This window comes from Eupeodes corollae, chromosome 3 (assembly GCF_945859685.1).
Source record: "Eupeodes corollae chromosome 3, idEupCoro1.1, whole genome shotgun sequence".
Taxonomy (NCBI): domain Eukaryota; kingdom Metazoa; phylum Arthropoda; class Insecta; order Diptera; family Syrphidae; genus Eupeodes; species Eupeodes corollae.
The window spans coordinates 81441353-81513441 of NC_079149.1; the positions used below are offsets into that span (position 1 = coordinate 81441353).

At 33.1% G+C, this 72089-nt stretch overlaps 3 protein-coding genes across 7 annotated transcripts in view; 2 read left to right on the plus strand and 1 right to left on the minus strand.

Moving 5' to 3' along the window:
- Positions 1-3184, plus strand: part of LOC129949799 (ribosome biogenesis protein WDR12 homolog) — a 7922-nt gene extending 4738 nt beyond the window's left edge. The window contains exons 4-6 of the mRNA XM_056061447.1: positions 2442-2750; positions 2820-2952; positions 3019-3184. Coding sequence (XP_055917422.1) covers positions 2442-2750; positions 2820-2952; positions 3019-3166 — 590 coding nt within the window. The 3' untranslated portion in view covers positions 3167-3184. The remainder of the gene's footprint in view (positions 1-2441; positions 2751-2819; positions 2953-3018) is intronic.
- A 10089-nt stretch (positions 3185-13273) lies between these two features.
- On the minus strand, positions 13274-39395 carry LOC129951238 (protein gustavus). 4 transcript variants are annotated; one of them, XM_056063308.1, is made up of 4 exons: positions 38740-39395; positions 25139-25344; positions 13837-14732; positions 13274-13765 (listed from the first exon to the last, which is right to left on the minus strand). In XM_056063308.1, exons 2-4 carry the CDS (start codon positions 25213-25215, stop codon positions 13626-13628), a joined length of 1113 nt encoding a protein of 370 aa, XP_055919283.1. In that variant the 5' UTR covers positions 25216-25344; positions 38740-39395; the 3' UTR covers positions 13274-13625. The 4 variants fall into 4 exon arrangements, with proteins under 4 accessions (XP_055919283.1, XP_055919284.1, XP_055919285.1 ...); XM_056063309.1 differs by lacking the exon at positions 25139-25344; XM_056063310.1 differs by lacking the exon at positions 25139-25344 and having other exon boundaries at positions 13837-14752.
- A 6342-nt stretch (positions 39396-45737) lies between these two features.
- Positions 45738-72089, plus strand: part of LOC129951745 (ubiquitin-conjugating enzyme E2-24 kDa) — a 27044-nt gene continuing 692 nt past the window's right edge. Inside the window, exons 1-4 of one of the 2 annotated variants that reach the window (XM_056064053.1) lie at positions 45738-45920; positions 58124-58465; positions 58525-58672; positions 60461-60545. In XM_056064053.1, coding sequence (XP_055920028.1) covers positions 58133-58465; positions 58525-58672; positions 60461-60545 — 566 coding nt within the window. In that variant the 5' untranslated portion in view covers positions 45738-45920; positions 58124-58132. Of the gene's footprint in view, positions 45921-58123; positions 58466-58524; positions 58673-60460; positions 60550-72089 lie in introns of those variants that run through there. The other variant, XM_056064055.1, reaches the window with a different exon arrangement.

Here is a 72089-nt window from a genome sequence, read left to right on the forward strand (position 1 = left end):
GTCATCCGTTGTCCAAGAAGAATATTTTCTTGCTAATTCCAGCCTCAATTTTTAGTGTCGTTTAGTTAGAAGTGATTTTTTTACTTTGGCTTTTCCTCTTAAAACAGCGGATCTAAGTGTCCTGCGAACTGTTTCCGCTGAAATGCGAATGTTTTGGTCTTGGTCCAAAGCTCTCTTGATTTGAACTGCATTTTGAAATTTGATCATTCTTAAATCTGGAACAATTTTCCGTTCTTCGACCGAAGGACTAGATTCGCTTTCGCCCAGCATTGTTTTTGCAGGGTAAATTTTCGAGGCTTTGTCGAATTTTACTGATTGAGCATAGTGATATAGAAGTCAATTCTGCAATTTTGGGGTGGTGGGGTAGTACTCCTTTTCTCAAAATTTCTTTAATCTCCTTTTTTTTTGCTTTATTGTTCGATCCCATTATAAGACATCTGAATCAAAAAAATATAAAATTTTCACTTCATTAATTAACAAAACTAAGCACTAATTAACAAAACTAAAAATCGAAGGCTGCAAAGACGAAAGTAGAAACATCATAGTGGAACCGCAGTCAATGCTGAATGGAAGGACCACTTCTAAAGACTGTATAACGGCGACGACGAACTGAATTCCGCTGTCAGGCAGGATGATCCATTCAACATAGACGACGAAAGCCAACAATCCCGTCCTCAAGACTTAGACGAAGTAAAGATTGCCATATCTAAGCTGAAGTCTAATAAAGCCGCTGGAGTGGATGGCTTGAATGCCGAGCTCTTTAAAGCAGCTGGAGATAAGTTGGTTAGGAGCATGCACCAACTTATCTGTAAGATATGGTCGGAAGAAAGCATACCCGATGAATAGAACCTCAGTATTGTTTGCCATCCTAAAAAAAGGAGACCCTCTTAACTGCATAAATTATAGAGAAATCAGTCTACTTAACTTCGCCTAAAAATATTAACGTCTAAATCCCATAGTCAACAACCTGATAGGTCCTTATCAGTGTGGTTTTAGAGAAGGAAAGTCCACAGTTGATCAAATATTCACATTACGGAAGATCCTGGAAAAAACCTAAGAACACCAAATAGACACACACCATCTTTTCAACGATTTCAAGGCCGCATATGACAGCATCTACAGGGCCGAGCTGTATAGAGCTATGTCTAGCTTTGGCATCTCTGCCAAACTCGTCCGTTTGTGCAGGATGACCATGGAGAATTCACTCTGCTCCATAAAGGTTGGAAGCATTTTAACAGAACCTTTCGATGTCAAAAAAGGTTTTAGACAAGGTGATGCGCTGTCGTGTGATTTTTATAACATCGTGCTTGAAAGAATAGTGCAGAGCTCATACGTCAACACTAAAGGCTGTCCAATTACTAGCATATGCTGATGACATTGACATAATAGGAAGAACTCAGCGTGATGTCAATGGGGCTTTTGTGAGTATTGAGGCAGAGGCGGCAAAAATGGGTTTAACGGTTAATGAGGGCAAAACAAAGTACATGATGTCGTCAAGAAAGGACATACAACAACGACGTCTTGGTCAAAACGTCACCATCGACAGACTTAACTTTGAGGTAGTCAAGGACTTCATCTACCTGTCCTCCGCTGTAAACCTAGAAAACAACACCAACGCTCAGATCAAACCAAGAATAACTCTTGCTAACCGCTGTTTCTTAGGGCTAAGAAAGCAATTCAGTGGAAAAATCCTCTCTCGAAGGACCAAAGTGTCGCTTTATAAGACCCTTATCATCCCCGTCCTGCCATACGGTGCAGAAGCATGGACTATGACTAATGCGGATGAAAGCACCTTGGGTTGTTTCGAGAGAAAAGTACTTCGTGTAATCTACGGTTCAGTATGCATCGAAGGGGAGTGGAGGAAAAGATGGAACGACGAGCTGTACAGCGACAAAGACTTACCAGAAGGGTAAAAGTCCAACGACTAAGATGACCTCACCCAACTTGGAGCGCGAAACAGGAGATATCTAGCTAGGGACCAAGCTAGAAGGAGAAGTTTGTGGGGTGAAGCCCTAGTTCACACAGGACTGTAGCGCCACCTTAAGTAAGTAAGTTTGCAGAACATCTGTAAATATTTAATATCTCTGGCGAGCTCCCCTTTTTGTAGATCGGAAAAATGATTGATTCCTTTAATTCTTGTGAAATCATATCTGTTCCCAACACCTCATTGTAAACTGCAGTAAGCTTGTTTATTAACTCAACGGTTCCATACTTAAAAAATTCCGCTGGTATCCCATTGGACCCTGCCGCTTTTCCATCCTTTATTTTGTTTATTGCTGCCTCTACTTTGTTTCTCTCATTATAAAAATTATTTTTACAATTTAAAGAAAATTTTATATGGATGGTTTGAGAATTAACATTGGCAATCAAAACCTTGATGTTCGCAAATATGCATCTCTTCAAGTAAAAAAATATCTTTTAAACAATTTTTTATTTTGCAGAATGTCAAGACGAGAATGGGGACTCCTTTATGAAAAATGCATCCGAAAACTGCCCTACCAAGGCACCATTAATGAGTCTTCAAGGGCACAAAGAATGTATATCGGCTGTGCAATGGATAGACTCTGAAACTCTTCTAAGTGGTTCCTGGGATCAAACTATAAAAATATGGAATCTAAGCTTAGAAGGAATACAGTCCGAAATTACGGCCAATAAATCATTCTTCGATGTGAGTTACTCCCCATTAAACAAGCTTATCATCACTGCTTCAGCAGATAAGGATTTGCGGCTTTATGATTCACGATCAAATCGTAAGTTTATTTTTTTGTAATTTAGGAATACAAAGTATTTATTATATCCCTTTTGTTTGTATTCAAAAGAGGGTCCAGTTATACGTAGCACGTATTTTGGTCATACCCAATGGATTCAATCTGTAACTTGGTCGACGACTGATGAGCATCTCTTCCTTTCGGGAGCGTATGATAATAAAAATAAACTTTGGGATTTGAGGAGGTTTGGATTTGATTAAATTTGTATAGATTTCCAAGTCTCTAACTTTTATTTAATTTTCTATTTTAGTACAAAAGCTCCCCTTTATGATCTCATGGGTCATAGCGATAAGGTGTTGGACGTCGATTGGTCTAATCCAAAATATCTTGTTTCAGGTGGAGCAGACAATACAGTGCGTATATTTAAATCCAAAAAAGCGCTTAAAACGAATGAATAAAAGTATAAGAGAACAAAATTATTGTTTTATTTGTATAAATAACATGAACAAAATGCAAAAAAAAATAGAAGAATGAAAGAGAAATATTTTTAATATTTAAATTTTCTTTTTTTACCACGTTTAAAATAAGTCTCATCAATAATAACACTAAAGGAGACTGATGTTTTGCTGGATGTCCTTTTATTGCTTTCGGTACTTGTTTTTGTTCTTAAATAGTGCCAATGTGTAATTTGAAATGATAAGACGTGTTCTCGAGACCCTATATTTAAGATTCGTTCTTGAAGCTCACGATTCGCGACACATGAAAACTTAACTACGATATAGATCTGGCTAGTTCGAAGCGAATACTTTTCAACCCTTATAGACCAAGATAAAAAAAAATGATATTATTTTGAAAAACGATATGTTTAGGAAAATTAAAAAAAGGTATTTTTCAGAATTTCAAAAAATTAATGGTATTAATAATTTATTTAATACATAAGGGCTTGTAACATTGAAGTTAAAGCTAAAAAATAATTTAGCCTTATCACAGGCCCCGTCGTAATAGATTCGTAATACGAACCCCGAAATAAAGTATCATTGCTCCAGTCGTTGCTACGAAATTCGGAGTTCGTGATAAGTGGTATCACTAGCCCCGAATGAATATGAAGTTTGGCAGTTTTTTCTACGAACAATTATTTTGATCAAAGTTCAATTGAAAACGAAAAAAAAATATTTAAATATGTGTTTAGCTATATTTTTTTTTTTTTGAAGGGCAAATAAAGTTATCACAAGTAAAATTCAGTTCCAAAGGCTTTATAAAATGCTTCAAGAAAAACCTGAAATTGCCCAAGGATTTTCGAAAATCGCTAAAGGAGAGGTGAATTCCTTTTGAGAAGCAGTAAAAACAGATTTAAATAGCCTAGGCCCACTTTCTAAGGACACCTCTAGCTCGAGAAAAGTTAATTGAATAGATTAATTAGTCCAACACTTTGTCATCAAGATCCAAGGGGTTAAAAGCATCCATCGTCTTCGTGTATTTTCTTCATTTATTGCAAAGATTGCACCGGCAATAGTATCCAGCTTTAAAGACAAAAACAAATAGAACTAAATCGAAAGATGAAAAACGATAGGGGTGATATGGGCGCATTCACAAAGCTAGTGGCTACGTAGTCCAAATTCAACTAGCTTTGTGAACTATCATATTAATAAAAGAAACATTTGTGTTTTCAGGACTTTAAATAGTTTTTTTTTCTATTTAAGGGGGTATTCTGGTCTAGAGACATGAATTTTAGGTAATTTTTGAAGTGCTGTAGAAAAAAGCAAGCAACAATTTTACCATACATTTTTTTATACATTATTTATTCACATTAGAAGCATACAAAAAAAAATAAAAAGTAAAAAAAAAATCAAAATTCCGTTAGTTATCAGTTCATGGAGTGGTGCGTCTCAAAAATTTGGTGCGTGACCATACCCACGATTTTAACTCTCCTAGAAATCTGAAATCAAAAACTAAAAAAGATTATTAATCTACAATAATGTCGCAATGTCTGGAACTACGGAAAAGTTACAAACATTTCTTTTTACAAAATGGCGGCTGTCTAAAGAAAAATATAAAAAATTTACCATTTTTTTGAACATTCTTCGATTTGTTAAAAATATTAAAAATGAAAATTTGGGGATGGCCGTAGTTCCGGACGTAGACAAGTCCCTAAAGAAGAATCTCTTAAAATTTCAAGTAAATCAGTTCGGCAGAACCTGAGAAATCGTGGGTATCAGATTCAAAAAGACAGTTCTGAGAAAAACGCGTTTAAAGTACCCCATTATGCCTTTTGTTCTATTAGTTGCAGCCCAACCGATTTGGATGGCTGCTCAGCATAATACTTACTTCTCCGAAAATAATTTGAATTTGGGAAAATCCTCTCGTAGACATATTCTTAAATAATTAAACTATGAAAATATGAAAAGAAAAAAAAATCGATTTTTTTAATTTCTAGACCAGAATACCCCCTTAAATTCAATAAAACCAAAAAGAGGATATAATATAATTGATTTATATTTGTATTTAAATACCGAAAGATTCATAACATTTTGAATTCTTGTGTCCTTACCGAGCAGCTGAAAGTGAAACGTCAAAACCAGTGTGCACTCACTTTGTAGACGACATTTTTACACTACGTCGAAAGGGAAATTTCAACTCCTTTTGTAGTTAGATTAAGCCAATCAGAATCCCTTGACAACGTAGCTTTGTGAATGCGACCAATGTTGTGTGGAAAGATCTTAAACAGTTATTTTGTTTGCAAATTGTTTGTGTCACTCCGGTACTTTTTGGAAACTTTCAGCTATCCTTTTTTCCTTCCAAATTGACCAGAGCCCGATTTGATTTTGTACTGCCAAAGAAGGAATAGGCTGCGCGGGCCATCATGTGTTTTGTCTTGAATATCATTTTCAATTGATCTTTGATTTTTTATATTTGGCTTCAGGTGCAGCTTCCATAAAGTTTCGTCTACCCTAAGTCGAATAACCTATACCATTACCTTTTTGTCTTCATTACCTCCTTGTCAGTTGGCAAGGAGGAATACGATTGCGCCGTACTGTCCCAGTTCTCAATATACCCTCCCTAGTCAAGTACTATACAAATGGCAAAGAAGTGGAATAATTGTCAAAACAAAGTTGATAATTTTGACGCCTTGGAATGCCTCTCGCCTTTCTCACAATGTTTAATGATTCCCCTATTTTCAGGTTCAATTTTATAGGCAAAAACCTTAAACTCCACTTAGAACAAATATCTTATAACCACATTTGATTTGTGGGGTTTTTCTGGATTATGAGCAAATCTTTTTACACAGACATTGCTCCATGGGAACTAGAATAAAAGTTTCATTAAATATGTCAAATTTTGAAGAGCCTGTCATCATTAGGAGCATTACGACATGGTAAATTAGAATTGTCATTGAAATGTATGACCTGCCTAATTTTTTCAAAATTTATTTTCGGCATTATTTCTTTTATCATAGATCTAACAATGGATGTATTCCAATTACTGGTTATCCTTGGTAAATGTATCAATGACATCATGTAACTTGCTCCAGCGAGCTGCTATATATCTATATCAGACACTTTAAAATATTGATTTGGATTCTTTTGAATTATATAGAGAAACGCATTATTTTTGTAAGATAAAACTGATTGGCTCGTTAAGGGGCCATCAATGGGTTCAACATTTTCATTACCCGTTTTTTTTTCATAATAACGATAGGGTTCAATATCCTCTGACAGTGGTTGATAACCGGGATCAATGAAGCTAACACCAAATCCATTCTGCAAGGAAATGAAGCAACTTAGCAATAACACTTACACCCTTCCTAGTAGCAAAGTATAAGACTAATATAACTATTTTGACTCAATTTAACAGAAATGTTACTAAAAAAACAGTTACTCTTTTTTAAACGGAAAGATACAAATATCTATATATTGATAAGAGTCAATGATAATGTTCATTCACTTACCTACACTTTTCAGTAAAATACCAAATTGAAATTGCACTCTTTCAAACTCTTCACTTTTTTGTAACTAAAAAGTTTAAACTCTCAAAAGTCGAACTTGAACACTGAACAACAGTATATTATAGTTATCTATGTTTTAATGATTTCAGTAAACTAAATATATCTAGGACGTATTTTGGAAGAACTTATTGGTTATCTGAATGCTCTCAGATTGCATGCTTTCTGACGGAATTGTTTTAAACTGCTTTGATCAATTTTGTGAGCTTTTCAGTATCAAGTCGACTTTTGTCTATACATGTGCATTGGGTTCAAAAATAATTTTCTTAATTTTCAATTAAGTTATTTATAAAAAAACTTTCCAGTTGATAAAAAAGTCGAAAATCTGCATTAGTATAATTGTCTTTTTGCTTTGTTGCATTTATGAACACACTTATTCTGCAGAATGTGTACAGACCTACGATTTTGAGTCACAGAATATTCATAAACGTCACACAAAAATCGAAAATTTCCAGCGAGAGATTTGTTTTGATAACCAAGATGTCAAAGGAAAACAATGTTTTAACTTTTTTAATTTTAAAGAACACCTTCCTTCATAATGAACTTTTTCCATGACAGTTCTTCTTTCGATTAGAAGCTAAATTCAAAGCTGAGCCTTCTTTTTCTAATAAAACTTACATTTTTCCCACTTCATCTTTTACTTTTAACTCCTGTGCTTCTGCAGTCATAAAAATATGGATGCAAAATCTGCGCAACGCTTACGTCATTTATGATGTTAATGAACATATGTTGTGCAATTCATCTGCATGTTTTATCGCAAATCTGACATTGCGAACATGGCTAAGTTAGGCAGACGTTTATGAAAACACCCTAATTCTCAAACCTATACTGTTTAAGAATAGAGAAATAAGTATAACCAAGAACCAAATATCAATATCCTACTTCACTAACTTACAAGCATTTTTAATAAAATTTGATATTTTTTGTTTCGATTCTCGTATGAGTTGACTTCAAATGAAGCCCCTTGAGTGGTTTTAACACGCCTTATGTGTTTTGTATTACCCCTATTTTGGTTGGCGAATCGAACGTTCGAATGAGATATTTTCATCAGCAAACTAACACATTCGACATACCATGGTTAGCGAACTTTACAATTCAAGTTCGAAATTCAGTGCTACCATAAAAAAAAAAAAAACAGGCATAAATAAACCTCAACTCATGAAATTTCAAAAAAACTGTTGTTTTCATTAATTCATAATTTTCATATTTAATAAAAATGCAAAATGAACCAAAATCATAAGCAACATAGATTTGTTTTAGGAAGAAAACGAAAATTAAAGAAAAATAGTAAGAATGCTTCGACTACGCAAAAATATTTAAGACAACTCTAATTTCTTGCAACTCCCTAATCATCTGTAGGTAGAACAATTATTTGGTACCTACCTACTGGAAGTTCTTTTAATTCTAATTAATTCCTTAAGTTTCAGATCATACATATTTTCTACTGAATAAGGAAGCGTTTGTATTCGTATTAAACAAGTTGGAAGGCCAATTTAAAAATGCAAGCACATCCTTAGTCCCTGCTATACTAAAATAAGCTTCTGCTCTTAGATTTTTCTAGTGGTAGTTATCAGAGCAGCGTAGGAAAGGACTTTGACTTAGGCCTGTCACAATCCTCGGTTTCCTTAGTATAAAAGAAAGACAAATTATGTCCAACCTCGATCAGTCTCAACATCAACATGTGATACGATGAGAAACAAAACGCACAAAACCTCTTTTTTTAACGGCCAGGTTACTAGGAGCAATAGGTTTTGTTGACGGAACCCATATAGGAATCGTTGCTTTGATTGAGTTGCGTTTTCAGTATCTTAGCAGAAAAGAATATAACAGTTTAAACGCAATGATTGTTAGTTTTTTCCCCGAGATGAGCTTTTGGTTTTTAGTGCAAGTTTTTAAGGCGTGTGACCATAAAATGTGGATTCGTTATGTTGACTCAAGCTAACCCATGATTCCTTTGTATGGACCTCCGGTAATCTTAAGTCAGTTCTTTAAACGTGGTACCAAAGAGGAGAACGTTCAATGTTCGTTTAAAGTAATATTTTTACTTCGTCGTTCCATAATTTTTCTTTTCCATCGCGAGTAGGTGGCCCAAGTGAGTTGAGGGTTGTAGAAAATTGATCCCAATATTCCTCTCGCTACATTCGGGTTCGATTACATCTTTTCGTACTGATTCTTACTAGTTCTTTTGCAGCTGAATAAAAATGCATAGATTTATCTTATTTTATAAAAGAAATGAAATATGAACATAAGAACTTACATTGTTTATTTTCCGACATTTCTTTTACATATGTTCCGACCTTTTCTCACACAATATGAAATTTCGACAAATAATAACCCGAATGACGTACAAATCAACGAACATTCGATAGCGACAATTGAGTGAGATCAATCTTTGAAAAGTGTATGACATTTAAGTCGAATCAACGCCAACGTTTCTCAATTTGCCAACGGTAATACACATTTCTCACTCACACGTTTATTCATTCAACTAGCCAACGGTAATAGGGGTTAATATTTTTAAAGAGGCAGCAAATACTTTGTTTTGGTTGTTTATTTGGATCAAATCAGCACAAAAACAATTAGTGTTGGAAAAAATAATAAAAATAAATATGTATGTATCTTCATCATTTTCAATGCTCAATATTATGTCTTTCTATATTTGAACGTACCTAATAATAGGATAAAAATGTAGTACCCGTGGCATGATGGTTAGTGGGTTGGACTGTCATGCAAGGGGTCTTGGGTTCAATCCCTGCCTGTGCCACCTTAATTTAAAAAAAAAATAATTTGCGCGGGTATTGCCTCTTGCGAGGAATTGACAAATCCTTCAAGAGTAAATCTTGTCATGAAAAAGTGCTTTCTCAAATTAGCCATTCGGATTCGGCCTAAAATTGTAGGTCCCTTCCATTCCTGACAACAGTACTCACACACAGGAATGGTTGAGAGTTGTAAGACACTAGGCCCTGGTTCACAACGGACTGTTGCGCCACCCAATTCATTTTTAATAATAGGATAATAGCCCGAAGCACTTCTCCACTGGCTAAAAACTACATCCAACAAAACAAAATCAATGTTATAGAATCCCCCAACCTAATCCCAATTGAGCTCACCAAAGGATCGAAGATAGCAAAGCCAAAAATAAAGACGAGTTGCTGTCGAAAATCCAAAGAGAATGGTGTTACATACCCGAGGAGACATGCCAAATTGGTGAATTAGAAAATTTTATTCAGTTATTAAAAATAAGGGTACGTAAGTAGTATTCACATGAGCACGACCAACGAATGAATTACAAAATTTGAGTTGATATACTTTTAAAGACATATTTCCACACAAATTCTTAATAAAACTATAGCAATATAGTTTCTATTTGATTTATGATGCATACTTTTACTTTTCAATAACATATATTAATAAATTTAATAAAACAAATTATAATAGTTGATACGAACTGTCAAACTTTATTCGCGTTTCACATTATCCACATTCGCAACGAATAAAATAATCGCGCGTAATTAACCTAAAAAAATCATTCTTGTTTTGATTTCTGTGGTGAATAGTGTTTGGCTGTTCGCGACGAATTAAAAACTCGCATGTGAAAGAAATGTCAAAATCGACGATTATTCGTTTATTCGTTGGGTCGTGCTCATGTGAATAGTGCTTTACTTTTTATCGTTATTTCTTGTTATTAAAAGTTCAAACACGTACGATCTTCAATATTTCTTGAACAATTTTTTTTCATCTTTCATTACAAGTTGGTAAATTAAGAACTTTTCACTAACTAATGAAACAAAAACTGTACAAATTTCCATTTTTTGCATTACATGGGGCAAAATAAATTGATTTATCATTTGATCAAATATGCAGATTTGGATTTTTCGGCAGATTTATCCCCCTTTGTACTAATCCAATAATAAAAAATGTTAAGATGGAAATTTGACAGCTATACGACGCTCGTTATCACGTACATACATACAGTTACACTAACACAATGAAAAAAAAATTCCACTCAATTTTTGAGGATAATCCGAATTTACCAATGAAAACTGTAACATACGTAGACGGAAAATCTCCCCTCATCTGTTATTTGGTTACGGCCAATATTTTAACAGATATTAATTGGATAATAATTTACGCTTTCATGTTCAAACCTAAGGCTCGTTTCACACTACACGGTTTTGACCGTACGGCAAAAAACCGGACGGAATAAACCGGATCAATGGCTAATTACACATTATACGGTTTTAACCGTACGGTAAGACCCGATATATACAGGGTACCTGTGCTTAGTATACTTTTTTCGAACTCTGCTGCACGAATAAAATCGTATGATGTAAAAGCATGCATTTCGTCATGTACGCCACTATGCTTATCGCGAAGTCTAGCCGGCATTTTGCCGTGACCGTATAATATAAAAGCGTATATCGTCGTCGTTCTATTAAAACTCCCTAAGTCCATTTTTTGTGTTTTGAGATATTTGCATTAAAAGTTTGAAATCAAAATGCAAATTAATAGACTTTGGGAGTTATAATTCTTTATAATTGAAAAATGGTGCATCGTTAAGCTTAAGTGTATTTATTTCATTTTTGCGGAAAATGGACTTAGGGAGTTTTCATAGAACGACGTCGCGACGATATGCTCTTCTTCGCGCCTCTAAATTACTTACATTTCCCTTCCTTTCCCTTCTCTTTCCAACTGTAAAGAGTTGACCAGCAAAAAATTGGCACAACCCGGGGTTGCCAAAACTTTATAGTTGAAATGTTCAGCAAACGTAGAAAATTCATATCTCGTTGTTTACTCACTACGCTGCTTGCAATCACTGCGATATGTTTGAAATGCATTCAAAGATGCGCTTTCGTGGTTCAAATGCATTTCAAACTATTTCTTTCTAACAAAAATATTAAAATGCTATTTTTTCAACAAAAAATAGGACAAAATCGTCCTACCTGTAAAATGTAGCAATTTAAAAGGAATTGTTAAAATGTGTCACTTATTTCACCAAACCACACAAAATATTTTTTCAATTTAATTTGTGCTAGAAATGTCTTTATTTTAAAAGCTAGGTGATTTTTAGCACTTTTAAAAGCGCTAGCTACCAGGACTTGTGGCTAGAATATACAAAATATGTTGTGCACAATATAATATAGAAAAATATAAGTATGTATGGGGCTGTCGGAGGTTCGGGATAGCTAAGTAAGATCAATAATCTCCGACAGCCCCACCCATACTTAATTAGGTATATTCGTTAGATAACATTTTCAATTTTAAGCATTGTTAGGATTTTATATAAATTTTTGATGTTTTCTATAGAAGGTGTTGATATAAGAGGTCAATTAATTTTTTGTTTGAAAGTGATTTACAAAGATCATTAACTTTGGAGCAATTGGAAATAAGATGCTTTTGTGTTAAGATATGACTGGATTGGCAGAGTTAGCACAGTGGAGGGTTTTGGTTTTTAAGGAGATGGCAATGTGTTAACTGGGTGTGTCCGAGTGGAAGGCGTGATGTGAAGGATATTTATATGTGCTTTCGTTTAAAATCAAAACCGACTGAATAAAATAAATTATCAATTTTCTATACATACCAAAGTGTTAAAATTAAAAATTCAGGCAACCTTAGGTTATGCTAACTTTTAGTAAGGCAACCTTTTGCTATTAGACAGATAATTTAATAACCTTTTATATAAACAAAAAAACCACTAAATATCATATGAGATCAAAGACTTAACACTTCAAATGCAGGCAACCCTGTTATGCCAGGTTTTGGTTAGGCAACCCGATGAAGGTACATCAGATGAAGGTACATGAACTCCGAAGACCCATCTCTTTAAACCAGGCAACCTACCAATGGGGCCAGGAAATAAGTAGACAACCTTAGTTTGTGTTCATCCTTATTTCATGGTCGCTTATTTTGTACTTGATTTTGGAGAATAAAATATGAGGGTAATTGAACACAAAAATGCACTTTTATTTTGCGATATTTAACGCCTTCGTCCCAGGTTATAGGTAGGCAAGTCAAGTGCAAATTGTTGTTCCAATTAATATCTTTGATAAAATAATGGTCTTTAACAAATAAATACTCCTTCTTCGTATCTCGTACTAATATATAATCAGTCCTATCACGAATTTCATCGTAATCGGAATATTTTACGAGTCCCGAAAAATACGTTCGTAGTGGAAAACGGATTTCGTGATTCGTAAAACTTTTCGTTTACGATAGAATTCTTGATGGACCTTAATTAATAGAAGAAAAAGATCTTAAGATAAGCCAATTAAGTAAAAAAAAATAGGCAACTTCTATGCTCGCATCATAATACTATAAAACGTTAAGAGCTCTAGTAATTCCATAACCCTTTAGAATCTATGAAATTTAGTCCAAATGTTAAACAATTAATTTGTAAATAAAAAATAATAAATAAAGTAAAAACAAGACATCTAAAATTTCACTTGATTCTGTGGATCGTTACATTTTCTAGAAATGATTGCATTTTAGTTATGATGAATCCAAAACTTACCTAAAAAGCTGTTTATATTATTAGCTAAAATAAATCTTAATTAAAATGCAAACATCCGTTATATGAACTAAAAAATAATGTATTCCAAATTTTTACAAATTATAAAAGCATACATAAATACTTTTGAACTCGAGAGATTGAGAAAATTAATTTTCTTTAGCGTATATTTTTAGAATTCTTTACCCGATTACACTATACATATCATTATATATTGTTATATGTATATATATATATAATAAATACATATACACATACACATATATTAACTATGCATATTACAACGCACACATGTGATTTTTTATGAGTGTAAATTATAATCTTAATTTTCATCTGGTTTTCTTATGATTACTGTTATCATTATCATTATAGTTAAATTTAATATCTTATTGTCAAAACTTATATGTTACTATCTGCAATCCCTATATAATAAATATGTTTTCATCGAGTGTGGCAGTTGTAGCTCTTGTATGCGCTCTTCTAAATGCGTCCGTCCTAAATTCTGCCGTATCACACGCCTACATAAATACATTAAGGGTAATGGTTCAGCTAAAACAAAAAAGAAGGCAACAATTAAATAATATTTTTATTTTAGAAAAAAAAAAATAAGAAATACTTACGATCTAAACCACCAATGTATCGCATTGTTATCTCGCAATGTCCCCAAACTGCAGATACTATTGGATAAAGTTTCTTTCCTTTCAATCCTCTAAAAGCTACTCCCAAATATTCGTGGTCTACTATAAAACTAAGTGTTCCTTCGTCCATATCAAGTGCTAATAAAAATTTGTCGGGTACTAGGAATGCTTCATCGTTTTTGAGTATCGCTGGATAAGTTATTCCAGCACAGTTTTTGGAGTCATGATAAAGTTTATTTCTACCTAAATCCCATCCCCAGCTGTGATCTGATGCACCAACTAGACTTTGATAACCTACTGAATGTAATTGTGCTTCCGAAGTTCCTACACCTACAACAGCGTGTGTGCCTCGCTGCCGTGTTGGCCAATATATTTCCCAAATGTGAAGACCTTTTGTGAAGCCTACTTTTCCGCGTATGCAGTCTGTGCTCTGTGCGACAGGATGTCTGTGAAATGTCAATTTATCATCTTCTTTTACAAAAATATTCAGCGATCTATCCTCGGCATTCCAAGCGTATTTGAGTTGTGCTTCGCGATTAGCTGGAGGCATATCAAGTAAAATTTCAATACGAGCTGGCTTAACATATTCGGCTGCGAGTTCACGTGGTATGACCGGTTTGAATGGAACTTGTGCATCTCCGCGACTAACACTTTTAACAACTGCACTGTTTTTTTGTCCCATGTTCATGCCAGATCGATTGTTACGTGTTCGTCTTTGGTCTAGTATAGTTACTTTGTACGACAAGCGTAAGCGCTCAAAATCTCTTGGTTCTAATCTGGAAAGAACCACACGTGGAGTTAAGGTTGTGGCAGATGATATGCTTTGTGGTCTTCTTCGGTCACTGGATCTGAAAATAGGTGCCCGACCACCCTTATACCTGAAATAAACAAAAACAATCTATTTTTGAGACATTATAATGAAAAAGTTGTATTTGATCTAAAATTGTTTATTACAAAATGTATCTAGTTATTTATGGTTTTAATTTATTAAAACATATTCCAAAATTAGAAATAATTTATAAGAAACAAGAAAGAAATGTATCTATTTATTACGTTATAGTTTTTGTTTTTACAAAACATTGCTTTTCAAGATAACCTTTAACCAAAAGGATGGTTCGAAAGGAATAGAGCATACAACAATTACTAATTTTGCAGTATACACCATAGTGGTACGAAAACAATCTCAATATGAAAGGGTATCCACAACAACTGGGATGTCAAAAAAGGAATCCAAAGGTATCCAGAATTTCCAGTATATTTTGGTATATTTTTGATATTAAATTTGAAGGAACCCGAACAATTGATTTTCAATCTGTATATTTTTTTCATAAATTTCATTGAAAATTTTATTTTATAATAATTTTTGACTTCGAAATCTAAATGTTTGTCACCTTTTTGTCAACAGCTGAAAGTTGATTTGATTTTTATTTGAGCTATCTCATTTCCAACTCGTTTAATAATGTATGTACCTATTTAAAAGTCCATATATACAGGATAGTCTATCTTACTTGGGATTGGAGTGTTAAAAAATCGTGAAGTGTGATTTTCAAACAGTTACATAAGGGGGTAACATAATTCAATTTATTCTTGATCTAGATCTGCCGAACACAAATTTACCATGTTTTTGCATTCTATGGGCAAAATAAATTGTTTTGTTTTTGATGTCAGATCTGTCGATCTGTATTTTTCGTAGATTTACCCCTCTACACGATTAATCTAATGCTAAAAAGCAGGATCATCAACTCTAGGGATTCTTGTACGAAAAAGTCTGTCGGTAGAATCACTCCTCAAGGTGGTGTTCTGTTCCTTCTCCTGTGGAACATAGTAGCAAACGAACTACTAATATCCCTTGAGAGGGAAGGCTACAGAGTGGTTGCATATGCCGATGATGTTGCTATCGCCGTCACAGCGAAACATCCTAATACACTGAGAGACCTCCTCCAAAACGCACTCAATATGGTCACTATATTATAAGCTGATCACTGCGGACTTAGTATTAATGCTCAAAAAACAGACCTCGTCCTTTTTACACGAAAATACAAGATCCCAATAATTGTACCTCCTTCAATAAAAGGTGTACCACTAATTTTTACCAATGAAGCCAAATATCTTGGTCTGATATTGGACTAAAAATTAAGTTGGAAATCTAATATTCAGGAAAGAGTTAAAAAAGCTACAGCAGCTCTTTTCCTTTGCAAGAAAGCCATAGGAAGTAAATGGGGTTTTCAACCTCGCATAACCTATTGGCTATACACATAGGTCATCTGACCAATACTTATGTACGGGATTGCAGTATGGAACCTCTTTGGTTCTATACCAAAGTACATATACCACACTATTCCAAAACTCCAATTTGAAAAAACTTCCAGGTATACATTCCATCCAGAGATGAATGGGAAGACAAAAAACTCCTGGATAACAAAAGAATTCATTTTTATACAGATGGATCCAAGACAAATGAGGGAGTTGGTAGTGGTGTGTACTCAGAAAAGCTTAATCTAAGCATCGCATTCCGCCTCCCTAATCATTGTAGCGTCTTGCAAGCGGAAATTTTAGCGATCAAAGAGGTTCTCTCCTGGCTAAGAGAAAACGTGATATCAACTTTTGATATCCGCATCTTCTCTCAAAGTCAGGCTGCTATTAAATCTCTTGACGGTGACTCAACCAAATCTCAAACGGCCCTCGATTGTCGATCGTCTCTTATGGAGATGGCGCAGCTATTTAACATTCACCTCTGTTGGGTGCCGGGCCACAGAGACACCACAGCAAATTGTAGAGCCGTTTAACTCGCTAAAAATGGAACCGTCATGCCTATTTCTCCTAAAAGGGAGGAGATAGGTATACCGATAGCTACATGTAAACTTCTGCTAAAAGAAACAGCTTATGCGATAGCAAACTCTAGATGGCACAATTTACCAACGTGCGCAGCCACAAAACTCATATGGCCTTCACTTGACCTAAAGCGCTCTAAAGACTGGTTATCTCAAATCAGACTTCATATTAGCTCCCTAATACTGACAGACACGCAATACGACTTGGTGTAGCCTCAAATGACTTCTGCAGGAGCTGTATGAACGAATAAGAAGAGGAAACAATCTCTTACCTTTCACTAAGACGCAAAATTCATCTGAGAGAATACTCTTTTGATCCCAGTGAACTAGCTAAAAAGGATATCAAATATCTTCTTCGCATTTTAAAAAGCTCAAAATGGTTCGACTAGTATAAAGTAATTCTCTAGATTCATGTGGTATCACAATGGGCCTTTTCATTTGGCCGAAGTGTATGGATTCCAAATCCGCAGCCACTATAACCTAACCCAACCCTACCCCTCTCTACACCAAAAGTAATACAATTTTTAAAAATTGTTTAACTGGGAATTTGACAACCCTAGCGCAATCGTTAACACGAACACAAAGTTACACTTACACAATGACTATAAAAAACATAAATTGCAATCGTGTTCCATGCGTCACGAAAAAGGATCAATTAATCTGAATTTACCTATGGAAATCCCAATAGTTACTCTTAATACAGGAATGAATGATCATTCAAAATTTTTGACTAAACTGTTAAAAGGAACAGTTTGATGGAACAAGTAATAGTTTTAATTGCAAAAATATTATTATTAAGTACCAAAATATTATCAAAATTACATACGAATGTGCATACGTCTGTCAAGTAAGAGCGTGGTCGACTTTACCGTCAGTTAATGAAAGTTTTCGCTCTTATACCTTGATGCATTGATTTTGAAAATGTCATTTTTATTAATGAATGTTCTATATGGGCACATTCGGTCATCATGCGAGCCTGGTCAACTTCCACAAATAGGCTTGTTCAGCGGACCGTAAAACATGGAATAAAGGTGCATCTTTGGGACTGCCTCTTAAAGCAGGGATTCAGCACTTTGTGCCTCTTTACTGACAACCTAAATGCAGAGAAAATGATAAAAATCTACAAAAAGGCTTTAGTGACATCTGCCAAACGATGGTTCATCACAAAAAATGAGGATTGGATTCTGCAAGAGGACAACGATCCTAAAAACCGCAGCAAGCTCTGTACTCAGTGGAAGAGTCAATCTGGCATTGTGACATTGGATTGGCCGTCAAAGTCGCCCGATGCTAACCCTATCGAAAATGTGTGGGGATATATTAAACAGAAGCTTCGTGGAAGACACACATACACTTTAAAGCAGTTGTCTTACGAATTTCTTCGGATCTGGAGATCCTTACCACTAGAATACGCCGCGCCTTCAAATTAGTAGAAAGCATGCTTCGGAGATGTACCCGTGGCATGATGGTTAGTGCGTTTGACTGTCATGCGAGAGGTCTTGGGGTCGATCCCTGCCTATGCCACATGCAACTTTTAGTTTCGAAACTGGAGTCCGCGCACATACAGAAACCATTCTGTCGCCCATTCGAGCAACTTTTTAGTTTGTGTTTTGACACATACTAGACGATCACCTCAAACCAATTCCTTAGTTTGTGTCGCAAGGAATTATAGGTAAAAGCGTGGACATTCAACTAAATCATTGAATAATTTTCAAGGTAAATAATTGTTTCCTGTGTATTGGTTTGCTTCGTTGATTACTTTCGGAGTTGCTTATGTGCGCGATGTTTGGGTAACTAAGGATCGAACTATTTGGTTTCGAAAAAGTTTTATGTGCGCGCCTAGCCTTAGAGTCAGTGTAACTTTAATAAGAAAATCTATGTATACAATCATCAAAAATGCAACAAGATTTTGACATGTAAGTCGTATGTTACAGAGCTGTAAATTTTCAAGTACCTGGTACCAGAGTACCTGGTACCAGTGATTTTGTAATTATTTGCTTCAAATACTTTTAAGTATTTTACAGGGTACTGTGATACTACTCAGTTCATTTCCAAGTTTTGTCCATGTACTTTTCATACTGTTACAAGTCTTACAATGTTAGAACCCTCCAACCTCAAACTCTAAAAACCAATGTTCAAACTTGGAAGTGACAGCATTATACTTAAGGGTATCTAATTTTTGTTATGGATGGAATAATTTCTTGAATGTTGCCCATAAAAATGTGCCCTTAAGATAAAGTTTTTAGCAGGAAAACGACTTAAAGTTTTTGAGTGGTGTTCTAAATAAAATAGAATTATTCCTTAAATCGCAGACGAATCTTAAGGGACTATTGTCACTAAATTCCGCAAAAAAAAGTCAGTTGCTTCCTATAGTGCCCCACTTAATTATTTAAATGTTAAACATTGTTTTATTTTATTTTCAAATTTCAACAAATTTTCTCAAATATAACAGATATTCAAAAACAATCTTGCTCCTCAATTTAGTTAGGTTTTAAGTTAAAAAAAAACGGGCCATTGAATGTATTGAAAAAGCAATAAATATGCAAACCTTGGCAAATCCTATGCCGAGATTGAGAAAAGAATGGAGAGACCCCTGCTACGAGTACTTCATGCATAATATCATGAGTGTATCTAGCTTTGAAAGTGCTAAGCATACAGTATGTCCACGGACCTCTGATGCCCATTAGTGAAAAACAAAGTCCATCAATTGCATTAACGCAGTGAAATTATTTTTAGCAAATGAGTTGTTATCAAAAACGTAAACAAAATTATCAAAAAGCTAAACTAAAAAAATTTGGGGACAAGAACAACCCCTAAAAAATCAGTTCAGGATCTATGTTAGAAAGTTAGAAAAACATTCCATACAGGCATGGTTAAAATAACATTCACCACTATCTTCGGAACTAAAAACAATAGAACGTTTGTGAAAACAAACTGGAAAACACGTGAAAAGCGTGCGATTGCCAGTTCATATGAACTGAAACAGGCATTAAAGGAAAAATGGCAAAATATTGGATGCGAAGTCACCAAAAAATGTTTTATGCCTATAAGATTAAGTGATGTTATTAAACAGAAGGGCTTTTATAAAAATTTGCCAATAATGTTTTAGGAAACAATAAGAGCTTTTTGTTAATAATGCTTTAAACTTAAATCAATTTAAACATTTATTGATAAACTTAACTGCATTTGTTTATAAATAAATGCAACCCCCAATGCAAAATAAATTGAACATAACATGATCCCAAAAATGAGACTTTAAGCTAAGAATTCGTTGTGTGCCAATAATTAGTTCGGTAGTAAAAAATGGAAATGATTAAATAAAATTAAAATAAGGATTTTCTGACTAAATCTCAAATAAATTAAATCAATTGACACTTTTTGTCGATATATATTGTTTATTGAAGTTCAAATCAAGTGTTCCTACTCCATGATCTTTATAACAAATGTTACTATCAAATTTAATATTTTCACCTGTTGAAATTAAAATTAAAAGACTTGAAGACTTTTTGAAACCTATTGAATATTTTTCTTTTCATCAGCCCTATTGTGAGTTTCACGTGAACAAGATTCCACCCGAAAAAAATTCCTTTATTCAATTCGCCTATTGTGAGTTTGGGGCGAAAAAAAAATGCATGTTCGAAAGATTTCCCTTATTCAGAGCACTCAATTTGGGCGGAATGAAATGTCATTTTGGCGCTAAAATGTCCACTTAGTTTTTAGAGGTGAACAGAAGAACGAAACATTTTACAATGTAAGTTATTTATATTAATTGAAGGTGCAAAAAAAACAAAATAACTCTATTGTTTGTATCTACTCGTACATGTAAGGACCAAATCAATAAAAGCAAATCAAAGCGATATGCCGCTAAACAAGATGCAGGAAAATCCTGAAATCGCAAGAGGTTTTGTCAACAAAAGTAAAGAAAAAATAGATGCATTTTTCAAGCAGATTACACTTGAGCTTAATAGCGCTGGGCCTCCAATCAAGACTGAGTTCGGATGGAAGATGGTAAGGGTTCAATTTAATTCACATTGCTGAAGACTGAACAAAAAGAAAAATCCTTTTAATTAGGATAAAGGCTGCTACAAACAAAATAACGGAAAGAGGAACAGGAGGTGGACCTAAAAGGACACTAAAATTCTCTCCTGTTGAAGAAGCCGTCTTCCAGTTTCTTTGTTTCTTCAAAATCGTTTGGGTTATATCTACCCAAAAAGAGAAGTTTCGAAAATATGGAAAATGAAATTCAAATTGAAGATTTTTTGGATGAATTTTGAAAATGACGAACAACATAACCAACAGAATGCTGATGTTATAACCTATTCACTTTCTGATCCTATTCCAGTCGTACCTGCAACTATTCTTGCTTCAACTAGTCAAATCACAAAGAAAAAAAAATATTTGCAAAATTGGTACCCAAGAAATTGTTATGGAGGAACTTTAAACGCATAAAGAACTTTGTGACAAAGTGGGTGAAGCAATATCCATCATGAAAGATCATAACAACAATATACAAAATTGTATAAAAAAAAACTTTACATTTATTTTTATTATAAATTACTTCTTTTTATTAATCCTTGACGGTGTACAAATAAAAATACAATTCACTAAGGTTGTTCGTTTTCTAGAAACGAATAGTCACATACCAAAAAACGAACAGGGAAATTATGAATATCCACTTGTATTTTAGTGTCTTGTCCTACCCAGTTTAACAGTAAATTGTGGACCTACATAAATTTCATTACGTTTTGATGTTCAACAAGAAATATAGGTTCAGATTTCATTCTCTGTTTTAATCAGAGATCAGGAAATTTATTGCGAACTCAGTTTGCTGAACATGACAATTATTCGGCTGTTAGTTAGTTAGAAAAAAGCTATTCGGGAGAAACTCGCAATAGCTTTTTAAATTCCGGACGAACAAAAATATTTCGGGTGAATGATTTTCCGGGCGAAACTGACAATAATAATCATACCATCATAATATTAAAAATAAAAAAAATATATGTTTTTTTAGATAAACAATAAAATAAAAGACCGATCTTTGTACTAAGTTCTATTCATTTGCATTGACAAAACTAAAACTACTTTTAAGAAAAATACGTTTCAATAGTATTTGGTGTTTTTAAATATCGTATGGTCAACATTTACATATCCTAACTGAGAAGGCGGCTTCCATCACAATGAGATTTTTAACACTATGCTCATTGACTGGAACACAAATCGGTTCCATTTCTGGAGATTTTTTTTAAAACCTAGTTTTGACCATTACTCCAGTATAATTCGTCAGAACATTATAGAAATACAAATTTAAGGCAAGGTAATACTCTTCATAGGCACATACAACCATTATTTTTTAAATAGAATGGAGTTTTCTCCATACGAGACCTATGAAAATGATGGAGAATACCAATAACGCATGAACGGAATTTGGAATTTGGCTACCAATTAAGCAAAGACAAATTGTTTAAATATTTTTTTTTATTTTCTTGTAAGAATGTTGACCCGAAAAAAAAAATTTGTGATTAAACTTAGACAAAATTATATATATATGTATTGAGTAGACATGCGTCTATTTTCTTTTATCTTGAGATTTCAGGAGATAAAAGAAGCTTAACTCACAAATACATCTCAAAAACAATAAGTGAAAACTTGCGCTAAAGTTTCTATCAATTTGTATCTTATTGTTGATGTTAAGTACAAAATATCGTTTGTGATTCGAAAAGATTTCTTTAAAACTAAATTCATCTTAAAAGAAAAGAGGTAAATACAACAGAGTTGATAATCGATTCATAATTTGTTTGAGATAGTTAAAATTAATATCCAATGTAAAACATTTCTTAAACTTAATAAAAAAGTAAACATTTGATTGCGTTAAAAAAGAAAAATCTTTTTTATCTTGCTTGTAAGCCCCTTAATTATAATTATGTGTCCATAATCTCAAAATATACTCTTGAACTTTCCAGCGTTGTATACCTCATTTGTGAGCAATAGTGTTATAAAGAGGTGCAATACGGGGCAACCTCAGAATCTAAGATAATAAACTCTTTACGTTTTCGTTTAAGGGTTCTAAACATTGTGTACCTAATAAGGCGCAAGTTATAGCTATCATCGGTTTTCATCATAGAAAACAAACAATGGATTTTTTCGACAGCTTATTTATAGCTCAGTCAAAATTTCTGTCATTAAAAAAAATTTCCTGATTGAAATCCACCGACAAAGTTTTACTGACAGAAAAATGTCATTTGAATTGTGTTAAAATGAAACAAATCAGTGGAACGATTCGTTTCACTTTTGAACTACTCGTATAAATAACAGGTGTTTTGTTACATTTCGACTTTATTTATTTATTTAACATACAAAAGACGACGACATAAATATTAAAGGAATCGACGACGACCGACGATAATAAACAAAAAAAATTATTTTAATTCTTGACTTGTCAAAATGACATAAACGAGATCAAGTGTTACGATATTGCGAGTCGGTAATGTAGGTCGTAATTTGAGCTAAGGATCGGTTCAGAGAATAGGAACTTGGGACACTAAGGAGAGAAATCTCAGTAAGATAAAAGAGTGGTATTGTTTTTGGGAGAATGGGGATGATATTGTATCAAAGTATCCAGAGAAAATTCATTCTAGCTGGTTGTCTGAATGTTATTTGCTAATTCAGCAGAAAATGTTGATGGGTAAAGGTCGGCCGAAAGAAAAAGAATTTTCAAATCTCTTTCTTTTTAAATAGATTTAGCCGCAAAACAAAGACGTAATTGGTTTAAATTTTGAATTAAAAACCGCAACGAGGCCATTAGAGCATTTTTTTATTTTAATCGTAAATTTAATTAAATAAAATTCGTCATATTAAAGATACAAATGAAGTTAATTAAAATCAAATTATATCTAGATAATTTTTGAATTAAATATAAAAATCAAAATGGTGAACTAATTTTTTTGATAAGAACAGGATGGGAAGGATGAAGCAAGGAGAGTGAAAATATAATGGTATGAAGAAGTCTAGTCAAGGGGTTGTCCTAGCGAGGGAGACAACTTTACTTCAATCAAGATCATAGACGCTTAGGGCGGAAATTAATATTTTTGTAATCGATTAAGGTTCTAGAACCCATGGCAGAGCTAGCCAATGGGGCATTTTTCCGGCAAACCGAATCGATGGCAAATTAGTAGGTTACAGTTTAGGAAAATTAATTTCCGTCCGGAAAATAAAAAAAATAAATTTTTAGCGAAAAATAAATACATTTTTTTTCTCAAAAAAATTCTTTGTGTGATTTCCGAACGATCAGTGTATAATTTTCATTTCTAATCGAAGTTAATCACCGTCAAATATCGATTCTAAATTTTTTCCGGATCGATTTGAATGATAGCTATAACCGTCCCCTAAGTCTCATACAATCTAGTTTCTACTTTGTTAGTTATAGACTGCCAAAGTTTCCGAAAACAGTGATTAATGCAAGTGGTTTTAACACATGTACCAAAGTTATCAAGCTTAAAATTTGATACATTTTTTAGGACGATTAACCGGAGAACAGAAAGATTGCAGCGTTCAACATTTGTTTTTTAATGAAATTGTTGTTAAAGAAATTAAAGTTAATGAAAAAAAATCTTTGAAATAACTTCTAACTATATAACTTCACTTTATCTATTTTTAAAAACAAGAATGATTAGGACGGAAATGCTTTAGAACCCCAGAAAAGGTCGAGTACTACTTACTAATTTTCAATTACTTGATATAACGAATTTTGTTTCCAACCATAGCATGAATTAATTTAAGTCATTCACTAGAAGATAGTGATAAAATATTTTTATCATTGGCTCCAGAACAAGTATTTGATGAAAACAAAATGTTGGTAAATGTACCATCGAAGCTATAAAAACGAAGATAATGCAGAATAAGCGGCTTTCGCGAGCTTACGAAGCGTCTTTTTACACATCAAAAAGAAGGTACAGAAATTAACAACTCAATACCTCCCAATTCTAGGTAAGGCAGTTCTCAATTTACTGAACTAAAAAGACAATTAGTCTCATAACAAAATAGTAAAACGATGTTATGATTAATTATTGTTATGTAAATGGTATGAAACTTCCTTTTGTGTAGATTTTATTCAGTTAATCGAAAGTAACAAATATTGTCATTTTATTAGAATGTTTGATATTTATTTACATATAATGTAGTTAAATGTAAAAAGAATTACCCTTGGTTAAACAAACGTCGCGGTAGTCGTCGATTTGTACGTATGTATGTTTTTATCCACAGATTTTGTCATATTTTATCATCCTTACTAGTACTTCATCTAAATTACATTGTATAATTATATTATAAATATTGCATATATGTATTATTCTTCACTCTAAGGATTGGACGTAAGAAAAATAATGTTTCCATATCATGTTTTTATATAATTTACAAATCCATTCTTGTGTGTTTCAGTACTCGTAATTTATGTCACTTACCTGATTTTCTGTTTGTTAGGTTCAGTCTGTATTTCATCTAGTTTTGTAAGTTCATTAGCTTTATTTGCTTTCTTCATTATTTGTAAAATAGGTTGAAAATGATAATTTTAAGCTTAATCCGATCCTTTCACGCCATCGAATTCATGATCCTGATTCTTTTGATCAGTCAATCCATTAAAGTAACCATCGTGTGTTAATTTTTCATCCTGTTGACAAAAAGGAAGTTTGCCCCATGTAGCAGACTTGACATCTTTAAATAAATCGCAAGTTTAAAAGCAAAGTGTCTTTTTCTTAAGGCAACCATATTTTAAGCAAAGAAGACTTCATATAATTCATATATATTCACGCATGGTTAGCACTCATTTAAATAATAATAATATACAAAAATAAATACATGTTGTGTAATATGTCTTTCTGTATTATACAAAATATTTTAACTTTTCTTGAAGTCTCTTAGAAATTCATATTTCAATTAGAGATTTGTATGAAACATGTATTAAAAGAATTATAAATATTTTCCGGGCACCTTGTTCAATAAAAATAAGAAGATACAAATCAATTTAGCTATTAACAAATTACGCGTTTTCCCAATTTTATATGTATGTATGTACAATATTCAAAGACTATAAATACCCAATCATTTTGCCCCATCAAGCTTAGAGAGAAAAGGGCTAAGATAACAAATGGTGATGTACGAGTAGTTCTTGCTACACCAAAAACTGGTAAAGGTGCTTTTAGTTGCTCCAAATACAAGCGTTTCTTACTGAAGCAGCAGAATGTTTAGGCGGTTCGTAAGATGCATTTTAATAAAAACAAATATTCACAATGCATTCCTTCAACACATGTGGAATGTTTACAAATGCACCACGGCAAGTCGAGAAGACATCCATAGATCTCCTTATGTCAAATGGTCCATCGAGAATTCATAGCAAAAATTATATTTAATACCTGAAGTTTTAATCATACCAATTAATAACTGGTTGTTTCATTCTCACAAAAATAAAAATCATGGAACATTAACGACATTACATTGTGGTTTTATCAATTAAAAATCGATGCATATTTGATAAGAACGAGGTTTACCAGTCAGTAAATTATTTAATGAGTAGGAATTCATAAAGGTATTTAGTTCTTATTTCTTAAAATCCTTAACTAGTTTAGCATGGTTTAGAATTGGTTTAGACACTTACATTTACACTTAATCTCTTTTCTTCTTTTAAGGAACTCAAGTCTGATCCCAAGTGCAAGGAAAAGACATTTAAGGATTTTGGTGGAAGCACTATAATTTTTGACTAGTTTTGTTCACCTTCTGAAGCTGGGACAATTAAAATTATATGCTGTGGACTAAATCCGGACACAAATCAACTAAATGTTGCCTTTTGCCGAAGAGGACATGTCAATTAAATGTGAGTTCAGGCAAGATATTGAACCGAAGAATTCATAAAAGTTGTGAAAAGAATTAAACAATACACTTTTCATTAAGCCAATCAAATCTATATATTTAAAAAAAAGAAGAAAAAAACATCTCTGGGGTGAACTTAAAAAAAACTCCAGAGACAAAAATAAGGAAATCTTATTTTTAAAAATAAAAAAACATTGATGGTATAAAACACTTTCAAAGCCATGTGTAATGGTGATTAATTGTGTGGTGCGAGATGCGATTTTGCTATCCAAATCAAGGTAAAGATCAAGTATTTATTTAGGAATTAACAACAATATAACTATATTAAAAAATAGAATACAATTTCCAGAGCAAAATAGTGGGAACATACTTCTGAGATTTTTATAATTATTATCTTTTGTTTAACAATTTAATATGTTATTTTTTCATTGAAGTTCGGAAAGTTGATAGGATTTTTTTTTAATTTCACACTTTTTATACAGATGGATCCAAGACAAATGAGGGAGTTGGTAGTGGTGTGTACTCAGATAAGCTTAATCTAAGCATTGCATTTCGCCTCCCTATTCATTGTAGCGTCTTCCAAGCGGAAATTTTAGCGATCAAAGAGGTTCTCTCCTGGCTAAGAGAAAACGTGATATCAACTTCTGATATCCGCATCTTCTCTCACAGTCAGGTGCCGGGCCACAGAGACGTCACAGAAAATTGTAGAGCCGATGAACTTGCTAAAAATGGAACCGTCATGCCTATTTCACCTAAAAGGGAGGAGATAGGTATACCGATAGCTACATGTAAACTTCTCCTAAAAAAACAGCTTCTGCGATAGCAAACTCAAGGTGGCACAATTTAACAACATGCGCAGCCACAAAACTCATATGGCCTTCATTCGACCTAAAGCGCTCCCTAATAAGTCAATAGGCAGACACGCAATACGACTTGGTGTGGCCTCAAATGACTTCTGCAGGAGCTGTAGGGACGAAGAAGAAGAGGAAACAATCTCTCACCTTCTCTGCACTTGCCCTGCTCTTTCACTAAGACACAAACTTCATCTGAGAGACTACTCTTTTGATAATCCCAGTGAACTAGCTAAAAAGGATATCAAATATTTTCTTCGCTTTATAAAAAGCTCAAAATGGTTCGACTAGTAAAAAGTAATGGGCCTTTTCTTTTGGTCTAATTGTGTGGATTCTAAATCTGCAACCACGTTAACCTAAAATAACCTAACACTTTCAGTTAGAATAGAAGTTGTCAACGAAGATCGTTTAGTAACTGAATTTTGAAGAAAGATGAGGCGTCATTCTTCCTCGGTTCTGACGGAAGGGACGGTTTTCTAAAAAAAAAAACTCAAAATAAAAAATAAAGTTAAACCTTTCTGTATGCGGATAGTACACTTCAAATAATTTTTATATAAACGTACCACTCGTGTCCCGATAGGTTTAAAAAAAAGCAAATATAAGGTCCAACAATTTTTATTAGGCGCCCTAGATATCAAGAAATTATTTTTGTAAATGTATAGATTATGTAGGTTAGGATTTCGTATAGCTATGTGTGTTAACGTGTGGTTAATATTCGAAAGTTTGCACAATCAAGTTATGATTTCTTTGATAAATTATTGCAAACAAATATATCAATATTTATAAGTATTAAATCTGCATTTAATTTTTCATTTTTTTTAAATCTTTCATGCTTAAAAATCTACAATTCGTTTATATATTAGTTTTATTTTTTGTGAATGCTTAGGTATGTGAAGAAAATAGTAATTTAATATTTCTTCGAAGATAAAATAAATTCGCAAAACGTATTAAGCATTGATATTCAAAAATAGCAAAAACGAAGGTAACTTAGACTTGGACACACATCAATAAAACACGAATATGTTCTGAACAAACACAGCCCAACAAAATACACTACCTGTAGAGTAACACTTAAATTAGTAAGAACACCTTATCAATATAAAAAAATAAACAACAGTCCGTTGAGAATAATGCCCTAGTGACTTACAACTCTCAACCAAACATGTGTGCGAGTCATGTTGTAAGGGATGAAGTAGACCTACAGTTTTTATGGCGAATCCGAACGTTCAATTGGAGAAAGCACTTTTCATGACAAGAATTATTCTAGGAGAATTTGTATCTTCCTCGCAAGAGGTAGTACCCAGACAGGGTTTGAATCCAAGACGGTCCTACGCTCACCCCATCACGTTACGGGTAAAACTCATTAATATATGAGTTCCTAAAAGTCCCCGACATTAAGTATACCAACTTTGTTTTAGTGATCTGAAAATTAATTTCATTAATATTTTTTGCTACTCAGAGCCTATAATTGGTCAGGTTCAGACGACATAATAGGCTTGAAGGTAATGCATGTTCGGGTATTACATTTATTGGAAAGAGAAATCTCCCTAGCTATTAATTTAAAGTCCACATATTATGTCAAAATGACAGCTGATCATGTTTTTTCAGTTATCTGAAAGCTCAACTTTATTAGTCTGTTATTTACGTATTTTGTGTACAACTCCTTTTAATGTTTTGTTAAAAAAGGGTTCCTTGTCAGATTTAAGAAAATATAGGAAATATGTCACTAAAATACAAAATACAAGTCTTGATACATTATCATTTGATACATTTGTTTTTACATACCCAGCACCTTTGAAAAATGGCAAAAAGGATTTAGTCAGTTGTTCAGAGGTGTTCAAAGAAAATTCAAAATTGTGGATGAACAATTTGTTGGTATGTACTCTCATTGTGTTCGGTTGTGAGTGTTGTTGATGCGAGAGTTGCAGGAACATTGAAAACGAGAGTTACAGATTGTAAACATGTATCATGAAAATAAAACAACGCAGGAACATTGAAAACATTTTTCTATACTCATCTCTTCTTTCCATTCCTATTTTGTTTGTGTGTACTCGTTGTTTATTTTGTTTACATTACTCACGACATTTCCAAAATGCTGAAAATAAGTGATTTAAGTAGAGACTAAATAAAAAGGCCGTCAACTTGTTACTTCTGTTGCCAATTTTCATTGCAAAAGATTTGTGGCTTAACTAAATAAGCCGAAAAATACTTTTCTACAAAAGTAAAAACATTTGTATTCTCGCTAGGTCAGTGGTTTTATGAAAAGAATAAACAAGTTTGTTCTTCAACCAAAATTTAAGTCTTATGCATCATTTTTATAAGTTTTCCAGTTCTAACTATTTATATATTATCTTTCAAGGGAAAATCTGTGACGGAAAGTTTTAACTACAGTTTTTCTGAAAGTGCATTGTGGATTATTCATAGATGTTTGCTAAACTTTGTAGGCTATTCAAAAATAAATGCAAATCTAAGTTAAGGGCTGAACCTGAATAACTATAAACATAGAAAATGCTGTGTTCAAGTAATTATTATCGCAGCCAAATTTCATAATTGATTTTTTTGGTGTTACGTTAACACTAAGTTCCAGAAAATATCGATTGATGCCGCAATTGCAGAGGATATGGATATTTTATATAAATATACCCGGTAAACTGTACAACTTTATTATTTCCGCCTTTTATAATTTAATGTAAAACAATTCAATGCAGTATATTTTAGATAATACAGTAGTTAAGGTATTACTGCTCAAATAAACATAACATACATTTATAAAAAACATGTACACGTTTATATATATAAATTAAGTCTAGTCTAAAAAACCTTAACCTTGTTACACTCTTTCTGAACATATCTTTTCTTGTTTTGGTTGTTAATGCCATCTATCTGTAACTCAGAGAAAGAGAAGGGAAAAACAAATTCACCATGATCTACCGTTATAATGTTTACCGTAATTTAATGACAAACGCAAATTGTTTTCTAGAATTAATTTGTGAAAACTAGAGAGAGAAAGAAATGTCAAATGTCTCAATCTCTCAACTGAAGTTTTTTCTCTTTCTGCTCTCCGAGGTGAAAACATGTATACACCGATACGAATTCAACACGCTATAAAAAATGAGCGTAAGAGGTTTCGAAGGGACGGAGACGAGGAAATTTGTCTCTCTCGATTAGTTTTTTCTCTAAATCTAAATCTAAAAATTCGCAAAAAGATATATTTTGAAGATAAAAAAAAAACAAAACTAAAAAATAAGTAAGCGAACGGGAAAACAAAAAATTTGTTCCACAATTTGACTGTCAAAAAAAATATATATATTTTGAAACATCATCGTTTCATTTCGTGTTTAGAATTTATTTAATTTTTTGTAAATGGATAAATTAAGGACAACATGAACTTCAAGAAACATCATGCTGGACCATTGTTTTGTTTATGAAAAAAACTTGATTAAATTGAAGCTTGAAAATTGCAATCTTTTTGCTGTTCTTTGGGAAAATAATTTTACATTACATTACATTTCACACTACTCCGCACATAAATGAACAGAGTAGAGAACACAGCACCTTGAGCAACTAGACTTTGTAAGGTGATAACAACAGACAGAAAGAACATGTGACAACAGCACGCTGTAGGTTTCGAGACGGTCCTTCATCTGTCTACTAACCACGCTCACTGATGCTTGGTTTCGGTGATCGATTGGAACCGAAGCTTTATCAGTGACTAGACCGTTGCCTAGAAGAATTTTTAATTTTATAAGTCACAGCGAAAGCCAGCAATATTTTTATTTATTTGAAGTTCTATCAAATTTGACACTTTTCACATATCAGACCAAAGAAATTTCTTGGGACAAAATTCGTAGGTAATATTTTACTCTCTTGTGAAAATTACGAAAAACTAGGAAATTTTGGAGTACGTGAACAGGATTTAGTTGAATTTCGTAAAGTTAAGACTGTTTTAGGAAGGTACGTGAACGGACCTAATATGTCATTAAAATGCAAAATACAAGTATTGATAAATTTGTAGCTTGCCTAAGTGTTTTGTAGACAATAATGTTTTTGATAGTTTTTAAACGATCAATTGAAGGTAAAAGTTAGTAAAGTAAGGTTTTCACTTGAAAAAAAGTAACTAGCTGCCTTACTCAAGTTCAAAGAATGCAGTTGACTGCAAATGAAGTCCCTTATGTTATCAGAATCATGCCCTATAATCATTATTGTAGGGCATCATCCATATTTTAATTGCTTATGTATGTTAGAACTAATACCAGCATAGAAAATTTCGTATTTCTACAAAACTATTTCTACAAAACTATATCAATAAAGTTTGAAGAATAGAAAATAATAGCAATAATTATTAGATTATACGCAATATTTTTAACATTTAAGAATGGATGTAAGGTTAAATTTGTATGCAAATATTTTATTTGAGCTCCATGCAACACAGTCCGGTCCATTAAAACTTAGCTGAGGGAAGAAAACATCACTCTATTGATCTGGCCGGGAAACAGCTCTGATTTGAACCCATTTAAAACGTGTGGGAGTTGATGGAGAGGAAGTAGCTAAAGATGTGTACAATTATTGAAAGAGTAATACACTTGTGGAATCACCACGCACAAAAACAGGCAAATCATGCATTGACAGTATGCCTCGCAGAATTGGGCTTTTATTAAATCAAAAGGAGGTTCAACAAAATTACAAAAATAACAACAACAAAAAACTGAAAATATTAATTTAAAAAAAAATTCTTTAAATCTGTTGGATACAAAATAATTTAAATGCATTACAATATTCGAAAACCTGATAAAAATAGCTGGAAATTACAGGGACTGTATATGTTTATATTAGACATTTTTTTGGGAGAGATTCGACTGACAATTGAAGACAATTTTGTAACTTTTAATTAATATTTGTCTATTTGAATAATGTTGTTTGGAAAGAACATCATCCAAAATCAAATACAGTTGTGTTTATAAAAATATCAGTGCTGGTAATTTTTTATTAGATTGCCAATTATTTAAAGAACGAAAATTATTACAAAAAAATTAAGATGTTACTTGCATCTAACGGTGTTTCGTATTCATATAAGAGACTTTTAGCTTGAAGTTATACTTTTCCCGGTGAACAATCATTATTTCAAACTCTCTGGATATAGAGTGGTTATAAAAATAACAGTGGTTTTGATTTTATAATCAAAAAGTGTTAAAAATTATTTTTTTTTATTTTTCGGTGCATAAATATTTTACTATACAAAGTTTTAAGTATTTGTAACACGCTACCATATAAAAAATTAACAAATATTAGCTCAAAAATAAACAATCAGACGGTCAAGACACTGCACCGAAGAAATTCGAAAGCTTAATGAAAACTGCGTTTGGAGGGAAAAACCTACCAAAATATTCAAAACAGCGAAAGTAGTCAGTAACGCCTTAAAATGTCAAAAAAAAAAAACTAAAACGCGAGGACCAAAAAGGATGACTACTGAAAGAACTGATAGAAAAATTGTTCAGTTAGCAAAACAGAACCCTTCTATAGGCTCTAGTAAAATGAGAAATGGACTTCAACTGTCTGTTAGTGCTGTCACAATACGAAGACGTCATTTATAAGCGAAGCTACCGGCCCGAATTCCACGCAAGGTACCATTCTTGACGAAATGGCATGTGGCAAAAAGAATGGAGTTTGTTAAAGCGTATAGTTTGGGAAAAGAGAAATGTTCTGTGAAGCGATAGTCATCCTTTTTGGGTTCAGGTGTCGTCGAGAATATGTGAGAAGACCTCAAAATGCCACAAACGATCCACGGTACACTATAAAAACAGAGAAGCATGGTGGAGGAAAAATTATGATATGGGCTTGCTTCATATTACAGTTTCGGGCCTATTTATCCCATGGAGTGTTTAAGGGATGCAACCGAGTATGTGAAAATTCTCGAGGAACCTATGCTGAAGAGGAAATGCCGTTGGTTTGGGTATACCAACAAGACTATGACCCAAAGCATACGTCAAAAGGTAAAATCATGGTTTGCGCAGAAGTTATCGGTCATGGAGTGGCCCGCTTAATCCCCCGACCTTAACCTCATCGCAAATTTGTGGGGCGATGTTAAGAACCCAGTTTATAAAGCAAAACCCTAGACTACGAAAAAATTGTGCAAAACAGTGCGTGATTCGCTGAACGCACTATCATCCGAAAGGTCTCAGGATTTAGTGGATTCGATGCCTCGTAGATGCGAAGCATCATAAAAAACAATGGTTATGCAACAAAGAACTAATTGTAAGCTAACATTATTTGTATACTTTCATATAACTTATTACAGTTTTTCCTACTTCTTACGTAATAGATCTAGTACTTTGTCATGCACTGCTATTTTTATGAAACGTCATATATTTAAAAAACGGTCTTTACTATGACAAAGCTTACGGTAAAAGATATATAATAATTATTTTCGGTTATTATGAATAAAATATTTTAGTTTGTTATTAGAAGTTCAATGAAATATATAACTTTGATATTGAAGTCCTTTTTGTTTTATTTGAATAGCACTGCTATTTTTATGTAAGTAGACAATTGTCCAATTATTTATAAATACAAAAAATGTCTTTCGACATTAAAATTGTTTACATGGTTGATAAAAATTTCATCATAATGTTTTGCGAAAAATTTGCCAATATTGGAAGATCTTTCAATCTTCTAAACTTAGGTTAAGCCCTTAATTTTGTTATATTTTTGTATCATGCTATACCCTCATAAGATATAATCAAAAATGTATCAAATAAATATTATTTATTAAAATATAAATAAATGTAGGTACATTATAATTTAGTCAATTACAGCACTAGCCAACAGGCACTTATAACTGCAAATTTTAAAAATAATTTGGAGAGTGAAAAAACTTATAAGTTCGTTGGAGCTGGGGATTTTTACGAGTAGCAAAAAGTCTTACCGTAATTGCTTTCATCGATCGATTCAATTCGAATAACCTAAACAATCTAAAAATGTTGTTGAAAATATAAGAAAAAATATTGGTCGAGTACTTTACATAAGTCAAATTATTATATTTTACTGAATTTTCTACACATAAATATCAAATGAGAAAATAGTTAATTTAGAAGCCGGCTACCTGGCCAGAATACTAGAACACACTTTCAATTGGGTTTAGTAACCGACTACCATTTAATATAAACAATTTTCGTTTGCTAAAATACGATACATTCAATAAAAGCATTAAGCACATGTATTGACGAAAACGTTTTTCTGTACATTTATAATAAACCTTTTAAAAAATAATAAAAATTCATTACCACAAAACTTAACTTTTTAGATTGCCCTTGAGAATCATATGAAAAGTAATAATCAAGATTTTTTATATTCCATTGAAACGTGTTTTGAATTGAAATAAATTACATATTTTGTAAAGTTTTGCAAAAACTTGTGAATGGTCGGATACTGTTACACGTAACCATCAGCGATGCCACTTTGCTGCAAAAGCAGTAAATCTACTGCACATTGCGCAAAATCTAAATCTACTGCCACTAAATCCAATCTACTGCACTTGGACAGCTGTCTAAAAACATACATACAAATAACCGCTGTAAAAATCGTCCGAACGAAGCCAATTCATTGTGAACTTGATATGATAAATAAAATTAGTTGGACGTTTTCATTCATGAAACAAATATACATATGTCCCTGTTTCTAAAGTGTTCCCGTTTTCTGCAAAACTACAGGATTCTGGGAGCTTATTTAAATTTGTATATTTGTTGTGTGACACTGACAATTCCTCATTTTACAAGAATCTATAGGTTAGGTATATATAAAAGATGTCGTGTTAGTTACACTATTTATAACTCAAGAACGGCTGAAAATTGTTGGGCAGGTAGCTTAGAGCCAGGACATAGGATATTGCTTATCCTGTTCAACAGCGTTCCCGTTTGACTTGACGGTCAGTCATCATAAAACGTGGTATAACAAAAAATAATCAGACTTGGAAAAAAAAACAGCTATTTAATGGGCGTATGGTATGGACGTATGAAACTGCATCTGAGAACAAACATTGCTTAATGATACATCTGCTGAAGATTTCTTTGAGAAATTCCTGACTATCGGTAGTGGTCAAGTACCAGTCGATGAATCGAGCGGATTGATATCATTTCCAAATAATTTCTGTAACTTTGTCTCATCAAAAGTCAAACTTATCAACAATGTATTAAAAAAACATTTTTTTCTGAGCAAGCAATTTTAGCTGCTAAGAATAAAGATTTGGATGAACTGAACTACATAATTCAAAATAAGATCATTGGAACAATGCATTCATTTAAATCCATTGATTGCGTGACAAATGAAGATGAAACCACAAACTATCCAATCTAATTTTTAAGCTCCTTGGATGTACCTGGCAATTAACAATTTACTCCTAAAGTTTGGCTCTTAGTACTTATGCTTCGAAACATAAACCAACCAAAACTGTGCATCGGTACTTGTCTGTTGGTTAGAAAATTGATAAACAATGTAATTTACGTGACGATACTGAAAGGAAAATTCAATTATGAGGAAATTCTCATTCCGAGGATCCCGAAGATCCCAACCGGCATGCCGTTTGAATTAAAAAAGACTTCAATTTTCGATCCGTCTTGCATTTGTCATGACCATCAACAAATTACAAGGCCAATCCTTAAAAGTTTGTGGTTTGAATCTAGAATGTCCATGTTTTTCCCATGGTCAATTATATGTGGCATGTTCACTGGTCGGAAGATCATTTGCGCTGTTTGCTTTTGCGCCTGATAATTAAACAAACAAACAAATAAACTAAGACGGCACAGAGTTCGCTGGGTCAGCAACAGTTTAAATTATAAAAAAATAAAATATCTATTCCAATCAGAGTATATCTTCTTGAACAACACATTTTTCTCTACATGGATCTTCATAAGGAATTTATAAAGCTTTCAATTCGTATTTTAGATAAGAATATTAAGAATAAATAAAGTTAATTACCTAAACTAGGAACTGATAAAATAAAAAGGGATATTGTAGAAACTTTTAACCAAATAAACGAAATACAGAACTTAAACTGCTGAAATACATAGATGCTACGAGTACATTAGTTATCGATGGTGCTATGCCATCAATATATCCTCTTCCTATACCAATTTCTGCGCGGGGCTTATGTTTTATATTTTAAGCCAAAACTAAATAACAAAACAACAAACACTATGGCAAATGTATGTTTTTGTAAAAAAAATAATGTCAGTAAATGTCAGACTGTCCTGAGTTTTTAGAGTATTTTCAAAAATTGTACTTTTACTGATAGATAGTCTGTAAAAATAACGTTTAAATATTTAGTAAGTATTTCAATATATTAAAAGTTTTATTACCTATCAGTTTAAAAATACGTACATAGAAAAATATGGTTTTTAATTAATTAATTATTTGTATATTTTGTGCTCGATGAAAATCTACTGCGGAAAGATACAATCTACTGCTTTTTACTGTAATGATCTACATACCTACTGAGCTCTTCTCTTCTTAAAGTGGCAACGCTGCTAACCATCCACCCTGTAACAGCATTTCCACCAGGTCAGCTTTGGTTAAAATAACTTGAATTTAGGAACCTTTATACCTTTGCATACTACCAATGTATATAAAATTTAAATAGCTAATTGGCAATTGTTTCTTAGTTCACAAACTAATGCAACTTTACACATTAAGCGCGTAGGCCTAACAATTAAAAAAAAAAAAGACAAGGCCTTTAAATAGATTTAAGGTACCTTTACCTAGTGTACAAAATAAACAACGTTAAAAACATAATTTGGCTTTAGTAATCTATCAACGAATAAACAGTGTACCTATCTCTATATACAAGGTAGGTAAAAAACCTTTGTAAAGATATAATATGACCTTCATTGATACACAGCCAGGTCTGAATGCAGAAAATAAAAGAGCTTGAAAAATCAACAAATAAAAATTCAACTTTAAAATTTTTAAGTTAGTTATTTTTATTCAACAACACGAATTTCGAAGGTCAATGTTCTGAGCTCATCGACGGGTATTTTTCACAAAGCCCAGCACGAGTTAATTGGCTTTATTACTTTTATATGTCGGTACATTATACATATACACACGTATATATATTAAACGTTATGTTAAAATAACGTGAACAAGGTATAAAAGGAAATGGAAGTTGGAGAAACAACTTAAAAATAATATAAAACATTTTTTTTTCTTTAATACAAGTCCTTTAAACAAAGATTTTAAGAAAGTTTACTTGTAGATATACCTACCTACATATATACAAATCATCTTTGTGTGTATGTATTAATGTATATAAAACAACAAAAATTGTATAAAATAAATGTATAAACAATGTGAAACCTGTAATCAATAACCGAATGAATATAATATGACCTACCTACTATCTACAGACATAATGTAGGTATATATGTTTTCTTTTAAGGTTAAAATAGCCTTTAAGTATAAATTAATACCTATGCTAAGGTTAATTTATTTATGTTTTTCTCTGCAAAAAGTTGAATGCTTTCAACAAATAAATGTATCAATAAGAGCAGTAAGCGGCGCATAAGCACTATGATATTTTTCTACCGACCACCATATAAATGAAAATATTAAAATGGAGTAGACCTTTGTAGGTACAAGCATCTCAACAAAAATGAAACAGACAAACAAAATATATATATCTAGGTATCTTTTTATCCCCATTTTAAAATAACTCTCCAGGAGATCAAATAAAATATATGTAGCTAGTAATAATATGTTGATTATTTTCACACAATTTAACTTCTTTTATTTTCTTACCAAAAATCACAATTTTAATAAGAATAAAAACCAGTTAAAATGCTTGTAACTACCATCAAATAATGTTCATGAAAGTCATTATCTATTGTCCAATCTTTCATCTGAATTGCAACACAATGACACAATATACAAAGCGTATTACCATAACTCCGGTTATAATTATAGCGCAGCTCAGTGCATTGTTAATAAAAATTTATGATTTCAATTCAGGATGTTTTAAAATGAAAACTCTTCACAAAAATAGAAAAGATTCGATAAATTTAACAAATAAGTAAATATTTTATTAAAAATATTCAAAACAAAAGTTTTATATTAAAACAAAATTAATGGACCTACTATACGTTTTACTGTACGTTACACTACTTGGTTTGGTTCAGTGTATGCGCACAGCTCAATGTTCCGTGTTAAAGCAATTTGTGCCCCATGCCGCAGAGGCGAATTAATACAATAAAAAAAAAAGAATAAGAAACGACAACTTTTGGTTCCTTATCTTCATCCAAAAACCCTTGATTAATATTAAAACAGATATTTTATTAAAATAAATCCATATATTCAATTACCTTTTCTTCGCTAATTCCATTTACAATAATCTATACTCCAAAATATAAGTGATTCGAATCAGCGAGCGATGCAGTGATGTGTATTCCTTTGCGAAATTACCGTGCAGCTAGCTATCCTTCAACTTTTTCTTACTTACGAAGTTAATACTTCGTTTTTTTTTGTCGAAGTTTTTCTTTATATTTTATTTTTGATATATTTTTCGGGTGGTATCTTTTATTGAACACAAAGCTGCTACTGCTTTATGTGATTTCTTCTCATTATTTTCGATTAAAATATGTATTGTTTTTGAGGTGTTGAGATGCGATTATACCGAATTTTAGTTTAATCGATTTTTGTTTCCTCAGCGTAGGCAATTTGGATGATGGGTATAGACTGGATGTAAATTTATAAAAATTACTTTCGACTTCATAACTTTAGAAGCTAAATTAAACACTCTTGATAACATGTATACAAAAATTGTTAATATTTTATTTTAATATTTTCAATAAAGTTGAAAAAAAAAGAAATTCCTTTTTCTTTATACAATTATTTTACACAAAACAGAGTGCCACAGAAACAAAGACAAGAACCACTGAACTGAATACTGAAGCAAACGTAAAATCTGTCAAGCGTATTGTCCCACCCCCGGTTTACATTGGTTCAAATTTCAATCCAACTGTACTCGTACTGTTTGAAGTCAGGTTTTCATCGCCATCAGGAATTGTGTTGTGTTGTGGGAAATGGTAAACATATTTCCATTATGTGGCAGGGAAATGATAAAATTTCCAGTGGTTGTTGAAGTATTTCACATTAATTGGGATTGGATATTAATTTAACAATGAATTAAAACAGGATTGGTTATGATGGTTCGTTTTAGAGGTGGTCTACAATCTCAAATTATGTTCGATGAATTTTTATTTAATATTCCAAATATTCAGAAAATTTAAATCTATCTCAAAAGATACTTCTTGAATATTACTACTTGATATTTGGATTGGTGGATTTACAATTAAGCAGTATTCACATGAGCGCAACCAACGAACGACGAATGAATGACAAAACGTGAATTTATATACGTTTGAAGACATATTTCCACACAAATTCTTAATAAAACTAAAGCAATATAGTTTCTATTTGATTTATGATGCATACTTTTCTTTTTCAATATCATATATTAGTAAATTTAAGAAAACAAATTTATTTGTTGCGAAAAAAATTGTAGTTGATACGAACTGTCAAACTTCATTCGCATTTCATATTATACACACTCGCTAAGAATGAAATAATCGCGCGTACTAAACCTACAAAAATCATTCTTGTTTTTGTCAAAGTCAAACTTCATTCGCGACGAATTAAAAACTCTCATGTGAAAAAAATATCAAAATCGACTAATATTCGTTTATTCGTTAATCTTGTTCATGTGAATAGTGCCTTACCTGCTCTTCGAAGGCTGCTGAGAAAGAGGATGCAAAATAATGAAATCAAACTAGTTGGATAGAGAGAGAATGCAAATTATGGGAAATCTTAGTAAAGACGAACATGATTCCACAAAGTTGCAAGTGCAACATTTTTATTTTTAAGTTTTGTTACTATTTTAATTATTTTAAGTTTTGTGCACCCTCTTTCAAGAATTTCATTATAATTGTGAGATTCATGCAACTACTTGCAATATTTATTTTACATATTTTTCGAATTATAATTCGTTTTTACTTATTAAAGAATAATTCGAAGTACGTTTTCAATCTTTTTTTAAGACTATGAAAGCACTGTTTACCACCTTTATTTCTTTTGAAACAATGTTTTTTGATTATCCAAAATTTCTTTTCAGTTTTGTTACATTTTTGGAGCTTTTGATATTTGTTTAAATTAAGTTCATTACACTTTCGTTAAGGCTTGTGGCAACACAATACTGTCAAAAAGTTATAGTATTTTATTATTTTTTTACAACAGTACTCGAACACAGGAATGGTCTTAACTGGCTGTTGCGCCACCTTATTTATTTATTTATTTACTAGTGTAATCTCTTTCGCTTTCATGTTTTGACAAATATATCTACCTTTATCTACTTTTCTGCAATATACATATGGAGATGCAGATACATGAAAATCCGCTTTAAGTGATCATGAGCTGTGTTATTCTGTCAAATAACAAATAAAGATAAGTAAAATCTAATGCTTTTGGGCTTTATAATATTCCGTCTGACTATTTAATCCATATTTTCAACCTTTGCATTGTTGGACTTTTAAAATCTTACATGATCTGAGATCAAAACGGTGTAAGCCAGGTTGGTTTCTGTCTTTAATTTAATAAAATATTTAGTGGTAACTTTCCAGGCTCATGAAAGACTGACATTTTGTATTTTCAAGATTTCTGTGAATTTTCTTAATCGGACTGTTAAAGCAAGAGAATACAAAATATACAGAATTCATCATCTATTCTCATATAAGTAGCAACCAAATAGATTAACATTTCTTTTCTTCGTTTTTGAATTGTGCGATAGAACATTTTTGGGAAATTCAATCATACAAATTCTATTCTCAGATGTCCCACAGCAAAAGTGAATATTTCGTATGAGAAATGTTGTTTATTTATATGAGAATAAAGAAATCTCTAAAATCGTACACATATAAACTAAAATGCCCAATTTTATAATTAACTTTTATACATTTAACAGGATTTCGAACTGTAAAATGGGATATTTTGATTTCACCAAGCGTTATTAAAGGAAACAAACTTTTAAACACCTTTTAAAACTAAATGTCAATTTTTGGCTCATTAAATTTTAAAAGTGTCATTAAAAAATAAATGACAGATTGACAGCTGATGTTTTGTTTTGTAAAATTTGTATTCTCAATATTTGGAGATACAGATTGAATATGTTCATTTCTATGATTTTAAATTTTTAATTATTATTTTACCAAAAATATCAATAAAATTTCCCATTTTAAGCTTGGTGAAATTGTAAAAATTTGAAGGCCTGATAAAATTTATAAAGCTTCTAGATAAAAGTGCTTTTAAGCATCTTGCACATGAGCTACGAACTGTGAACTGTGGATGTTCGCATATTTTGACTTTCCTTTCACATGAGCTTTATTTCTGTTCTATTCGCAGACAGCTAGGAATTGTCAATTTATAATTAGCCCTTTCAACAAAAAAAAACAAGAGTGGTATAAATTTGAGGCTAAGTTGATCGCGAACAATTTATTCGTTGCAGTGTGGAAGGTATGTGGAACGCGAATAGAGTTTGACAGTTCGTATCGACCAGGCTGCAATTCATTACTACCAAATTAATTTTAAAAATTGTCTTGTTTTAGAGAACAAAATGCAAATTTTATTATCCTAACATAAGTATCAATTGGTTTCTTATATTTTAAGTGTGTTCGTCCATTCGTTCATTCGTTGTTCGCTCTCATGTGCATGGCACTTTAGTGTTAGTTTATGAAATCGGACATTAAAGTATTAAATCATAATGTGCTAAAGAATCTTTCTTCTCTTTTAACCTTAGTTTGCATAAGGGTTGATGGCAAACTAGTTTAATAAAAAGTACTAAAAAGGATAACCAGACATTTCTATAAAAGGTAGTTCTCCCAACCCAAGGTCATATTTAATGGCAATTTGCATAGATTTTCAATCCAGAAAATTGATTAAATGTGACCTGTTTCCTATTAGTTTTTCTTAGAGATGGCAGAGTAGATTACGTCAGGTAATCTACTCGGTAAACTACGTGTAGTTAATTAGATAAACTACACGTATGATTCGTTTCATTAACTACCCTACATTTGTTACGTGTTCTACCTTCACACAAAACGTTAAATTTCGTAAAAAATTTAAAAAAAACGAGTGAATAAGTAACGACTAACGAGTGAAAAACACTGAACTATACATAAGAACCAAATATCTTGCGTAAATTAACTAAATCCAGTAATTCGAAGTTTTATGAAAGAAAAAAGCAAATTAAACGAGAGTTAGTTTTTCTCACTTACACAGTTATCTTTTAGATGCAATTTGTCAATTTGGTGGTTGAATGGACATTTCAAACTACGTTTTGACGTCTACCGCTACGTCTGCTACATTTAACTACGTTAACTACATTTAATTACATTAACTAAATCATTTATGTAGCAGACGTAGCAAATGTAGTAAATCATAAAAAATCGCATTTCTGCCATCTCTGGCTTTTTCTTTATTATAAAAGAGGGTACATTTTAAATGTTCACCAAGTTTAACAAGCATATTTGAGAATTAAATATTGTATTCAAACAAGCAAAATACAAAAATATTTAGTTTTCAATCCAACAATTGACGTTTTTAAAATACATTTAAGAATGTACAGACAGATAATAGATAATGAATAGCGGTTTGCCAAAGAAGCGGAAAGTGTGAAAGAGTATCCGTCAAATATTTAGCAAGCTTATGTCCGATTTCATAAACAAACACTAAAAGCACTTTTATCTAAAAGCTTTTTAAATTTTATCAGGCCTTTAAATTTGTTCAGTTTCACCAAGCTAAAAATGGGAAATTTCAGGGATATTTTTGTTAAAATAGAGATCTGCTCACAACCCTGTAAATAGAAAACCTCTTTTTTCTTTCTATTAAGCGAATTGTGTGAGAAAAAATGAGAAAGCATTATATGTTGAAATAAATGACAAGAATCTCAAAATACAACAGAGTAAACAAATCAAAAACAAACGTTTGAGTAATCGTGTGGCTTGGACGGTGACGTTTAACTATATATGATGTTCTTCTTCGTCAGATGAAGATGACGAATCAAATATTCGAATTAAAAATTAAAATCATACAAATAATATTATAAATAGTAATGCAATGTTGAATTGGTTAACCTATTCATTCCGTATCTAAATATATTAAGAATAAACATTTTACGAAGTAAAACATCAGCTGTCAACCTGTCATTTTCATTTTTTAATGACACTTTTAAAATTTAATGAACCAAAAACGGGCATTTAGTTTTAAAAGGGGTTTAAAAACGTATTTACTTTAAAAACGCTTGGTGAAACCAAAATATCCCATTTAACAATTTAAAATCTTGTTAAATGTTTAAAAGTTGTTTATGAAATTGGGCATAAATGTGTTAAAGGATCTTTCTTCAAAATAAATGAAAATAATATGCACTGCTTAACATGCTCTTTTAACCTTAGTTTGCATTAGGGTTGATTCAAACTTGTTTGATAACTACTGAAAAGGGTAACCAGAAATTTCTATAAAAGTTAGATCTCCCAAAGTTATATTTTATGGCAATTTGCATAGATTTTCAATCCAGAAAATTAATTAAATGTGACCCGTTTCCTATTATTTTGTCTGTATTATAAAAGAAGTTACATTTCAAATGTTTACCAAGTTTAACAAGCTTATTTGAGAATTAAAAATAAATAAATAACGCGATCAATTGTTTAACCAAAATTGGATAACATTTTCTTAAATTTAACATGTGAGATACACATAGAGCTCTATAAATGCCTTAAGTTCTTAACTTTCATGTAAGTTAGTTAGATAACTTTTAAATTTGCAGACGGAAAATGCCATTAAATGTATCTTAAATATTGTATTCAATCTCTAAAAAGAAAAAAATATGAACCAATAAAAATCCAAATCTAATCTAATTTTTTAATGTCATGTTTAAATTGTGTAAACAGACAGAACTACCTCACACACCAATAACTCGTTTCAGGTATACAAAAAACCATTTTCGATTCGATTCATCTCGTTTTTACCCTGTTTGTAAAAGTAGATCGAAGAATCGAATCGAAATTGAATTGAAATTTCGATACCAGGTATACGTCTTCAGTGGATCGAGGAATCGAATTGAAATTGAATCGAAATGACATTCGTTTTTTTTTGTATGAGTACTGTTTTGTAAGTAACTTAAATACAGATACAAAATAACGAATTGTGTAGTTTCAAAATTCAAATTCAATAATGATTAAAACACAAACACGCACCAAAATAAAATCATTTGCAAACAATCGAGAAAGGTAAAACATGACACAAGCAAAACCTCACACACCCATAACCTGATTCAGGTTTACAAAACAATTTTCGATTCGATTCACCTCATTTTGTGAGATCGGATCGAGTTATGGTTGAAACACATGCAAGCTTCAGCTTTGGCTTCGTCTGCGTTACGTTAGGCCTGCTTCGAGGTTGCTTTGAATGACATTTCTATTATTTCATCCCCCCAAAGAGCGAATATTTTGTTTGTTGACATTTTTTTACAGCTGATGAGCTGTCAGACAAAGCAAATGTTCAGAGTCACATTACGTTCTTTTTCTTATGATTGTCAAACGAAACGTGAGGTCGAAGCTAGATTGTGATAGCATGCATTGAATTCCTATGGCTGAACTCGTAAACGTTAGGCGAAGCCGAAGCTGAAGCGTGTTTGTGTTTTAGCCATAATCCTATTTCAATCCGATCTATGTATATCTGGAGCTAAATCCGATTTAATTCTCCTTGTAAACTGGGTATTAGGTGCTGTTGCCGGCAAATTAGAACACCTTCCAGTAGCTATAAACTGCTCAATTGGTTCCAGTTCCAGGCCTTTAATGCTGGAGTGACACTGTTTTGCTCGATGGTGAATTTAATGAATCATATCTTTAGTTTCACGGAATTATAGAGAATATTGAAAAGATAAATCTGACAAACACAAAAAAGTCAGTGTTCGACTTTAATTTGACACTTTACAGTAAAATCTGAAGCTGGTTTAAAATTTTGATAAAACATAAATCGTAACCAAAAAAAAAGAAGAAGATTAAAATTAAACTTCACAAATCTTAAAATTCCACCATAATTTCATTCATGAAAATGTTTTTCTGAAAATTTTAAATTAATATAACTCGGAAATTTATCTTGTTCCATGAATACCTTCAGTATTTCAAAACTTTTGGTTATTTTTGGATTTGGACGGTTACTTTAATTGCTGTAGGAACAACAAAAATACAATGTTTTTCATTGGAAAAGAAGAGATCTTTAATGTCCTTCCAATTTTCAATTCCAATATTCCAACCAACAAAAATAAAATTTGCCAAACACGAAGAATTTCGTTTGGTCGTTTGATGTGAATTTCTTTTGTCATTTAAATATTCCTTCTTGGATTTTCGTGTTATATATATTAATTTGCAAAAATTTAATCAAAACAATTGTTGTGAATTGTGTTAATTGTTCAAAAGGCTCTTAAAAGCGAAAGGTAGACAGCAAGTTATTCTTAAAAACCTTGGTATTTTATCGCTCTTATGAGAATCTCCGGCTACGTTTATTTACTTCAATATCTAGCATTAATTTGTTTCTAATTTTAACAAACATTTTGGGAAAGAATTTGTTTGAAGTTTTTGTTATTGAGTGGCATTTTTATTTCTACGGTTTTATGGCTTAATTTATTTCCCCTAAAACTTTCTAGTTTAATCTGATCAAAGTTCAAAATGGCCGAATGTCTGCATTAGATTAATTTACTAATAAACTACAATTGGACAGTTCTCCTAAAAAGTGACATGCATGTTCATGCCGAAGTAATTCTGAGAAATGTTTAGCATTTAAAACATTAAAGACAAAGCCTTGCCTAAAGGATTGAGTCCTATAAAATATACTGAATTTTTCTTGGCTTTTTGTTTGAGCAAACAAAGGGCTAGTGGGTACAAGTTTGGAGAGGTATGGTTCATCATCACATCATCCTTGTCGGTACCTATATAAATTATTGTATTAAATCGAATTTTTATGGTATCCTTGCTTACTTACTTGCCTTCTTTTAAGACATTTCTATTTTTTTATAAATAAATTGCACATACGAAAAGGAGAATTAAAAATGTACTCGATTTTTTTTTTAATTTTATTGATATATGTAGGGTCAGTTATAAGGTTAATAATTACCGATTATCTAAAAGAACTAGCCGTACGATATACCTTTAAGTAATTGTAACCAATTTATTCAATATTATGCTTGAATTTTTAGGTTCAATGACTTCGAGATGATAAGAACAAACTCGCGAATAAATATGAAAAAAAACCTTTTTCCGCAATAATCTAAAAAATCGATATTAGATATTGTTTTTATTTTGTTTATATAGCGATAACCATTCATATAGACGTACGCTAACAATACAACTTGTTATATTTTAAAAGAGCGTTGTTTATGAAAATATAGATAAAATAATCAAAGTATGATAGTTCGAAATGTTTTAGTCAGAGTTTTCTGTTGAAGAGGCTGAAGTAGGTAGGTAGTAACTTCCCAAACATGAGAATTTTAGACTAGTCTCTGAGGTAGAAAATTTGCATAGTCGGATGAAATCTAAACAGCTATTTTTGGTTACTTGCACAATATAAGTAAACAATCTGCAAAGTATGGCCTGTGTTAAACGTTGCAAGAAATGAAGGCTTTGTAGATAGATAGATTTATTGTTTATTTTTCAAATTTAAGTTAACAAAAAAGTATAATTCTTTAATTTTAAGACATGACTATAAAAGCCGTCCGCCTGAGTTTAGCAAAATGTACATAATAAAGTATTGTAAAAATCAAATCAAATGGGGTGGCGCAACAGTCCGTTGTGAACCAGGGCCTAGTGACTTACAACTCTCAACCATTCCTGTGTGCGAGGAATGTTGTCAGGAATGGAGGGGACCTACAGTTTAAATGCCGAATCCGAACGGCTAATTTGAGAAAGCACTCATTCATGACAAGAGTTACTCTTGGAGAATTTGTCAATGCCTCGCTTTGTAGATATAGTTGTGTTCATAGAAATAGCAGTGCTCTCCAACTAAAACAAAAAGGGCTTCAATGTCAATGGTATAATATATTTCATTAAACTTCTAATAACAAACTAAAATATTTTATTCATAATAACAGACAATAAGTATTATCGATTATTTACCGTTAGCTTTGTCACAGAAAAAACCGTTTTTTAAATATGTAGCTGTTCATAAAAATAGCAGTGCATGACAAACTACTCGATCTATTATGTAAGAAGTAAGAAAAACTGTAATGAGTTATATGAAAGTAAACAAATAATATTAACTTACAATTAGTACTTTGTTGCATAACCATTGTTTTTTATGATGCTTCACATCTACGAGGCATCGAGTCCACTAAAACCTGACACCTCTCGACTTTTATTGAATTCCACGAATCACGCACTGCTTCCCACAATTCTTTCGAATTCCTGAGTTTTACTTTATGAACTGCGTTCTTAACATCCCACCACAAATTTTCGATGGGCTTAAGGTCGGGGGATTGAGCGGGCCACTCCATAACGGATAACTTCTTCTGCGCAAAATATTATTTTGCCTTTCTTGACGTATGCTTTGGGTCATAGTCTTGTTGGCATACCCAAACCAACGGCTATTCCTCTTCAGATTTGGGTAATATAACCGCCTCGAGAATTTTCACATACTCGGTTGCATCCCTTATACCCCCATGGGATAAATAGGCCTGACCCCGTAATATGAAAAGCAAGCCCATATCATAATATTTCCTCCACAATGCTTTACTGTTTTTATAGTGTACCGTGGATCATAGTTACATTATAGGGTTTTCTCACATATTCCCGACGACCCTTGGACCCAAAAAGGAAGACTTTGCTTTTATTACTCCACAGAACATTCCTCCATTTCTCTTTTGCCCAATTTCTATGCCTTTTAACAAACTCCATTCTCTTTGTCACATGCCTATTCGTCAAGAATGGTACCTTGCGTAGACTTCGAGCTGGTAACTTCGCTTTTAAAAGACGTCTTCGTATTGTTACAACGCTAACAGACAATTGAAGTCCATTTCTTATTTTCCTATAGCCTATGGAAAGGTTCTATTTTGCTAACTGAATAATTTTTCTGTCAGTTCTTTCAGTAGTCATTCTTTTTGGGCCTAGCGTTTTTGGTTTATTTTGCCATTTTAAGGCGTTACTGACCATTTTTGCTGAAGAGCATAGGATGTCCCTCCAAACGCAGTTTTCGAATAAGTTTTCAAATTCCATTGGTGCAGTTTCTTGACCGTCCCACTGTTTATTTTTGAACTAATATTTATTAATGGTTTATATGCTAGTATACTTGAAACTTTAGATAGTAAAATATTAACTTATCGAAAATAAAAAAAAGAATAATTTTTAATACTTTTTAATTATAAAATCAAAAGCATTCTATATCCAGAGAGCTCGAAATAATGGGTGTTCATCGTGAAACGTAGAGTATAACTTCAAGCTAAAAGTCTCTAATATGAAAACGAAAGACCGTTAGATGCAAGTAACATGTTAATTTTTTTTTTGTAAGAATTTTCGTTCTTTAAATAATTGACAATTTAATAAAATGAGACCAGCACTGCTATTTTTATGAACAGATATGATAGATTTATTGTTTATTTATCAAATTTAAGTTTACAAAAAAGTATTATTCTTTAATTTTAAGACATGACTATAAAAGCCGTCTGCCCGAGTTTAACAAAATGTACATAATAAAGTATTGTAAAAGGTATGTTAAAAATTGTCTTCAATTATAGCTCTTCTATATTTCGATGCTGGTTGACAATAGTTGTGCAATTTTTTAGTTGATCATTTAAAATCGTTTCATTTCTGGTTCCTCCAGTTCTAGTTTCCCAAAAAAATGAATCCTGAACTCCTTTAAGACAGGACATCTTCCCAGGAAGTGATAAATGTTTTCCCTTTCACGCATATCACAAATAGTGCAGAAAATTTGCAAATCTTTCCTGTGGGGTATAAAGTTAAGGTTCATAATTTCTCCTCTGGCCTTAAATATTGTGTCAGTTGAATATTTTTCATTAAAATAGTAGTTTTCGCAAAGATCGTGGTTTAAGCTCGCATATATTTCGCGATGGGTTGAAGTTAGTGCTTTTTCAATGCTTCCCGCTCTCATTTTTTCATCCACTCTTCATCGAACTCTTCCTTCCATTGATGGATATTGTCCAAAGTAATCCTTGAAGTCTGAACAGCGAACTCTCTGAGTGCTTTCCAATGTTCGTAAAACAATATTCTCTTCTCTATCACGTAACTTGCTATTCGTTTGGTCAACCGTTCTCCGTCCAGTACCATAGTTTTCGCAATGAAGTCGGAATGTTTCTATGAATAGTGGTGAGGTTCCTGTTTCAACAAATAGCTTATGGTTTTGTGAGGATTGTGGAAGCTTGAACGATGTAAGTACCATCGATGGATGGTTGCACTTTAGCAACAGTACATATAGAGTTTTGAAGCGTACAATTCTTAAACTGTATTAATTCCCATGATGATTGATTTCAAAATTGAATTTAATGCGCTCATGAGTGACTATCGCCTGCAAAATCAGGGATGGAATCGGCTAAGGTGATTGTTGATAAATGACAATCAAAATGATCGAATTTGATCTTCATAAGGTAATAATCAAATTGATACCTAAAAATCTGTCACGAAAAAATGTGAGTCATTTTCAAACAAATATGTTTATTCCGAATAGAGCTACCAGACGCTTACAAAAACTACTGGAAAATTTTCTTAGTTCGCTTTGTTTCGTTTAAAACACATTCCTGTTGAGAATAAAGCTTACGCTATTCGAAACAAGCCAATTGGATACTTTTATTTAGATATTTTATAAAACCAATTTAAAATTTCACCAAGGCAATAATAAATTTTGACAGTTTGAATCTGAAATTGTTCAATCGAATTGAATTGAGTTGAACCATCTTACACAGACGGATTGAAAATGATAGTCAAATTGATTATCAATAAAATGATAGTCAACTATCACCTTAGCCGATTCTGCGCCAGAATTTCCAGGCAAACAACAATTTATAAATACAGTTTATTTATGGCATTGAATTTTGAAACCAATGAAAACAAAATGCACGCATTGATGCCAAATTCTATTTTGTTTAAATAATCGAATTCATATGAAAAAGATATGTCATTTTTTTGAAAGCTTATCTTTAGGTCCTTAATATATCTCAGTTCATCACATCAGATATGGACATAAAAATAGAAACACCAAACAGAGTTTAAAAATTCAATTTTGTATTGACTTAAAACTCAAACTAAATTTGCTCATTATTTGTAGTAAAATTATAACATAATATATTTTAAATTCAAAATTGTAAAAAAAGGAAAAAAATTCGTGGACATTAAAATAGGTACAAAGATTTCAAACAAATTAAATTAAATGCAAAGCTATTCTGGATTTAAAAATTATTTTAATATCTGTTAGCCTGGCCCTTGGCTTTAATTAAAGTGTGACATCTGTTGGACATTGAGTCAAATAATAATCGGCGGCATCTGCTAATTGAAATATTGTACCACTCCTGTTGAACCATACTCCATAGTGCGGTTTAATTTTTTGTTAAATGTTTCCCAACCACATTTTAAATCTCCCCCAAAATGTTCTATGGGATTTAAGTCAGGCACTTAGGATGGCCACTCCAATACTCTGGTTTGTTGGCCCTTAAAATACTTTTGAGTAGATTTGGATGCGTGTTAAGGATCGTTGTCCTGCTGTAGAACACATTTGAGAGGTAGGTTCTCGTCCGTAAAAGACAGCATCGTATCCTTTATGATATTCACCTTCATATTTTGATCCATTTTACCCTCAATCAAATGTATTGGTCCAACGCCATACCAGGAAAATTAACCCCCAAGTATGATACTGCCGCGAGCATTTTCGACCGTTTTCTGGATGTATTTGGGATACAGTTCTTTGTCCGCCATCACTTCCGAAATTTATTATTATTTTGTTTCGTACATTCGCAAGACATTCCTCCACTTTTTGCCTTCTTCTGGCCCACTCCAATCAAAATGATCGTGGGCGAATTTAAACCGCGTTGTTATATTTTGTTTTCCTTAGAAAGGGCACAATTCTTGCGACCCTTTTTAGCAAGTTAGTCTTCTACGAACAGTTCTGGAAGTTATTAGAAGCTGTAGTTTGTTTTTTATTTCCCTTGAAGACTTCTAAGGATCTGTTTTTTTTTTGAGGCGCAAATGATCTTTCAGCCTTTACTTGGGATTTGTTGCTTGGTTTTCCCTTCTGTTTTTTTTTTTTTTTGGCTCTCAGCGGTCAAATTGATTTTGCAATCAACTTAAGAGGTCCTCTCATTTTTCTGGCTATTTCCCTCACAGATTTTCCTTCACTTCGTAGAACTTAAATGGCAGCTTTCTCTTCTAGGGACCAATGCTTACCGCGACCCATGTTTTCCTTAGAATGAATTGTAATATTATTAAAATAATATTAATTTACTTCCTAAAAAGACCTTATTGTTAAGAAAAAAATATTAAAAATTTATATTTTTAATACTAGTTAAATATTAAGGCCTGCGTTCCAATTTGTTTCTGTATTAATGTCCACCAAAAACACAGTCTTACCTAAGGAACGGTTCATCTCCAAACAATCAAGAAGCAAAAACAAAATAAAAAACATGTTATTTTGCATAGGAGTGTCTAACTTTTTTTTGATAACGGTTAAAACTACTTCTAATGCATGTTGTTGTTTTAATTTGGTTTCACTCTTAGCAACTGTCTATTTTAATGTCCATGTCTGTACATATATGTATGGTCACTTTTACTTAAGTCAAGTGACTGTGCAGGTGAACAGAACCTTAGGGCAGTTATATAATACCAACGAGCTATATAAAATGTCTTCGTTGTTATAATAGAAGATGAAGTTGTTCTAAATTCTAAGCTTACCAAATGTTACTTCAAAATATTCATCGATCCACTTTACCACAGTAAAGCTTGACAGTAGCTCACAGTATGTTTATGACGATAATTTTAAATTTATTTTCCGTAATCTGTAGCTTTAACAATACCTAGTTTATAACGCATGTTTTATTTTAGACGTGTGGTTTTCAATCCGGCAATACTTCTCAATCTATGCTCAATTCTATTTCCTATTTCATAATAAATAAATAATTACTGAACAACGTTTTCAAATCGTGTCAAATTATTACCAAATATTGATTTGGTTTCTTGATGAGCGCACTATCACGCATCGTAGGCTTGTGTCTTTGCCGCAAATTAACACCGTCGGACTATTTTTTGTGGGGTTATGTGAAGTCCAAGGGCGGATCCAGACTTTTAATCAGGGGGACACACATAGATGAGTTCTTACTCATCGCTTCAAAATGTTCTTTAATGTTTTGTGAAGGAGGCAAACCAAATTTAAATAACATAATGTGGATCTTAACCTTACATTTACAGATTTCAATTGCTAAAGTGGCAACTTTGTTTATTAATTATTTTAGAACACTGTTGTCCAGCAAGGTATGGTCTAACTTTTTAATTCGGATGACTCCCTTCATATGAAAGCATTCCAAGATTCCAACAGTTTTTTTTTTAAATATACCATATTTAAGAGCTAAACACAATAGTTTCACGCAGAAATGTAAGAAATTGTTTTGAAACGTAGCTTTTTTCGGATAATAAAATATACTTTTCTTGTTTCCATTTCTATTAATGCGAAGAAGGTTTTAAAAATTCAAGAGAGACGATCTGATATGAAGAACTGTCGGCCTTTTTTTGACGTAGTTTTTTCGAGCTCAATTTTCGGGAGTCTATTATTACTATCGCAATCAATCCGCTTACTCGTATTTTGACCTTAAAAGAGTAAACAAAACTAACAAATTGTAGAAAGAAAAATGCTTGGTTCTTGAATTTGAGGATATAGGTGCATTTAAGTACATAATTTCTCTAAAAAAATTAATTAAAACAAATTAATGTAAACAAATAAATTGGAAAGAAACGTTTGTGTGGCACTCACAAATTACACTTTTTAAAAACTCTTATCACTCCAAATTTTGATCATCAAAAATCATCATCAATTTGATCATCGACAAGAGCTTGCACAGAAAAAGAAGCTTATTGAAATCGGTCCATTAGTTCTTGAAAAACCTTACAAAAATGAAGGTTTTATGAGGGATACCCTTCTAGAGAAATACCAAAATATGTTTTTCTTTTAGAAAGAAGCCAAATTAAAAACACAAAATTTAGAGAAAGTTTTAAAAAAATTACAAATTTTTTAATTGACGATTTCTTATTCAAGGTTTCTTCTTAAGAACCTGACTATTTGCTCTTTTTCTTAGAAACAAATTTTATGAAATTAATTTAAAGCATGACTAAAGTTTTTTCAAACTCTAAATTGAGTGAAAACAAAAATTTGAGTTGAATTTGTCAGAAAACTGCTTTTTAGTGAACTGCGTTAAATTACTAACAAATCTTTAAATGAAATCTTTACTTATACAACTTGACTGTATAAGTTTTATAGCTCATATGACCCCCCCTGGAGCGTCAATTGGTGAAGTGAAAGTTGATGAATTTGTTCTGTTTTTAGAATAGGGCTGAATATCCGATTCATATTATGTTCTTGTTCTAGTCTCCAGTTAAAAGTAGTACTTTTAGCAACACAGTTAAAGGAAGTAAAATACAATTTTTTTTTTCATTTACAAAAAATTATTAATTCAAAATATATTAGGGGTCATGTCCTTTAACGCAATACGAATAGTTTTGAATTAAAAGGAATTCCTTTGGAAAAAAAAAAAAAAATTGTGTCGAAGGGGTGGGGGGTCATGATCCCTACGACCCTCCTCTGGATCCGCCATTGGTGAAGTCGCTTTGATTGTCCGTTCTTATTATAATTATTATTATTTATCTTTATAAGCTTTTTTTTTAAGGTTTATAAGCTAAATTCTTTGCCATAATATTAAACTATATGTCTTTTTGAAAACCACTCGTATAGTTAACGAACAATGGACAGTATTCAAAGAATAGCTTTCAAAATGATTGATGACATTAAAATCATCAACTGGTTTACGTCACTTGAACATCGACGCAAAGTTTCTTGTCTCTCCCTTTTTTACCGTTATTTTAACGGACTCTGCTCTAGTAAAATAGCCAGTTACATCCCCCCCCCCCCTTAAACAATTTTACTGTAATACCCGCGCTTCTAGGAATGCCCATTAGTTTACCCTTGATCCCAACTTTGGCCGTCCTATGAAGTACAGAGATTCATTTTTTAGCAGTACTACGCGAATGTGGAACGCCTTTCCACGCTCTATATTTCCCTATCATTGCAATGTTCAGGAATTCAAAATCAATGTACACCGACACCTCCTATCCAACCCTTCCCTCTTTTCCTAATGCTCACTGAGTCTTTGGCATATTAAAGGCATACAAAAGTGTTGGCTAATTATAAACAAAAAAAGAGGCTGGGATGCGACCCACACTGATAACTTCCCATCCCGTCTGTCGATTTGTCTTGCTTAAAAGTTTGTCTTTATGTACTCGTATCAATTTTTACCAAATTTGCGTACTCTTTTTGTAGATTTTATTTTTTATATGAAAAAACGGACTGTTGGATTTTTATATTAAAATTACTGAATATCGAAAACAATATTTTTTGTGAAATAAAATAAGTTTCAAGCCAATATTTTTAAGTTTTGAAAAGCTGTTTGAGCCGAAAGTAAATTTTTACCAAGTAAAACTTGGTATTGTTTTATTTTAGAGTTTTATTTTTTGTAAAAAAAAACTGTCAATTCGATTTTTTAAAAATTTTACCAACAATATTTCTTATGAGATAAAATTAATTTAAAGCCAATACTTAAAATTTTTAAGGAGATATTTGAGTCGAAAATCAATTTTTACCAACTTTTATACATTTTTTTTAGGTTTTTATTTTTTGTAAAAAAACTGTCAATTCGATTTTTTCAAACTTTAATTGAATTTTGACAGCAAGATTTTTTGAAAGATAAAAGTAAATTAAAGCCAATATCTCAAAGTTTTCAAAAGATATTTGAGTCGAAAATCAATTTTTACAAACTTTTATAAATTATTTTTTTTTAGGTTTTTATTTTTTGTAAAAAAAACTATCAATTCGATTTTTTTCAAACTTTAATTGTATGTTGACAACAAGATTTTTTGAAAGTTAAAAGATAATTAAAGAAAATATCTCAAAGTTTTGAAAAGATATTTGAGTCAAAAATCAATTTTTACCAACTTTTATAAATTATTTTTTTTTTAGGTTTTTAGTTTTTGTAAAGAAAACTATCAATCCGATTTTTTTCAAACTTTAATTGTATGTTAACAACAAGATTTTTTGAAAGATAAAAGATAATTAAAGCCAATATCTCAAAGTTTTGAAAAGATATTTGAGTCGAAAATCAATTTTTACCAACTTTTATAATTTTTTTTTTAGGTTTTTATTTTTTGTAAAAAAAACTGTCAATTCGATTTTTTTCAAACTTTAACTGAATGTTGACAACAAGATTTTTTGAAAGATAAAAGTAAATAAAAGCCAATATCTCAAAGTTTTGAAAAGATATTTGAGTCGAAAATCAATTTTTACCAACTTTTATAAATTTTTTGTTTAGGTTTTTATTTTTTGTAAAAAAAACTGTCAATTCGATTTTTTTCAAACTTTAACTGAATGTTGACAACAAGATTTTTTGAAAGATAAAAGTAAATAAAAGCCAATATCTCAAAGTTTTGAAAAGATATTTGAGTCGAAAATCAATTTTTACCAACTTTTATAAATTTTTTGTTTAGGTTTTTATTTTTTGTAAAAAAAACTGTCAATTCGATTTTTTTCAAACTTTAATTGTATGTTGACAACAAAATTTTTTGAAAGATAAAAGTAAATTAAAGCCAATATCTCAAAGTTTTGAAAAGATATTCGAGTCGAAAATCAATTTTTACCAACTTTTATAAATTTTTTGTTTAGGTTTTTATTTTTTGTAAAAAAAACTGTCAATTCAATTTTTCTCAAAATTTTTCAGAATGTTGAAAACAATATTTCTTATAAGATAAAATAAAATTTAAGCCTTAATTTCAAGTTTTTGAAAAGATATTTGAATCGATATTCAATTTTTACGAACTTTGAATAATGTTTTTTTTTTAGATTTTTATTTTTTATAAAAAAAACTGTCAATTAGATTTTTCTCAAAATCTTATCAGATGTCAAAAACATTATTCTTCGTTGCACAAAATTGTTTTAGAGATAAAATCATATTTCAGTCGTAAAATTTTGGAGGTGACAAATTTTTTTTTTCAGTTTTATTGATTTAAAAAAAAAAACCGTTATATTGATTTTTTTTCAAAAAATATACCTGTTTGGTATCACGTTACAATCTATTATATAAAATTTAATTCAAGTCTTTAGCGTTTTTGGTTCGTAAGATATTTAGGGTTAACCAAAATTTTCACCATTTTTTCAAACTGCTATAGTAAAAAAACCACCCACGCAATTTTCTTGAGAGCCCTTTCTGCATCTTTCTGCCTTATTATCTGTATAACAAAATTTATTTGAAGTCGATATCTCTTCTGGTTCTTGAGCTATGGACAACGAAAAAAACGTCGCGAACGTACGGACGTACGGACGTACGGACGTACGGACGTACGGACGTACGGACATACGGACGTACGGACGTACAAACGTACGTACACACGCACGCACAGACATCTTTCTAAAAATCTTTTATTTCGACTCTAGGGACCTTGAAACGTCGAGAAATGTCAAAATTTTCAATTTGACAAATCGGACCCATTACAATAACTTCGTATGGGAAGTTAAAAAATATGTAGATTTACCTTCAAAAATACATCTATGGATACATGCTTATTAGCTTACTTAAGATTCGTAAGGGCTTTACGGCCATTTTGGTCATAACTTCAAAGAACTCTTATTATGGTTCCGTTGAGCGACTTTTCTATTCGTATTTAACTTTCAAACAGATCTTAAGAGATTCGGACCATAAGAAGTTCTTTTCGTTTATTTACCGGATACAAAATATCTTCTCATCGTACTTGTCTACCTTCTTTCCTTGTCCTTTTCTGCTCCTATTTTAATTATTATGTCATGAACTCTGAAATGACTCTCTTGCACAATTTATGTAATTATTTAGGAAGCAACTATTTTGTTCATTTCTCCGTTGAATTCCGACAGCATGGTTCGTTTTGATGATCTAAATAGCTTGGCGTTATTCTTTCTTCCGATTGTCCTATCAACAGGTTTGGGAAGGGTTTACAAATTTTATTCTGTAAAATAATATTCTATTTAGATTTGAAACGTATAAAAAGGGACAAAACTTTGAATTATCCACTTAAAAACGCCAACATAACATTTGTTCATAACATAAAAAAGTGATTTTGGTCTCAAAAAAAGTTAAATAATAGCTTCGAAATAATTGTTGCTCAACTAACTTTAATAATTTTACTGATCATATCAAGTCATTAAGATTTCTCCAATTTTAAAACTTATTTCACAAGCCTTTTAAATTGTCGTAACAAAAATAATGCTCATACAAGAATTTTATAGATAGAAATTAAATTATTTAAAATTAAGGATGAGACCTATAGCTTAAAGTTGTTTTTAACTTATGAATAAATTAAGAAATAAACAGTACCTATCCAAACATTAATGAAAAAAAATACATTTTTATTCGATTTGTAGTTTCCATAAATGTCTTCTACATCTGGAGCAAGCGGCAGTGGCCGTGGACGCAATGGAAGTGGTCCAACAAACTCCACTGCCAATGAAGCTAAACCAGAAAGTAAGGAGACCAAAACTAATCCAAAAATTTCGAAAGCCTTGGGTACCTCAGCTAAGCGAATTCAAAAAGAACTGGCAGAAATAACTTTGGATCCACCACCAAATTGTAGTGCTGGGCCAAAAGGTGATAATTTGTATGAGTGGGTTTCCACAATATTGGGGCCACCTGGATCCGTCTATGAAGGTGGCGTCTTCTTCCTTGATATTCATTTTTCGCCTGAATATCCTTTCAAACCTCCTAAAGTAGAATCATATTGATGTAGTTAAGAATTATATTATAATTTAGCAATATTTCATTTCAGGTCACCTTCAGAACGAGAATCTACCACTGTAATATAAATAGCCAAGGTGTTATTTGTTTGGATATTTTAAAAGACAACTGGTCACCAGCGCTTACTATCTCAAAAGTATTGCTATCAATTTGCTCCCTGTTAACTGATTGCAACCCCGGTATGTTTTATTTATTAATAATTTTAAAAAATGTTCAGTTCACAGACAAAATTTTGGCTTAAATACATTAGTTCGTGAATAATAGCTTAAATGTAGTCAGAAACTTTAAAACAAGATTGGAATCAACGACGTAATGGTTAACCTTCAGTAGGATGCCCAATTAGTGCCCCGAAATCCTCTTATTGGCTTTTGACCAGACGAATTGAACATTATGAAAATTCCACGTAAGAGTAGATGATCTAATAATTGAGTTTTACAAAATTCAGTTTTTTCAACTGATGGTTTTGTGTTTTTATGATAAAGGTTTGTATTGGCAAAGAAGCAGTTATTTGCTACTAAGAACTTTTGTGCGATTTAGGTTAGGTTATAGTGGCTGTCCAAAATGAAAAAGGACAGCCAGTTTAATGGCACATTGTGATACCACATGAATCTTGAGGCTTCCTTCTAAGCTCAATGGAACCAGCTTGAATCTCTTACGAAACGTGAGAGGCTGATTATACCGATATGATTTAGATCGTTAAAGTAATGTGAATCTCCTAGGTAATTCTTGCGTTTTCGAGCTAGAGCAGGGCATGTGCAGAGAAGATGAAAAACCGTTTCTTCCTCTTACTCGTCCATACAGCTTCTGCAAAAGTCATTTGAGAATACGCCTAGTCTCATGGCTTGCTTTCCTATTAGACAGTGTCCGGTTATGACACCTTTTATCGAGCTTATATGCGATCTGCTTAGAGAGAGCAAGCACCTTGAACTTTTAAATCCAGTGTTGGCCAGATGTTTTTTGTGACTTGACACTTGGTGATGTTGTTCCACCTGGTGCCTGCCCTGCTCACAGGGTCTTGTATTAGCACCAGTTTTGTGCTTTTGCCTTACAGTTACCTGGAATGTCTCTATGGCCCGGCACCCAGCAAAGGTGAATATTAGATTATTAGAGATGATCGACATTTATGGACTGTTAGTTTGTAGAGACAGAGTCCAGAGATTTGGTAGCGACCTGGCTATCTGAGAAGATACTGATTTCAGATGTTGATATCACGTTTTCTTTAAGCCAGGACAAGACTTCCTTTATCGCCAAAAGTTCCGCCTGGAACACGCTACAATGATTGGGGAGGCGGAATGAGAGACTAAATTTCAGTCGTTTGGAGTACACACCTCCACCAACCCCTTCTTTTGTTTTTGACCCATCTGTGTAAAAATGGATTGACTCATCCTCCAAGAATGTCCTACCCTCCCAAAAAGATCTGGGAGGTATAGAATTTTGGAAGTTTCTGTTGAATTGCTGTTGGGGGATGGTGTAGTCTGTGTGCTTTGGAATTGATTCTACGTACCTTAGAATTACGGGGTGGCTAATGTTCGATCCTAAAGAATGGTTGTGCGATTTTAATTTTGAAACATCGATACAGTTGACTGTTGTTTAGATTCATTCGCATAGATTCATTGTTCTTCATACTTCTTTTAAGCATCGATCGTCAAATTTCTTGAGCAAAGGACAATATCACAAAGTTTTTTATTAGCTCCTCAAGTAGTTACAAATATTTAAGCAAAAAATATTTTAAATTAGAAGTCAAAAGAACTTATTACTGCTTTCTTACGTGCTTCATAGAATCCTGGGAAAATTATGTTTGTTTTCAAATTATAACCAAAAAACATGTGTTGTACATTACTCGCAAATAAACGGACAAAAAAAATTTGTAGTTTCCAACCTCTAGGTCAAAAATAATTTAAATTCTTCAAATATAATTTAAAGAAAAAAAACTCTTAATTTAATTAATGTAAATTATTTTATTACAGCTGATCCACTTGTCGGAAGCATTGCAACACAATATCTTCAAAACAGGGAAGAACATGACAGAATCGCAAGACTTTGGACAAAAAGGTAAACTGTTTGTTTTATTTTTTTTATTTAGTTATTTATTTATTTTGATATGGCTATACACATTAAGATATAATATCTTATAAACTAGTGATAACCTATTAAGTTTAACAATGAAAGCAATGAAATAAAAAAAAGAAGAGAAAAGAAAAGAAAGATAAAGTTGTAGACAAAAATTATACAATGTTTATAATAAAATTTAATGATTGTTTGGAAATAAAAGAAAATGAGAGAAAGAAGAGATAGGAAGAAAGCATGAAGAGGTGGATAAAAAAAAGAGGAAAAGAAGCTATATTGGTTTAGACAGGAGAGAGAAGAAAAGAAAAACAAATTAAGATACTGATAAAAATTAACGTAACTGGGATTTAAAATTTGTATTGTTGTTTATTCTCTTGATATGGCGAGGCAGAGAATTCCAATTACGTGTAGCAATAATACAAAATTGGCTGTCAGATGTTAGGGAGGCATATCGGGGTCGAATCAACTGGTCAGACCTAACTAAAGAAGCTCTTCTTATGTGCGTAAGCAGGACATCGGAAAACAATGATAAAGTACGAAACTGAAAATAGTTCTATAGTACCATGTGAAGTAAACAATTTGTAAAATGAGTTACTCTGTCGTATCTACAAAAGCCATAAATGTATCTGATAATGCTGTTGAAAACGACGTTAAGCTTACTTTTGCATGCAAGGTTACAACTCGAAAAATTTCGCAGCCATAGGCCAAAATTTGAAGAATTAAACTTTTTGCAAGCATTGCACGCGTCTTCATAGGTGTATAAGCCTGGGAAATCCCAAGCATACCTAATACTGCGTATGATTTTCCAATTATAGCGTTTATATGCTTATCTCATGTCAAATTACGAGTAAAAATGACTCCAAGATTCCGAGCAGAGTCGACATATTTAATAGTTGCATTGTTTAAAATAATTTATAGGAAGTATGGCAAATCCAGAACTCTTTTAGATATAACTAAACACTTAGATTTTTTATCACAATACCAAAAATCCCTTGTTTGTTAATTAAGCTACGAATAAATATACTTTTATAAGGTCAAGCGTGAATTTAGCATGCAATGTCTCCATTTTTTAGGTTTTTGGTCTAAATACTTGAATATAAAATTGTATACAGTTTGGATAGCAGAAATCATTGCCGACTTGTCCAGCTGAACTTAAAAACATTATGTTTTTTTTAAATTTTTGAGTACATTCCCAGATGTATTTATTTACATTTTGTACGCAAAAAATAAAGTGCATATCTTTTTCATGCTATACGCTATTATTCATCATATCTTCTTTTGAGAGTTTTCTTCCCACAATTAGCGAATATCTCTCTGTGTATTTGAAAAATGGTGTTTGTCCCTTGTCATAATTTTTAGCAGAAACTTAATGTTTAATACTGAAGCTTTCGTCTTGTACTATTACAAGTGTTCTTACAGATATTGAGTTATAAAGTTATCGTCAAAAACCTTATGGTCCTCGCTTTTTATTTTGGTTTAAAATTGTTTTACTACTTTGGGGTTTCATCCACAAGTAGAATTCCGAGTAATACTAATTATTATTTAATATAAATTAAGGCAGAATATTCGGTCGATCGCGCTAATAGATCAACTTCACGAGCTACAAGACGTTTGTTTAGTTTTCCTGCCGCAACACACCACTTAGGACTACACTACACAGGGCTTCAATTTTAAATCATTAAATACGGATACCCACCATCTCTTTATCGATTTTAAAGCTGTCCCTGTATGACAGCATCCACACGGAAGAGCTCTACAGAGCAATGTCTAGTTTTGGCATCCCTGTCAAACGTATCCGTTTGAGCAGAATGACGATGGAGAAAACACGCTGCTCTATCAAGTTCGGAAAAGATCTCACCTCTCTGGAAAGAATTGTGCAAAACTCAACTGTCAACACTAGAGGCACAATCTTTCAAAGGTCCATCCAATTACTCGGATACGCAGATGATATTGACATAATTGGAAGATCAAAGCGTGATGTCAGTGGAGCGTTTGCGACGGAAGCCAAGAAGATGGGTTTAGTGTTCAATGAGGGCAAGACCAAGTATATGCTGTCATCAAAAACGGACATTGAACAACGACGTCTTGAACAAAATGTTACCAAGGACAGCTATAACTTCGAGGTAGTTAAGGACTTTGTCTACCTAGGCACCGCTATAAACACAGACAACGACATCAGCGCTGTAATCAAACGATCAATAACTCTTGCAAATCGTTGCTTCTTTGGACTAAGATGGCAACTGAGTAGTAAAGTCCTCTCTCGAGCATCTAAAAGTTTGAACTAGTATTTGTATATAACTTTAATAAAGGAATTAAATCACTATACGATCCTAAAACTTAATGCAGCAATTGTCGGAAAACGTCTGATATCCCATAAAGTTTATTTAGCACGGTGACCTGCCAAATCTTGTGCGTTAATTTATGTTACATAATAATTAGTATTACTCACAATTCTTACAGTGATTTGAATTTAAAATAAATCAGTGTTCCAGTAAGATTGAATGGAATGATTTTGGTATTAAATGTGTAAATCAATACGTTTAATAAAACAAAACAAATACTCCAGTATTAAAATTAAAGTTTCTGTTACACAGACATAATACTTTAAATTGTTTCAAGTGCTCCTGCCGTTTTGCCCGCTTTCTTTTCTAGAACCATTTTTTAAGAATATGTTGCCTGTGTTGCAGATAAGCCTTTAAATATTTGAATTTTCTTAACAAATCTGAACACATTAAAAGTTTGCCTATTGTTTTATTGGACAACTAGCTGACCCGACACACGTTGTTTTGTCATTTTTTTGTTTCTAGAGAATATTTTGCTAGAAATAAATAACTTATTGTAAGTGTGTGTATGGATGTGGTATATAAGTGGGTCTCTCCCACTGTAAACGGTGACAAAATATTAAAAAAAAAAAAAAAAATCAAACAATTTTTTTTAATTTATTAAAATAAATACTTTAAAATTATATACATACATATCCCTAATTATGACTGTACTACAAAAGAACAATATCAATTCCTTAATGCAACTGCGTATACAATATCCCATCTTTCATCCAGTACACTGGATGGTTTGCATACTCGAGACAGACATCTAATTGAAAACTCAAGGCGTTTGAATTGAATTGGCACATCTTTGAGTATAATAGGGATTCGCGGTACTAATATATTTTCATCTCGGAATTTGCCATTTAGAATGATGTCTTCGATAACAATTTTCATTAATTTTGTTATTACTAATCACGTGACTTTGCACAACCGGTGTGGGTTCAAATTACGAAACAAAATTACCGGGGATTCAACCTTCAGTTGCAAATTATGCGATGGCATGCCTGGTAAATCCAGTTGGATAATTTACAGCTTCACAAACTGTATCCATAGATTTGTATGACACCAAGTCTACTGCTAACAAATGTTGTATCTTGAGATTTATTTAATTGACATCCACATTTTTTGTGTTTGTCTGAAATCGCTAAAAAAGGAGTAACAGAGTGTCGCCAAATGTCAGTCCTTGTTTCGTATGTCTTTCAATGTCCTGTTCAACGCCTCAAGCGAATGTTTGTGTGCCATAATGCTTTCATCCCAGATGAGAATTTTACACTGTTTCAGCATAGGGGCCATGGATGATTGCTTTTTTAATATTGCACACCGCGTTTGGGTTATTTTGAATATTTAGTGGAAGTTTAAAGTCTGATTGAGCTATTCTGCTTCCATCCAATAAGGTTGGTGCAAAACCAGAAGATGCAACAGCCAATGCGATACCATTATGTTGGAATGTTATGCCCGTTCATCAAAAAAAAAAGAATCCACCTTGTCCTGCTGATGTTGTCATAAATGGTTCTTTATTCTTCATTCATTATTGGCACATTGCGAGGAACAATCGCTGCCATTTCTACAGTATTGTATTGTAGTTCACGATTCAATTCGGTGTCTAATGTTTATTAAATCAGATGCATTTCGATTTAGTGAATACATACCGAAATGCCTAGGTTGTAAGTTGGTAATGATAACGCACAAATTCTCAATAGCAATCAATCACTGAATGCTATCATAAGATCGTTGCACCATGAACGATGTTGATGCAATTCAACAATAGCACTTAGGAATATAAAAAATAGATAAAAACCTATTCTCAGATGTCAACAGAAAAAATAAAATATTGTTTTTTTTTTTTTTTTAATTAAACTGTTGCGCTTTCATGGAGGCAAGCTTTTTAAATTTAATTTTAACATAATTATAAGATTATTGGTAATTATTGAAGCCACACAAAATTATTGTTCTTTTTTTTATATAAAATTGAGAAGTTTAAAGGTTGTATACAAAAATAAACACCCTGCAATTACATGCAGTTTTGGTGAAAATATTAGCAATGTAAGTTATCATTATCATTCTCTCGAACAAACTGATGTATGAACAATTAATGGCAACGTTTAAATATTTTTGATACTATAATCATTTGTCTTAACCACGTACATACATTTTCCCAAATGCGCAGACTAGAAATTCTTTTCATGAAAAGTGCTTTTCTCAAATTAGCCGTTCAAATTCGGCGTATAAACTGTACGTCCCTTCCATTTTTGACAGCATCACTTGCACATAGGAATGGTTGAGAGTTGTAAGTCACTAGGCCCTGGTTCTCTACGGAGCGTTGCGCCACCTAATTTTATTTTTTAAAGTTTCAAGGATTTGGTGAATTGAAGACATTTTTAACATGCTTGTAACCTCATCGGATTCACTCATGTATTTGTCATCTGACACATGTAAGAAATCAAAAGTGCTTTCTGGTCAATTAGAATTCTGCTACGGCCAGATCTCCTAAATCACATGGTCTCTATTGGCATTTTCAATTTAAAAACAAATTTCAATTTTAAACAATCTTTTTAATGATTTTACTGAGGCGTTCTTACAAGGAATGAGAAAAAAAGAACAATTGTATGAAATATAAAAGGATCAAATACAGCTATAGCCAAAATAATAGCAACACTGTAATTTTTGCTAATATTGTGTGTAGTTCTTACAGTAGCCAAATATTAAAAAATATTAGTGGTAAGAATGTTCTTTATCTATTTTATATACTTACTTACTTAAGGTGGCGCTACAGTCCGGGGCGGACCTGGGCCTCAACCAACAAGCGTCTCCAGCCAGCTCGGTCCCTAGCTAGCTGTCTCCAGTTTCGCACGCCAAGTTGGTTGAGGTCCTCCCCCACCTGGGTGCGCCACCTGAGTCGCGGTCTTCCTCTACTGCGCCGTCCCTCGGGATTGGATTCGAAGACCTTCCGGGCTGGAGCGTTGATGTCCATCCGCTCTACATGACCTAGCCATCTAAGCCGTTGGACTTTGATTCTGCTAACTAGGTCAGTGTCGCTGTACAGCCCGTACAGCTCGTCGTTATATCTTCTCCTCCATTCTCCATCTATGCGTACGGGACCAAAAATCGCCCGAAGAATTTTTCTCTCGAAGCATCCTAAGACGCTCTCATCTTTCTTTGACAGGGTCCAGGCCTCAGCGCCATAAATGAGAACCGGGATGATGAGTGTCTTATAGATGGTGATTTTACATGCTCGAGAGAGGACTTTACTTCTCAATTGCCTTCTAAGTCCAAAGAAGCAGCGATTTGCAAGAGTTATTCTTCGTTTGATTTCAGCGCTGGTGTCGTTGTCTGCATTAATAGCGGTGCCTAGGTAGACAAAGTCCTTAACTACCTCAAAGTTATAGCTGTCCATGGTGACGTTTTGTCCAAGACGTCGTCGTTCAGTGTCCTTTTTTGATGACAGCATATACTTGGTCTTGCCCTCATTGACCACTAAACCCATCTTCTTCGCTTCCTTCGCAATGCTCAAAAACGCTCCACTGACATCACGCTTTGATCTTCCAATTATGTCAATATCATCTGCGTATCCGAGTAATTGGATGGATCTTTGGAAGATTGTGCCTCTAGTGTTTACGGTTGAGTTTTGCACAATTCTTTCCAGAACGATGTTGAAGAAGTCGCATGACAGTGCATCGCCTTGTCTAAAACCTTTTTTGACATCAAATGCATCGGTAAGATCTTTTCCGACCTTGATAGAGCAGCGTGCATTCTCCATCGTCATTCTGCACAAACGGATAAGTTTGACAGGGATGCCAAAACTAGACATTGCTCGGTAGAGCTCTTCCCTATAGATGCTGTCATACGCGGCTTTAAAATCGATAAAGAGATGGTGGGTATCGATTTGAAGCTCCTGGGTTTTTTCCAAGATCTACCGTAGTGTGAATATTTGGTCGATAGTGGACTTTCCTGGTCTGAAGCCACACTGATAAGGACCAATCAGGTTGTTGACGAATGGCTTCAGACGTTCACATAATACGGCAGAGAGGATCTTATACGCAATGTTAAGGAGACTGATGCCTCTGTAGTTGGCGCAGTTTGGAGGGTCTCCTTTCTTATGTATCGGGCACACTATGCTGAGATTCCACTCATCGGGCATGCTTTCTTCCGACCAAATTTTGCAGATGAGTTGGTGCATGCTCCCTACCAAGTCATCGCCTGCTGCTTTGAATAGTTCGGCGGTGATGCCGTCAGCTCCAGCAGCTTTGTTTGACTTAAGTTTAGATATAGCTATCTTCACTTCGTCAAGGTCGGGTAGGCGGAATTGTTGATCTGCGTCGCCTAAGTTGAGTGGTTCTATCTCCCTTACAGCGGAGTTCGGTTCGTCATCGCCGTTATATAATTTGGAGAAGTGATCTTTCCATATTCTCAGCATCGACTGTGGTTCTACTACGATGTTCCCTTGATCGTCTTTACAGGCTTCGGTTCGTGGCTGGTACCCTTGGGAGGTTTTTTTTACCTTTTGGTAAAATTTACGAACCTCATTCCTGTTGTGACATCCCTCTATCTCCTCGATCGCGTGCTTCTCATGCTCTCTTTTTTTCCGTCTAAGAAGCCGGTGTTCCTCTTTCCTCTTCTGCTCGTAGAGCTCGCGAGCAGCTCTAGTCCTTTTGTGCAGCGCCGTTTTGTATGCCTCTTGTTTCGCTGCGTGCGCTTGCCGGCATTCGTCGTCAAACCAGGGGTTTCGCTGTGGTGGCCGTGTGAAACCTAGCACTTCAGAGGCGGCATCTCTGATGGCTGCAAGGCAATGTTGCCACTGGTTTTCAATGCTTAATGCAGGAAGCATAGGACTCCTTAGGAGGTTACTAGAGACTCGATCGGAAAAGGACATGGCAGTCTCTTGCGATTGTAGCCGTCTAACGTCGAATCTTCTCACAGTACCTCCTTGTTTTGGCTTGGATCGGGATATCCGTAGCCGTACCTTGGCTACAACGAGGTAGTGGTCCGAGTCAATGTTGGCCTCTCGGAATGTTCGGATATCCTGGATACTGGAGAAGTGTCGTGCGTCGATCGCAATGTGGTCAATCTGGTTGACGGTTGATTGATCAGGAGATTTCCATGTCCCCTTGTGGATATTAAGATGCGTGAACTGCGTACTAGCTACCAGAACGTCTCGCCCCGCAGCGAAATCGACCAGCCTGAATCCGTTGTCGGAGGTGGTGTCGTGCAGGCTGTATCTCCCGATTATGCCACCAAAGATGTCTTCTCTTCCTAGCTTGGCATTAAAATCTCCTAAGACAATTTTAATGTCATAGCCAGGGCACTGCTCATATGTCTTGTCCAAGAGCTCGAAGAACATATCTTTGGTGTCTTCAACTTTCTCCTCTGTTGGGGCATGCGCGCATATTAGGCTTATGTTGGCGAATTTAGCCTTGATGCGGATTGTCGTGATGCGCTCGCTCACACTGTTGAAACTCAAGACTTTTTGCCTGAGCCTAGTTCCAACAACAAATCCACACCCAAATAGACGCTGTCTTTGTTCTCGGTAGCAGTCGCCGTAGTAGATATCGCAGTCTTTTAGTTTGCGTTTACCCGGTCCATCCCATCGCACTTCTTGGATGGCTGTAATATCTGCCTTGCAGCAGTTTAGGGCTTCCGCTAATTGTTCGGCTGCACGTGGTCTGTTAAGGCACCTAACATTCCACGTACATATCCGAAGTTCGTTGTCCTTATTTCGTTTGCGTGGGTTGTCAACAGTGAATCCGTCCGTATCCGAGGCTTGTTGTTGCTTCGAAACTATGATGTTTTTACGTGGCCAGGAAGTCACCCCGACGGCACAACCCCCAACCTGGACGGCCAGATCCTTAGTATAACTACAAGGAAGGGGAGCCGGATGAACCGCTCCTTATAGGCCTGGGCTCCGAATATGTCGAAGAAGCCGTATAAGGTGTTCACTAAGTAGTTCGACCTTACTGGAACTGTAGACGCCACCGTTGATTCTATCTCGAGAATTCGTCCGCTGCCGCCTGGATAAGGAGAGGTGCCTTAGTGGAAACACCTCCCCCCCCCTCTCTCGTTTGCTGCCCCCAACAACTTTCCACTGGGGTTGGAACCCAATCTCCAGTTGAGGTACTAGGCACCCGATGTTCACCGCGGGGAGGTGAGAGTAGGAGTTGATAGACAGAGGTGGGTTTTGAGAAAAACCTGTGGACGCTTGTGTCCTCTTGAATGCACATGTCTACCATTTGAACATCTATTTTATATACATTTTTTTTTTAACTAAAAGAGGTGTGTAAAATTTCGTAGTCCATTTACTTTCCAACAAGTTGGCCATAGTAATAGCAACGCTTGATTAATTTAACAAAAAACAACACACTTTGATAACCAATGCATTTTTTTATTTATTAACAATGAATATTTAATATTTCGTTGAAAACCCTTTATTTTCCAACACCCCATCCATTCGATTTGGCATAAAGTCTTATAACTTCTTGCACTTTTCTTGTGGAATTGAATATCACACTTCTTGGACAATTCTCATGCCGAATAAATTTATTTTATTTTCGTCGCTCCAAAGCACATTCCTCCACTGCAACTTGGCTTGAAGTGGGTCGTCTTTCATCTGATGCCTTTTTGCAAAACAGACACGCTTCAGGGTGTGTATTTTTCTTAGTAAGGGCACCTTCTTTAGAGATCGAGAATGAAGGCCAGCATTCTGCAAGATACGACTATCAGTTCTAGAACTAACTGACTATCGTATTTCTTGGTGCAGATCTTTTGAGGACATAAAAGGATTCGTTTTAGCTTTTCTCACCAACGTAGCTTTGTCTCTTGCAGTCATTTTAGACGGACGCCCTCTGGTTTCTTCAACATTTTTGGAGTTTATAGCATTCCGCACTATTCTGGCAGAGCGCTCAATGACTTTTGCTATCTTTCTCATGGAGCCTAAAATAACAAAATTATTCTCAGATTAACAAATCTCACCAAAAATTTTTACTTTTATTCAAATGTTGCTATTTTTTTGTAGTTGTTATCTACTGAGTGCATAATATTTTGTTTACTCACAAGATCAAACGTTGAATAGATTGGCAATATAATAACCGTTACAATAACAAAGCTATTTGTTTACATGTTCGCCTAACTAAAGTGCAAGATACATTATTACCTATAAGGAATTCCCCATACAATATTGAAGAACTCATAGGCTACTTTGATTTGAATTTATATAAGTGGATGACAATGAAGTTATATATGTAAGGGTTGGCAGTGAATATGAAATGAATAACTGAAGTATGTTATTTTGCCTTAAGGTGCAAACTCAATAGTCTCAACCCAAAAGAAAACCTTTGATCCCACTAATGTTAAAAAGTTGTTGTAGCTTCAAAATTCAATATTAATATTGGCTTTCCACAACAGTGGAGAATGAATCTACAAATATTTTAACGGGTTGATTTCATAAAGCGATGATTTGAAGCCTAAACGACCAAATAGAACAAATTGTTGGCATATGAGCAAACCTAGTAACTCACATGTTACAAATTTTAACAAAAAACGAAAAGTCCGGATCTATGGAGTTTAAAAATACATTGATGGACAAAACAATAGGACCATTTTTATAGTTCTTAATAACACGCAAAAAAACTTAAATGTTTTATTTTCAGACAACATTTGTTTAATTTGATATTTATTATAAGTGTAAAGAGTAAATTAATTCATTAAATTCTTCCAAAATGTATACTTACTTATTAAAACAGAAAATGAAGAAAAAAAAGGTTACGTTTGAATGGACAAAACAAAAGGACCATTTATTAAATAAATTATTTTGCTTGTGTTTTTGATACTTTCTACACTTGGTTGTTAGTATTTGGTACAACCCTTGTTTTCCACTACATCTTGTTTCTTTTTTTGGCATTGACTCCACAAGTTTGCTGCAGGTACTTTGTGGTATGCATACCAAGCTTTTTGAAAATTGTTCCACTAATCTTACTTATTTTTTGATTTTTTTCCAGCAAGTGCTTTTTTAACAATAGCCCATAATTTTTCCAAAGGGTTCAAATCTGGTGATTGAGAAGGCCGGGCCACTACATCGATCATTTTCTCTTCTATCCAGCTTTTCGAGATGCATGCTTCGAGTCGTTGTCTCAACGCCATTTCATTTCGGCATACGGAAGCATAACCTCCTCCAAAATGTTTGTGTATAAATGCTGGTCTATTTTCTTTTCGATACGATAAATTGGACCTACCCCGTACCACGAAAAACATCCCCACACCATGATCCAACTAAATTCACCATTGTTTCGTTGGACCATAGAATGTTTCTCCTTTTTTGTCAATTATCTGGGGCTACCATTTAAATGGTCTTTGGCGAATTTAATTCTATTCTGTCTGTGTCTTCTGGTAAGAAGTGGTACTTCCCTATTACTTCTTCCAAGGAGATGCTGCTCCTCAAGCCGTCTCCTAACTGTTATTCCACAGATAGGCAAGTCTAGCTCCTTTTTTATACCCCCAGAAGACTTAAACGGGTCCTTCTTACATAAACGTTTAATTTGAGCATCAAGTTGTTGGGATGTTTACCGTGGTCTGTGTTGCTTTTTCGGGGCTGTAGTGCATTATACACAAATGTCTTGGATCTCCCAATTATTTTGGACACTTCCCTCTGCGACTTTCCATCTTGAATCAGTTTGAGGAAAATTTTCCTCATGGTTTGATTGCAATGTACTCCGCGACCCATTTTTTTCTTTCTTCTTGTGAATTCTCTTTATAATGAAAATAATTTTATTCCAAGAATTCTGTTCTGTAAAATATTTTAATCAAATAATAATATTTTCAACATACATTTAAACAGAACTCACCTGGTCTTATTGTTTCTTTCACCTCTAATGAATGTTTTCTATGTTTGTTTAGTTTTTCACAATAATAAGCTGTTTATTCTTTATTATTTTTGCTTGAATCAAAAGTTTACCGTTTATCAACGATGATTTACAAAAAAAAAGTATAAACGTCTTCATCTTAAAGAGAGAGAGCTCATTGTTAAGGCATCCCTACTGGTCTTATTGTTCTGTCCGTCACTGTATGTTGACATTAATCCAAACGGATTTTAGTACTTGCTTTCATAACAATAGTTTGTTCTTGATGTTAGAGTTCTTTCGTGTTACACAGTACATTCTTCTGCACTTCTTCTTGCAAGGTATTTGGCAGCATTGGAACAAGGTACTTCTAAACA

What these genes read in the sequence shown, in the direction of transcription:
- LOC129951238 (XM_056063308.1), bottom strand. Translation starts at nt 25,215, where the DNA reads ATGAAGAAAGCAAATAAAGCTAATGAACTTACAAAACTAGATGAAATA. An exon ending in CCTAACAAACAGAAAATCAG is followed by an intron (nt 14,733 to 25,138) that starts GTAAGTGACATA and finishes TGTTTATTTCAG; the next exon opens with GTATAAGGGTGGTCGGGCAC. An exon ending in ATACATTGGTGGTTTAGATC is followed by an intron (nt 13,766 to 13,836) that starts GTAAGTATTTCT and finishes TTTTTGTTTTAG; the next exon opens with CTGAACCATTACCCTTAATG.